Here is a 70,447-nt window from a genome sequence, read left to right on the forward strand (position 1 = left end):
TTTTCTTTTTTCTTTTTATTGTACAAGGCTCCTTTACAAACTTGAGGGAGGATATTCTTATTACCAAAATTTTCTACTATTAACTTACTACCTATCTAATCACCATTGAATCAAATGCTACAAAATTTTTGAAAAAAGAAAAAATATTGATCCAATAGTGATTAAATAAGTAGTAAATTGGTAGTAAAAAATTTTAGTAGTAAAAATATATCTTCTCTGTAAACTTTTATCAAAATATAGCTTGATTGACCATTTTACTGACAATTTTTAAAACATTTATGATTTTGTCCCTATTTCAAAACTATATATTAATTTAGTCATTTTTAAATTATATATCAATCTATTCCTATTTGGTTTGGTTAGTTGTTAATTATTACTTACTTGAGTAACTATTTCATCGACTAGAATAACTCATTTATTCAAGTAAACCAATATGAGTTACTGAGTAAACCAGTGAACTCCCAAAACTAAATTTACAAAACGATTTTTTTTATTATCCAAATCACTTTGTATTGACATAAAATTGTATATTTGTACTTGTTATGAATCTTTGTGGGTCTAAACCACTTGAGGGGACTCCCCATCCAATTCAAGGTAAGGTACGTAATCATGGTTTCGTGTTGATTTCAATATGTTAATTTGAAATCTTGGTTTGTTATTGATGCAAACATGATTCTATTGACATGTAATGGAGGTTTAGGAGTGTCCCAGCTCGTAAACCTCCATTTTAAGTTTAATTTCATAATATTATGCAAAAATTAGAAAAAGATAATTCATTTAGCATTAAAACACATAACATAATCAATAGTAAAAGATAAGTACATAAATAGTAGCACAAACCATACAATGTTTAAATCAAAATACATCAAATGAAACAATAATACAAACTTAAAACAACCTAAATTACCTTGAATGTGTCTCATTATCACCATCATCATCATTGTCCTCATTTTCGTCATCCTTAGCTAAAACTTACTATTCCATGATCCCTAAAACTTGTATGTATGAAACCTCTAAGTGGTCTACTCAATATTCAAGTCTAGTTATACGAGTCTCTGTACGAGTCCACATTGCATTTTGTTTGCATGTCCACCCTTCAATCTCTCATGTAAGGCTATGCATGGAGGTCGTGACATTATGAAGGATATGTCCCCCTCAACAACAGGAGCATTGGATCCATATTTGGCATAAGGATCTGCTCATGAGCACCATCATCGTCATCATTTCTACTATCATCAGCCTCCTCTATATGCGCATCCCCTTTTCCCCTCAACTGGATTTCAAGCTCCATGTCTTTTATTGCCACATATTCCTAACCTTGGTGATCTTATACTACTCTAAGAGACGCTTCTCAAACTTAGAGTTCTAGTCTTTTACAGTCTTGAAATTCTCATTATCTATGGTACCTCAAAGCACTTTGGGATCCTCTGAACAATAAAGGCAAATGGAAGCGCGACCTTCCTAACAACACACTACATAATGCAACAGATATAATGCATACAATTGACTTACACTCAATGTCGGATGACGCACATAACAACCAGGTCACTCTCTAGCACCTTCTCGTGATTATGAGGTTGAAGGAAAATAATATGATTCATGATATAAAATAATATACACTCATCGTTGGCAACCCAACTCCAAACTTATGTATTGTGCCTCCCTCACATCACGCCTTTTCACCTTAGGCACAATATCAACACACTTATAACCATCATTTATAGCATGACGCTCTCCGTCATAAGGCACAACATAAAAATCATATCCCAGCAACTCAGTTAACATCTTGAAAATCATTGTTATGTTAATGCCGCATACGATGGATGTAAGGTCCCCATCAAAGTAGTGACAATTCTAGTTGAAGACCTTTACCATGATCTTTGAATATGGGCACGACATCTTTGCAATCACTCTCAAGTGTGCGCGATCAAAAACATGAACAATGTTGAACCCCTCTGTTAAGAAAAATTTTGTATCCAAAGACTTCGGCTCTACTATACTTCGTGGAAAATATTCTAATACGAAACAAGCATTCTTGATCTGAGCATTTTCAAACAAATATCCATATGGCATATCGACCAGGTCAGGATCAACCGACCTAGACGAGAAGGACCCATAGTTGTGATTCTTCAATTAATCAAATAAACAATTGAATGATTAACAATGCATAATTAAATGATTAACTGAATAAACAAATTAAAATTAAAACAATAATTTTCACTACAAAGAAAAATTATATTAGGTGGAATCAGGATATCACATCCTTCCCACTTTAATACACCTCTTTGAAGTAGGTTGCTTAGAAAGTCATCTATTTGCCATTAGGAACCATCCAATAACAACAAAAAGTTGCAAAAACAAATAAGATTGAGTCAAAAAAATAATATCAAACAAATATTTTTTTTTTAAGTTTTTTGTTTTTTCCCCCTAATGAATCACTTTTTAGTTTTTAAGATTACAAGAAACTCTTAAACTCCAATAAGTTCTAACATTAATGAATCATTCGTCTAACTAGTAAAAAAAATACCGCATTGTTATCAAAAAAAAAAAAAAAAAAAAAAATACCGCATTTGGAGATTTCTAAAATTTTGATAAATTGGACATACCTTGCTTATTCAATAAATTTTTTGGTTTGTGCATTAATTATATATGATCTAATTCATCCAATCAATTAAACATTGGACTTAAACATAGATGGATTGGATAGATGATGAGTCATCGACTAATGGATTTATTTACTAGTCCTAAGTATGAGAAAGTTACCTAGTATTAGTACACTTATGCGCATGAAAGAGAGTTGTAGTGTCATTTTGTAAGTGAATGTTGTTTGTCTTCGATGGTGAATAACGAATTTTTTTTTCAAATTTAATTTTATATGGCCAGGAAATGATGTGTATTTATGAATGATGGGAAGTAGAAAAGACTCAATCTCGCATATAGAATCTTCACACGTTTCAAATGAACTCATATGTTCCCATATTCCCCTCTGCTACATCCCTATCTAAATTCTAGATTAAAACTTGTCTTTTAAACTAGAGAATCTAGTAGCTTATTCTCACATTACTGAAGATGCTAAGGCAATGATAACCATTACCGTCCCACCATTACTTAGTTCATGTAACATCTACTGCAATTAAAAAACTTATCCGATCACTGACATAAAAAAGACCCCTTTTTCAAATGTCTAGAAATTCCTTAAACTCGTAAAAATATGGCCAGCAAAAGGCAACACCGCAATTCAAATTGGACTAGTTCGTTTAGTACTCTACGTTCATGAGGAAAAAAAGAGTTACTGCCAGGCTTTGCTTTGATGGACACCTGATATTTGAACTATCAACACGGGGTGATAGGAATTATCCTCACACCAATACTTGCTAGGTCGAAAATACCAACAAAGTGCAGTTCAATGCACAGTGGCAAAGTAGCAATTACTGAGTCAACAATAAGAAATATAGCATGTATGAAGTGCTCAATATCAGCTCCAAGACTGCTAATTCAAATATTTTATCTTCAGATTCTACGGAAAGAAACATTTCGCAACAAATATAAAAAAAAAAAAAAAAAAACTCAATATCTGGGCTACTATTTGGATATAATATTATCATGGTGCGAGCCTAAGTGGGTCACGTGGAAAAAGTGATGTTTTGCGAATATTATTCAGACCACAAAAGAGCATTCCTACACGCTCCAATCCTGCACCAAAACCACCATGTGGGGGTGCACCATATCTGAAAATGATGAAGTACGTAAGAATGAGATGTATTTGAGAAGTAGGAGAGAAGGCCAAATACAGAGACATAAGTATGAAACACTGAGCACAGGAAGAGAAAGAGGGGATAAATAATACCTGAAAGCATCAATATATGTAGATATTGTTCTGACATCAATGCCACAAGCCTCTGCACGTTGTTCCAATAATACTGGATCATGGATTCGCTGAGCTCCTGAAATTATCTCCTCACCTAAGGGACAGAGAAAACAGAGAGGTTCCAATCAAATAACAATAAAAGACACAAGCTTCTATGAAATAGATACATATGGGACAAAGAAAACAGAGAGGTTCAAATCAATTAACAATAAAAGACACAAGCTTCTATGAAATAGATACATATGCTAGAACAAGAATGACAGTTGAACCAGACACAATGAGTTAAGCGCACCAGATTGTCATACCAAAGCATTTTGTATGACAAATCAAATTATTGCTTACCTCGAATAAAGACATCAAACGAGTTACTGTATGTTGAATTGTCCCAGCATGGCATTGTATAAAATGGCCTTACAGCCAAAGGGTACCGATGAAGGATAAAAAACTCCGTGCCATACCTATAAAAAGAATAACAAACCAAAAATTTGTTTGAATAATAGCTCATAACAGCAAAAACAAAATATTTAGTAGTGAAAAATTGAGAAAAATAATTACTTCTCCAAAACTAGCTGGCCTAGTCTCCTTTCAGCTTCAGTATTCAAGTCACCAAAAGGTTCAATTTCTATTCCGGCATCCTGCAAATAGAAATTGTTAATAGCTGCAAGACATTTATATTGTGCATTCCTTCTATCCTGTAGTTATAATAAGTTTTAAGTCCTTTCTGAGCCTTGAGTTAATAGCTGCAAGACATTTATATTGTGCATTCCTTCTATCCTGTAGTTATAATAAGTTTTAAGTCCTTTCTGAGCCTTGAGTTCAATGATTCAATAGAGTAGTGAACTCCCACAACCATCTATAAGATAAAAATTAAACAGGAAGCCTTTACAGCATCAGTTCTCACACCCCTTAGAGCAGAACATTTGGAACCTAAAAGAGGTTATAATTGGCTCACTAATCGCATGATTATCTGAAGAAGCACTCTTAATAGAGTCAACCAATCAACAATGAACAAACAATATACTACTGTCATCCATTCTTGGACTCCAAACTGCCCATTTTTCATTGACAAGCACACGAGACTATGATATGGATTGATAATACGGTGTTGCCACAATTTTAATGACTAAACAAAGCTATCAGACTCTTCCTAGAGTCAATGAATCAACAATAAACAGACTATCCCGGTTATACTTCTTGGGGGAAATGCTTCAAGGTATCCATTTATTATTGATAAGCACAAATCACTACAGCTGAAAATAGGGTGTATCTTATGGAACCAGACCCCATTTCGATAAACACTTTGAAGAAGCTTTTAAATTATGTTTACTTGTTTTGATCATTACTCTTATTTCCACATTTTTTGCATTCCGAATGACTCAACAGCGCTGGAGATGACTCTTCTTCACCCAACTAAATTGAAGATATTAGACTGAATTGGTTGCCTAAAATGTTCATTAGGAGTTACCCAAAAAAAGGTTGCAAAGCTCTCTGAGGATCAAAGAAAATACTCTCTCCATTTCATTTTCTTTCTCTATTTATCAACCTTTCAGTCTATTTACTTTATTTCTCTCCCAGAACTAAATGTATACCTTTTTTTTTCCTTTCCACGGTATATGTTTGCCACCTTCAACTAGTTCAAGGTCTTCAAACAGCATGAAGACTCATTGCCATTGGGCATTAGCTTTCCCATGGCCTAGACTTTCCAAGATTCTAAATAAATTCCAATGCTTTTTGTTGTATTCTGTTAAGTTCCAATGTTTTTTTGTTTATCCCTTATATACTTTGTTTATTTGAATGTATACAAGATATACTTCTGATGTTATGAATTTGTTTTTCTTTTTTAGCAGGGAAAACATGACATGCATATACCATATAAAATTAAGGCAAGCATGAAAGAAAAGAACAAAACACGTTTTGAGTGCCAGTTTCTGTTGGTTATTAATGCTAGCTCTTCTAAGCTTTTTTTCTGGTTTCTGCCTATCTGTTTATTTTTTGAAAAGATTTAGAATAATTATATGAGTAAACACCCTTTTTAGTCCCTGTCAATATCTACGAAGTCCTTTTTAGTCCCTGGCAATAAAAAAGGACCAAATTGGTCCCTGAAATTACAAAAAAAGGGCCATGTTAGTCCTTATGTCAACTCCCAAATATGTAGAGTGGCCCTTTTCTTGTACTTTCAGGGACCAATTTGGTCCTTTTTTATTGTCAGGGACTGAAAAGGACTTCGTAGATATTGCCAGGGACTAAAAAGGGTGTTTACTCTAATTATATTTACCTCCTTTTTCTAATTTCATTACTGCATAAATCTTCTGAGTTTACAACTACGATGTTCCTCCCAGGTACTCTGAAACACAGACAACCTGTGATTTCCCTAGCTGAAGAGGAACGAATTTTGGTTTAGTTAAATTTTGATTCTCAGTTTATCAAAGGTATTTGGGATATTTGGGTTAGGTAAATGAATTGTTAGTTCTCTTTGTCATTTTGATAAACAAACTATGTATAAGAAAAAATTACAAATGTAGGGTCTTTAAAAAAAATTGAGCAAGTGACAGCATGACATAGGTTTGATGCCTGAGTTAACAGCAATTTGAATTTGGCTGGAAACCTCCTCCAAAAAAGCTAAAAGTTTGATACCCACTATCTTTAGTAGATGCCTACTATCTAAATATCCTATATGATTGATTAAAATATTATGACACTCACAAGTCCAGTTCTGAATTGACTAAACTGTCATTTATTGTTGATCATTTTAATCAAGTCACATGATGTGCATGCTATTGCAATGATTTTCCAGGTTTTTGCCCAGAGGTGCATTACAACTCTGGCTATCCTCAAGGAGGTACATCTACAAAAAATTTCATCCTTAGTTAGATTAGATCGTCTTTAATGGACAAGTCAAGTTTCCCGATGTTCGGCCAAACTACCATTGATTATCTATGAAATGAGATATCATTTTGTTGACAACCTATAGCTAACTTTAAATATCATTTTCTTGTTTATCTACCACTAGCGCAAGTTAATTAGTTTAAAAGTTTTTAATCTTACCTTGAGCATCTGAACCCCTTCTTCATATGTAAGTCGTAGAGTAGATCGCAGGTACTGCAGATTCACAGGGCTATTGTCAGATCAGAAACAAGAACACATAACTAATGCATTTGCATCTGATATTACACGATAAGTATACACACTACATAACAAATCGACTAAACACTATGCAACTGATAGCACAAATCCACTACATAAGATAATTATGATTATACAAAATAGGCACCTTTAATGGTTCAAATGGATACTGAGACCTCACAGCTTCCATTTCTTTCTGACAATTCTTGTTCAAACCGTCAAATATTGCGATAAATAATCTATCAACTATATCCATAACCTGCCCAAAAACTCAAATCATCCATAAATCAGGTTATGAACCTTAATAATTTCTAAAGCAAACACATTACATATATGCTAATGAGCCAAATATACCTCAGAATAATGGTACTTGATCTCCAATTCAGCGTCAAGACCTCTAAACTCACACAGATGTCTGTGAGTGTAGGAATCTTCCGCTCTAAACACAGGACCAACCTCAAAAACACGGCCAAAATCAGCACATATAGCCATCTGCTTGTGAAGCTGAGGTGACTGGGCGAGACATGCAGGTTGCCCTTTGTAGTCCAGTCTGAAAACAGAAGCTCCACCCTCACTAGAACCAGCAATCAACTTCGGAGTGAAGATTTCAATGAATCCTTCGGAAAGTAAGAAATTTCTGAATTCCTGCCCAACAATGCAATTCAAAGTTAATTAAATCATTCAGGGTAGCATCAAACATCAATGCATTTCTTATTAGAGTGTCTCACTATGCATTTATTTCTATAAACTTAAGACTTTAAAAGTGCATGTTTTACCGTTGCAACTCGAGATTGCATGCGGAAAATGTTATAATTAGCTGCTGTGCGCAGATCCAGTACCCTGTTATTCAATCTTGTATCCTGATTAACACGAACAAGTTGTTCCCCGGCCTGCAACCATTAAAAATCATGTTACCACGGATGAAAAAAAAAAAACAAAAGGAGAAAAATGAACTCTTTTGTTATAGTAACAACAGTTATAGGGAGATCAAAATAACAATACAATTAAAATGCATATCTAATCAATAAACCTGCAACGCCCTCTCAATTTCCATTTCACTCCTAGCAGCATCCTCAAGATTAAATGCTAGAGTTGGAACAGACCTATTGATACAATACAATTTCTTCACTTGAACTTCCACCTATCAAATAAAAAATAAAAAATCATAGAACTTCAGTCAAGTTTAAAAGCTAGAAAAATCAAAAACCCTAATAAAGCGAGAACAAACCAACCTGCTGCGAAGTACCTCTGATAGGTTCGGCTGGTATGGTAACTACACCTTCAACGTCTACAATGGACTCTCTGCTGAGTGCAGCAGCGTACTTAACCATCTGAGGACTCACCGAATCAGGCTGCGCCTGCACCAAGCACTGCACGGTGAACCCATGCTGCCTTATAACCAAAAATGCCATCTTTTTTCCCACCGGACGAATAGTTTGTGCCCTTCCACGAATAAGCACCACCTCATTCTCCAGAGAACCGTCGAGAGCCTCCACCGGTGTCCAGTTTCCGACCTCAGCCGCGGTCTTCTTCGATTGGAGCTCCATGATTGGCACATCGCCGTAATTTGCGGCGAGAGGATCGGTCTCGTCAACTGAAAGTTTGGCTGCAGCCGCGGCGATTTCCTGCTGACGGCGGAGCTTTTCTTGTTTGGCGGCTTCCTTCTTCGCCGCCTTTTTGCTTAGTGCCGCTTCCGATGAAGGTAAGGGCTCTTGGGACTCCGAGGACGAAGACATAATTTGTTAAGTTTTTCGCTGAAATAGAGAAGAAATGAAGGAGGGAAAATGTGAAAATGTCTAGGGTTGCTTACAGTGCCTGAGGAAGAGAATATATATATATTACAGTAACAATACCAAACCAAAGATGCAGTTTTTTTGAATCTAATGGATTGGTTGGCCCACGGAAATGAATTTAAAATGGCCCATGTGTTTTGAATTGAATATTATTAGGGGATTCAAGATTAACGTTCATTATTAATGTTTGGGATAGCAACTTGATGCTCTATGTGACACAAATTTGTGGGATAATGATCAATGTGTCACGCTTTGACAAATAAATTATCAGAATGTCACGCGAACAGTAAAATTTTCTAAATTGCCATGCGGGATAATTCGCTACATAGTGTAGCGAATTACGTTTGCAAATAATTCGCTACACTGTGCAGCGAATTATGTCAGGTCAGATTGCCCCGTCAGCAAGAATGCCACGTGTCATCCCAGGAGTAATTCGCTGGGGTATGTAGCGAATTACAGTGAGCAGGAGTCATTCATGGCAGTCTCTTGTCGGACACGTGTCACAACTCCTGTAATTCGTTGTTCCTTGCAGCGAATTATGTGTCAGTTTGTCAGTCATGTCCAGTCATTGTCAGGACACGTGTCAATACCCCCATAATTCGATGTACTGCCTAGCGAATTATGTACTAATTTTGCCATGACTCATAGCGAAATAGGGACCGCTCTGATTGATAATGGACAGGTGTCAGCCCCCTAGTAATTCGCTAGGGGGCATAGCGAATTATGTTGCATAAAGTAGAACCTCATGTAGTGAACTTTGTTACTATAAATCAGCTCAATTCCATTTCAGGAACGGACTCTGAGTGCGAAAATTTGCCATTTATATACAAACATTACTACTTTTGTGTTATCTTTTGTGAATGTTAGTTTATTTTCTACTTTGGTAAGATGAGTGAGGGTAGGAATGATGTAATCGCCACAGTTTATTATAATGGGAGAAGATATTTGGGACCAAACGGGCAAGTTTTTGAAGGTGATGCAAAAATGTTTCGCATGAGCCCAACATGCAATCTTCACGAGCTTAAGAAGATAATCTACAAGAAGTTGAGATTACAACGTGGTCAAACTCTTGCTCGATTGACCGCTAGGTGTGCCTCTGGTAACCCCGTGCAATGGGTTGGCGTCGAAATTGTTGAAGATGACGATGTAACGTTGGTAGTAGATGCAAGCACTTCAGAACACAGTCAAGATTTATTGAATTTTATGCAGAAGTCAACTATGGTGGACAATCAAGCAGTCAATTTTCTCCACCATCCACTGACATCATCGACATAAACATGGTTCCAGTGGTTAATCTGGAAGATGAGGACGCGTCCCCCGCGCTTGCACCACAAACTCAACAACTGTTTGATGAAAGCTTGCCGGTCCACGAGATGTACGATCCATCATGGCGTACCGATAGTTCGGAGGAAGAGGTTGATGAAGGTCTTGTTCCGGACAGTGAGTCATCGGATACAGATGTCGATGGTGATTTCTAACCTAACATTTAAAAAAATCAACATTAACTAATATTATAAAATTATTAAAGCCTAATCAAAAAAGAAAATCAATTATATTAACATTTTAAATTATATTACAAAATTATAAAACCATAATTATAAAATTAAATTTATAGGGAAATTTTTAAGAGCATGAACATTTCCGTAGATAAAACTCAATTCAGATTATAGGAAAAAATTTAATAGCATAAATATAAAACTAAACTATCTTAACTTTATATGAAAGAGAATGAACCTTAAATAATACTTTAACTAACCTAATGTTTGAAATATCTACATTAACTAACCTAATGTTTAAAATATCTACACTAACTAACATTAAACATTAAATAATGCATTAAATAATACATTAAATAAAATGGATTCAACCAAAACTAACCCAAATAACTACATTAACTAACCTAATGTTTCAAAAATCTATACTAACTACTATTGAACATTAAATAATGCATTAAATAATAAATTAAATACAATATTGAAACAACATAAACTAATCAAACAAAAACACTAACCCAAATAACTACATTAACTACTACTAAACATTAAATAATAACTTAAATAAAATTTTAAAACAAAAACAACTAAAGAAAAAATAAAACTAACCTTTAGAGAGAGAGAGACCACACTTTGAGAGAGAAGGGTGAGGATGAAGAGGTGGGGGGCGGAGGGGAGTTATAGAAAAATTTTAAGGGAAGTTCGCTGGGGTGTCTAGCGAATTTGTGTATGATTGACACGTGTCCAGCATGCTGCTGTGCAGCAGGTTTTGGTTAGGAGTAATTCGCTACATACCTCAGTGAATTACTCCTGGGATGACACGTGGCAGTGATGCTGACGGGGCAACCTGACCTGGCATAATTCGCTGCACAGTGTAGCGAATTATTTGCAAACGTAATTCGCTACACTGTGTAGCGAATTATCCCGCGTGGCAGTTTGGGAAATTTTACTGTTCGCGTGGCATTTTGGTAATTTGTTTGCCAAAGCGTGGCACATTGGTCATTGTCCCCAAATTTGTTCTCCCGATCAGAATTAATGTACTCATCATAATAAAAAAAGGAAATGAAAGAAATTTATTTAATTAATGTATCAATCACAATTAATTTTGATCATAATTAATGTACCAATCACAAAACACAATTAATTTTGATTGGTATGCTAATTGTGATTGGTGATTGATATATGCTAATTGTGATTGGTGATTGATATATTAAATATTGGTTATACTATTGTTACAAATTCGAACGATGTTTGTGAGAGATAAAATACGTCAAATAAGATTACACTGTGTTGATCTCGAAAAGTTATGTGAAATAAAATAAAAAAATTATCTAATTTGGATATCTGAATCACAAGTTATGTCCTTCTGAAGTGATTGGTGATTGGTACAATCAAAATTTAATCTCATCGGTACATTAATTGTGATTGGTGATTGGTACATTAATTAAAAAGTCTTTTTCCTTCATTTTCTTTTTTTGATTGTACCTAGTACATTAATTTTGATCGGGCAACAAGATTGCGCGAAATAACGCACCAAGTTCGCTACCCCTGGTAGCAAACTTCACTTCGTTCAGTCAGCTTTTCCTGCGAAACTGTGCCACATGTCACAAAATCATTGGCTATCAAGTTTGCTACCAGTAGTAGCGAAATTGGACACCTGGCTGTCAGCTTTTCCTGCGAAAGTGTGTCATGTTTCAAGAAATCATTGGCTACTAAGTTCGCTACCAACCGTAGCGAATTTCAACGTGTAACAGTCTGGTAAAAAATATTATTCGCGTGACAGATTGATAAAAAATTGCCAAAAACATGGCAGTCTGGTCACTGTTCCCGATTATGATGGGTAAACCTGCATTATTAAATAAAATAAAAGAGGATTGATATAGAAAAATTAAAATTAAAATATATTTTGATCTAGCTTGACGCGAGGTAGGGGTGTTCGTACAATTGTTGTCTTTGTATAGTTATGAGTTGGTTTTATTATTTTCACACTTACTGTTGCATGGGCAACTAAGCATTGACTTTGTTCCGATATTTTGGAGCTCATATTCGAATATTGGCAATTTTTAGTGTGAATTGGACCCAACTTTTGATTTCACTTATTAATTTGAAATTTTTCTTATGTTGTGAATAACAATGTTTCATGTCTTTATTCACCTAGCAGGAATACTTATATTTATTTTAGATAGTTAGTATTAACATTTATTAGTTATTAGTAAGTGGACATTAAGTATCATTTTTTGAATTTTATATGTCTTGAATTATTTATGTCACTTATGTGAAATAGTTTTACATGGGTAAATCCCACAATTCATAAACTTTGGACTTTTGAGGATATATTTTTTGATAGTATGCATCTTTAGTGGAATACACTTTCAAAATGGTGTATTTTTAGAATTCTTGTGAATTATTTTATTCAATGCTAATGTGAATTATTTTCTGGGTTACTGTCTTCTATGTTTACTGTTTCAACTAGCTCGAAGTTAGGTTTTATTATTTTTGAAAAATCAGTGGCGTTACTGGCTAGATTTATTAGTTTGTTTTGATTGAATTCCATTTTCGTAATATCTTGGACTGTTAGCATGAATTGTTGTATTCAGATTTGCGTATTACTATTTACTGATTCTTAAATTCCATTAAGACTTTCAGTTACAGTTTAACATTTGGGTATTTAGTGAAACACTTGGTGTTGTGAAATTAGTGAATTATTTTTTCCATTGAATTGGGTCTCTCTTTTCAACGTGGGTTGAAACTATTATTGAGCCTCTACCAACATTTTAGAATTTTTTGGAACTTAGTACTATCTCTTTTCAACGTGGGTTGAAACTATTTATTGAGCCTCTACCAACATTTTAGAATTTTTTGAAACTTAGTACTATTCATGTAATGTTTAAGTTTTGAAATTCCTGAAACTGTTACGGTTGCTCATTTGGTCTATGCTTTAGTTTTTCTCATTTGGGATTGTGCAAACTGAATTTTGATTCAGATTTGGTGTTGTTATTAGTTTTGTTTATTGGATTATAAATTGAGCCTTTATATTATTGGACCCTTGGGTCATTTGAAATATGTTGTTAACAATTAAAGAAGTCAAAATTGTATGAAATGAGAATTGAACCCATAATCACCTAAATGGTTAGCTTACATTTTGCCAATGAACTAATGACAATTTTGGATCACATAAAGTGTGTGACATTAGTTATAATTCATCATGCAAATATTTTAAAAAAAAATTATGTGATAAATTTCTAAAAATTACATGTGATGCCTTTATGTTGGAATCATGGAGATATGTAATTTATAATTTTATCTGTCTAAAAGGAATAAATTTTAGACAATTATATATAATTTTCTCCTACTTAAGCATAATTAGTATTTTTTGTCTTATACTTTAATCTTAAGTGCTGAATTTTTATTGCAAAATTTGTTGGTTGACAAATGCAATATGATTTATGGAAACACATATTGTGAAGTGTTTCATGTTGTTAGAAACACATGTTATGAATTGTTTCATGTTGTTCGAAACACGTGTTGTGAATTTATGGAAACACATGTTGTGAAGTGTTTTTCATGTTTTTAGAAACACATGTTATGAATTGTTTCATATTGTTCGAAACACATGTTGTGAAGTGTTTCATATTGTTGGGCATTGTTGTTGATTTATTATTTTGAATTATTATATGTTAATTACCTGCCCGAAGGGGGTTGTTACATATAATAATTTGGGAAATTGCATTAAAAAATTATTAATAAGGTTACATAATTTAAAATTATTTATCTGCCTAAAGGGGATAAATTATTTGTAAATTGCATGTGGTATTATGGAGAAATATATATAATTTAAAAATTTCTCTGCCTAAAAGGGATGAATTTTTATAAGTGTATGTAATTGTTCAAATCTTTATGTGATGAAAAATATTTGTATATTATATTTCCTGCCCAAAAGGGGTTTATGATATATAAATTATTTTGTTGTTGCCCAAATTTAATTTTGTTACATATGTCAATCAATTATATTTACCATTAACAACAATTATGCCATTGTTGAGTTATTGACTATATCAAATTATAAGAAATGAAAATGTATAATTTGTAAAATATTTTTTTATTCATTTAGTGTATGCTTCTGCTTGAACTGTTTAAGTGCAATTTTTTTTTCAAATGTATTTAAATTCATGATTAGTGAGGGTGTTACACCTTCTTGTGAAATGCATCATGATTTTGGACAAGATTTGTAAGAGATTCTATGAATTACTATAGGTATCACCACTAAAGTGGGATTAATTTATTTGTCATGTAAATGTTTTTGTAAATTTGAGGAATGCTTCTAATTATTTCATGCAATTTTCTGCCCAAAGAGAGTTATTGTGTGTTTTAATTAGAAGCTTATCCGTAATAAAGTTATTGGGGTGCATTGGTCTAGGTGATTTGTCTGCCCAAATAGGACAGATCTCTGAAGCTAGTGTATGCTCATTAATTAATTCATCTGAGATTTTAACCTTGGTAAGTGTATTATGCCCAAAGGGGAATGTACTATTTTGTTGGTCTCGTTGTAATAACTCGCCTTAATTGAAGTTGTATTTTGCCCTATAATTTATTTGGATGCATTCGTCTTGCCTTAACAGTGAATTTTTGTTAATTTATTTGCATCTACATGAAAGTAAGTGGGAGTAGATGTATATTCTTTGTACTTTATGTAGATACATTTCATTTTTTAGTAAGATGATGATTTACTAAATAATTTACTTTATGTAGATAAAAAAAAGCTTTTATAGGAACTACATTGAAGTAGCCTCCTTTGTACATATGTGTACGTTAAATTCTTTTGATTCCCTTAATTTAGTAGGAGTTGTACTCGAGGCTTTCTTTTGAGTGTTTTAAATTCAATTTGTTTTTTTGGTCATGCAAACTGATGATGATTTTTGTGACTTTTGTTTGAATTTTAATAATTGATTATCATCATTATTGTTATTTCTCTTGTCGACTGAGAAATATGAATATCTTTAAGCATGTCGTGAGCTTAAAGATGATTGATGTCACAAATTTTGAGATCTCATGTTGTATTGTGACGTGTTGGTTTATTTAAACTAAGCAATTTTATGTTGTTTGGAAATTGCGTTAATTCAATTTCATGTTGTTTAAAGATTGCAGTATGCAATTTCATGTTGTTGAGAAATTATATTATGGAGTGTAATTTTACGTTGCTTGGAAATTGCAGAAATGTAACTTCAGTTGTTGAGAAATTAAATTGAGGACCGATAAGAATTAATGTATTACACTGTTGATCACATTTTGGCACTAATTCTTACGACACTACTAGGCCTTGATTCATGAAGATGTAATACTCATTGTATGTGAGTATGGAAGGTCATATGCTATGATATTTTTGATATATTGATCGCCATGTTCCTATGATACGGTTATGTTGGATTGAATTGTGTTGAGATGCTGATATTGGAATTAGAATATTGTTTTTTGAAATCGTGGCCACGTAAAATGATTTTTTTCGTTATTAACTTGATAAAATCGTTTTCAAAAAAAAAAAATTTTCAAAATAATATTAAATTAATTAATATAGCTCAAGTGGGAGAATGTCAGAAATTTTCCTTTATGTGCGCAATATTAATTAATTAGTTTTGTGTTTTAAAATTAATCGGATTTATGAATGTTCCAATTTATTATTTTGATTAGTCCATTGTGATCATATTGAGTTGCGCTTATGACATCTATTGGTTATGGCAGCAATGTAGGCTTTAGTGTGATCCTGATTTCCATGATGGGTGGACCCAGTTGACACAATCTTTTTTCAGAGTATTTGGCTAGGTCCCCTTTCTAACCTATTTATATTGGGATTAAATCTCATGAGCTGTTATGCTCTCATCGCATTAAGGCTACCACTTTTGAAATAGGTCATCGAGAGGAAGATCATGGCATGTAGTCACCCTTCCTCCGACTTTGTGATAACTCAACAAAGTATGCATAATCTCTACTTTAATTTCATATTATTTAGGTATTTTATAATCATTTACATAATCATGGGCTAATAAATCTTTCAAGTAAATCATAATATTATCATCTCTAAGCAAAGATGTAAGGTTACCAATGCAAGCCAAATAAAAACAATATAATTCAATTTTTTTTTATAAATATTCCAATCAGTTCATCGCTTCGCGACTAGTTTGATTCAGGGAGGGTCCATGATTAAGGCTTTAAACCTCTCCTAAAAGTGATACTGAGAGGATCGAACATATGCTCTTTTCTCCACCTACTCAGCTCTTATGTGCCAACTAAGCTCCCACCATTTGATAATATAATTCAATTTTAACCTCTATTATTTCTATTGTCACTTAAGATTAACTTCATAAAAACGCTTCAAATTTGCTCCTTGGATCAATGCCATTCAAAGGAAAATATAAACCACCTTAAATCTGAAAATTCTAATTCATTAATAATCATAATTTGTGTCTTTTTAGTAACTTTAAACTATATTTTACCGGTAGAAAATAGTTATAGTACAAAAGTTTTTTTTTCTCTCCTGAGTCATATTAGCTAACATAGAAAGTGAAAAAAAAAAAAAATTTATATTATAACTATGTTTTGTCTTACCCGTAAAACATAGTGAAAAACAATTAAAAGGACACAAGTTATGTTCCTAGCTCAAGTTTGGAAGATTTTCCTAATATAATATCAGAATTTGTTTTATCCAACAGTGCAAAAGATGATGTAGGCCAAAATAGTTGTTTCTCCTCCATTGAAGATAAGGAGTTTATACCTTCAAATCTTGCCATGATACTTTCCTCTTTCCACTTTTCTTTTCACTGATTAAGAAATTCATAGGCTTCTCTATACTCTGTGTCTTCAACACAAGCTCTTCCTTCCCATTGCCCTCGTGCTCTATGTTAGTCTGCATTAAAGAAGATAACTTCAACTTCTTCTTTTTTCATTTAAATAAACTGAACACAGTTGTAATTATTCTTGGTTCAGGTTCAAAATCCTCAATTTGTTTTCTATGTTCCTTTATGCTGAAAACAGTGAGTTGGGGTTTTAAGCCAAAATCAATACCTGATTGGCAATGTGATTGCTCTCCTTCCTCATGGGCACATCATGAATGTTTGCATTTTGGCAAGGACCAAGTTTTGGTACAACCTTGGCAACCTGTGACTTCTTTAAATTCTTATACCGTTGCCTCAAAAACCTGAATTCAGAAAGCACTGGTCACAGAATTATTCAATAGAAGAAAACATAATAACAATGAGATGAACTCTTGAATGTTTCATACCGAACTTCATCTAGAAGTATCTCTCGCTTCCGCTTTTTCACTTGCAATTTCTTTTTCTTGGAAACATACTCCTGTAACATTGTCATAATTTTTTATAAACTTTTAGCTATTAATAATTGACTTCAAAATTAAAACTCAACATTTTTGTTAAGAGATTTTTTTAATGTTTTGTATTTTTGTTTCTTATTAGAGCTAGGATATTCTTACTATCAAATATTCCTACTTTTAATTTACTACCACTTTTTAACCGTTGAATTCTACTTTTCAGCAAATAATCTCTGAAAAATTTCTAAAAAGAGAGAGAAAAAAAAGCTTTTAATGTACTACCAGTAATATATAATTATATTAGATTAATAATAAATTGATAGCCAGGAATATTCGATATTAAAAATATCCTACCTCTTCTTATTATATGTTAGGGTTTGAAGCTCGAAATAATAGTATAAACATTACATGGTTTGAGTATAGGCATTGAGAATGTGACTAAAGAAAACATAAACTAGAAGCTAATGAAGCATTTAATGGATCACTGTGATGAGAATCCAATGGATCATGCGGGTGATAGTGAGTATATCGAGAAAATTGATAGTAAAGTCAAACCATAAGTTATATGTAATAATATTGACTCGTGTGACTTATTATAACCTTTAAAATCACGTATGTTTCCTTGATACTTATGTTAAGACTTGTTTCTTTTTCAAGACTAATGTATATTGTGACTTGTTATATATGGTGAGCTAGATACTAAGAATTATGTATGTTTTGTTTTTAATATATACTTATATTAAGACTTATGTATCTTGTTTTTGATATGGTATTTCGGCATGTTTTAGCAAGTAATTTCTTTTCTGTGTATGTCGTATTTCAGGTTCAATCCAATCCAACCCACTTATGAACGAGTTGGAACTTGAAAGGAAAAAAAAAATCAATAGATCTTAAACTCAACCCATCCAAAACTCACTTCAACGGACACCCGTAAATGGCTTCATCAGTGTGTTTCTTTGGGTAAGCCAATATTCTAGCATTCTTTAGGCTAAAAAGTAACATGATTTAGTGGGTACTTGGATGGGTTTTTTTTAATCAATTTTTTTAAAAATTTATTTTGAGTTATTTTATATACTTAATTTAAAAAAAAAACTTAAATAGTTTTAAATAATATTTTTTCAAGTCAGGTTTCCTTGCTTAATGAAAAGAGAATTTTTTTTTTTAAATCCAATTTTGCCCAAACCTCCAACTACATCCCAACCATCACCATTATCATTACACATTATTTTCTATGTAATTTTATATATAAAGAAATACTTAATAATTTTTACATCTAAATAATTTTTTCATTTGAAATATTTTTTATGCATTCCATCCAAACATAAAATAATTGTAATTTTTTAAAAAAAGTAAATCATAAAAATTCTTTTAAAAAAAAAACGATTCAAACAGTCTCTTAAAAGTTACAAATACCATATTTCATTCTTTTATTTTTTGTCACTATGTGGAAAAATCAATGGTTAAGAGCCGTAGAATGTACGATCAAATAGCAAATAATCTAGGCACCCGCACAAAAACATAAAACAATATGCACATTACCAAAACATCAAACTACTAAATCCCAAAAGTATAGAATAAAAAAATAATAAAAAGAAAGAAAGAAAGAAAAAACGACGCTAACCTTTTGTAGCTCTAAATAATCTTCCAACAGCGAATGGTACTTAAGAGTAAGTTTCGCATATTCCAGAGAGCCATAAAATTGACGAGACTTAATAGAAACCCCGTTCATCTTTACCCCTCAATTCTGAATTCTCAATGGAAAAAAGGAGGAGATTTTCAATGAATAATTTTCACAGACCCTTCTTTTTCTGTTTGCAATAAAAAAGTTTGTGTGGGTAACGACAATATTTCAACATAAGAAGTCAACTTTAAATTGAAAGGACTAAAGGGGGAAGGAAATATAAAAAAGGAAATCAGGGTAGATTCGTCAAAGTCAGCGTGAAAGGAGTGGAAGGAAGAACCCAAATAGACCCATGAGAAACTGATGAAAGAATAAGAGATAAAGAACAAACGAGGGTAGTGCAGTTAGCGTCAGGGATGAAGTAAGAGTATGCGTTTTATTCTTTTCGGTACCTTTTTTTAAAAAAATTTAAAGTCTTAATTCTGATATTTACCCAGAATCGAACTAGATTGGAATATTTAAGAACAAATAAAAATAAAAGTAAACACTCTTTTTAGTTCCTGTCAATATCTACGAAGTCATTTTTAGTCCCTGGCAATAAAAAAAGACCAAATTGGTCCCTGAAATTACAAAAAAAGGAGTCATGTTAGTCCTTATGTCAACTCCCAAATATGTAGAGTGACCCTTTTCTTGTACTTTCAGAGACCAATTTGGTCCTTTTTTATTGCCAGGGACTGAAAAGGACTTCGTAGATATTATTAGGCACTAAAAATGGTGTTTACTCTAAAAATAAATAAGAGATGAAGAATGACACGGATAAAGGGTACATTCAACTTCAAGAAAAAGTGCCCTCTTTTAAATTTATTTTGATTGAATTTGATCTAAATGGATTTCAAAAAAAATATATATATATTTTGAAACAAATTAAAATGATTATATCGGCATGTTAGATAGTGTCTCAATGTGAAACACTGATAGATAATATTTTGATTTTGTGAGAATATGATGAGATAGTGTCCTAAATGTGCGGGATATTAGTTATTATTTTTCTAAATTTTAGCTGGATTCGAGATAATGATAGGATTCCATGACTTATAAGATAATGGTTATTCTCATTAAGATATTTATGAATATAATCATTTAAACTCCTTTCAGTTACACACTCCCACTCCCACAAGTACCAATCAACTAATAAAAAGAGTGTTATTAAAATCGGATCGCATTGGTGGATTTTATTTTAGGGAAAATAGTTTACTCTTTCAAAGGACACATGTATTATTTTACGGAAATCATGCTCTTCTGCCACACGAGAGCAAATTTTTTTTTACACAAATTTATTTTTCGTGCCAATTAATTTTTCTTTTCTTATAATATAAAATGTGAGACCCACGTTTAATTTGTCTCTATTTTTTTTATCTCATGCTATCTTACAACATAAGAAAATATGATCCCATTATTTTAACTGCTTATAATTATATATTTTGAGAAGTATATAATTATAATATTAAAGTTATATTTTTTTCTCTCTTCAGAACCTATCGAATGACATGAAAAGTGAAAAAGTATAATTTTAATATTATAACTAGGGAAATGCTATATTTACAAACTTTTTGTTTACAAATTCTTACAAACTACACTATGTCTGACCGGTAAGACACTCTTGAATAGAGTGTTATTGGTCAGACATAATGTAGTTTGTAAGTTTTTTTTAAAAAAGTTTATCAATATAACCATACTCTTATAACTATAGTACATAGTTATAAGCAGTTAAAATGACACAATTTATATACTTTAAAAAGACAAACCGTTTTCTCTTAATTTTTTGAAAAGAAATTCGAATTATTAATCGGTGCAGGTGAGGGGAGATAATACAATGCTAATCACTCACATTACTTTGAATCAATGTTAATAAAACCAGACCGGCCCGGGCAAGTCGACCTGTGAATTGGTAAATCGGTCATATAACCGATTCAGGTGAAGGAATATACTGGCCATGCATCAGAATCGATGCGACCCATCCCGGTCCCAAAAAAAAATTTCTAATTTATTTTTTCAAAAAAATAAAATCATAATGGACATATTTGAGTCTTTTTGACTTATTGACTTACATAGGTTATATACCTACAACACTAATATTATCTCAATTATGCACTATGCAGGAAAATTTTAATTTGATTTATAGATAGAGATGTCGTTTACTGAACCTAAAGCCCCATATCACGATCATTATATTTTTGTTTGATCATTTATTGGATAATAATGTGTGATTTATTATTTTTTATATTAAAACAATTGAAATTTGTATCATTTATTTTAGATATTTGAGTATGTTTATAATTTTTTAATATAAATTATAGAACTGCATATAATTAACGGGTCATGCGGTTGAGCCAGTGACCCACTGGTTGAATCAGTGAGCCAGTAACCCAATACCTCAACCGGGTCAATGGCCGGGCCAGTTTTAATAACATTGCTTTGAATATCATATTATTTTTATTTATATGTTTATTACATTTCTTTTCATAAATTTAGTTTAATCGGTTCAATCAATAATCGATAATCCATTGATCTGATACCCTCGATCAAGTTGATGATTAGTTCAAATTTAATAACACAAATAGCAGAAAAAAGTTATGTTACTTGCGGTGAGCCTAAATTTGGCAAAAATAAAATAAAATATTATTATTTAAACAAGAAATTACAAGAACGTAGTATTTTGAAACCAATTTACGAATCTATAGCAATTAGTCACGCCCAAAATTGGTGTGCCGGTCGCGCTCAAATAAGGTGCTTTAGGGTGCTTGGTCGCTCCCAATCGGGGCGCGACTCACCCGGTAATGACACATGACAGTCAAAAGTCAACAGTTTTACCGTAAATTTCGAAAAACCATAACTTCTGATTCGAGTATCCGAATGAGATTATTCTTTTTTGTTTTCTCGTAACTTTTTGAGATCTATACGCTGGAACTTTTTTGATCCCAAAGAGGATTTGGTCAAAAAATTTCATAAAATGCTTCCTTGTACTTCGTTTGGCACATTTTATCATTGCGAATGTGAATGATGTTATTTAAGTTAAAGTTTTGTCTCCCATAAACACAGCTTGAATTTGCAACAATGGTGTCATAACCACAAGAGCGTTTAAACCTAGAAGCCCCCAAACCAACATGATGAGCTGAGCTGCAGCACGTGCCATCGATTTCTTGGCCTAGTTTCCCCATTTCCCTATATCTTCAATAGTATTACTTCCTCGTCTCTTCATCTTTTTCGCCAACTTCATCATTTGTGTCTATTACCCGTTACAATGGTTCCACCAACTTCCATTAACCCTAGCTAGCAATTTGGCACTCCTTTTTCGCCATTGTTCGCGTCTCAACTAATGGTTTTTTAGCAACAAGATCAATACTCTGGGGCTTTAGTAAGAAGAAACATTGTTGTTGTTGTCCTTTGTTGCTATGTGTGTGGATGGAGAGGAAACCACTGTGATGATTAGAAACATTCCTAGCAAATAAATGTATGTTTTTCTTTTTTTGAAATTTTTTGGGAGAAAATGCTTTTGTGGGAGCACCATTATTGCAAATTCGAAAAAAAGTTGGAATTCTTTTTTTTACGAAATCCACTTCAATGAGATGTCACTGCGTAGATCTCGAAAAGTTATGCGGATTAAAAAAAAAACCTGATTCTAACACTCGAGTTAAAACTTATGGCATTCCGAAATTCTGACACTTAGATTGGGTGTGACCAAGTAGGGTTGGCAAAATGGGCCAACCCGACTCGATCCGACCCAACCCGTTTGTAACCCGAAAAAAATGAGTCGGGTTAAGGTTGGCTAAAAAAAAAAGGAGTTAAAAATCCCAACCTAACTTGACCCGAGCCGAGTTAGAGTTGGCTCGAAAAAATAGCCTTTGTCACACTCATCTAGTACATGTGGTGCGGAAGTTAAGGAAATGATTTTCATTTGATATAAGATATTTACTGCAAAGGAAAACACTTATATAAGATATTTAGTTGTTGAGTATAATTAAATTAACAAGTTACAAGACCAAAGCAACAACTCAAAATACATCACAAAAGGTGCAAAAATTTATTGTTTTTGTTTTTTGTAATAAATAAAAAAAGGATAACCCGCGAGCTGACCCGTTTAACCCGCGGGTTGGCTCAGTTTTTCAGCTGGCTCAGGTCAGACTGACTCGGGTTGTCAACTCATATTTGTCAACCCAACCTGCCACATTTTATGCGGGTTACAAGTTGACTCATTTTTGCCATCCTTATGACCAAGCACCTTAATGTGCTTTATTTGGGTGCGATCAGTCACAATTATTTTGGACGCGACTGGTTGTTTTAGATCCGTAAATTGATTTTTAATTGTTACGCTTTCGTAATTTCTTATTTAAATTGTCATATTTTAATTTTTTGCCGCCTAAATTTATCTAATTTTAAAGCATTTTGATTTGAAGCAAGACAAAAGCTTATTTTGCATATCATTGACTTGTTCCTTATAAGTATGGCATTTCGAAATATATTTGATAGTTTAATTTTGATACATTATTATTAAGAAGTTTTTTATTAATCAATCACTTATTGTCACGTCCTTGACAAATATGACTTTTAATGTGTTTGTTATGAAATTTAAATTTTTTAATTATGTGGCACGGTTGATTGATAGTGTAAAAAAAAATTATACTAACAATGCATCAAAAAATTAAATCCACATTAATTTATATATTTTATTGATGTACTAAAAATATTCATGTATCTTTTTTCTTAAAAAAAACCCAAATATCATTCATCTTCAATTTTTAAAATGTTTGAGATGTACAACACAAAGTTGTTTGATGGAATCAAGCCCAATAGGTCTATATGTTCAACTCTTCAAAAAGTTAGGTTTGGTTCCATGACATTCTATAAGGTGTTCAAATTATTTTGTTACTAACTCAAAACGTTTTTGAAACCAGTGTTTAAAAATCCGGCTCGGCCATCGACCCGGCCGAAGTCAGGGGTCACGGGTTTAACCGGGGGGTCATGGGGTCACTACGCTGACCCAGTTTTATATATTAAAAAAAGAAAAATATATATATCCTATATGAAAATATTAAAAAATAAACCACCAATCATTAAAGATTCAAAATATACTTAACATGATTCACCAATTACAACCACAAGTCAATATTACACAACCTATTAAAGTATCAAGATACCAAAATACAAAACTCATATTCTAATGGGGTCACTACGTTGACCCGGTTCTGTCTCTTTTGAGAAGTTCCCTGACAAAGAAATTTTAAAGGAAGTAAGAATGAGATTTTGTTTAATTTTCGTCGACGACAGTAAGGATTTTATTTGAATGGGTAAAATTCTTACCTTTTCTAGAAGATTCACGGCAGCGAGGTGAATATTGAAGACGTCTAGGTCGCTAGGAGAGAAGAGAACGATTAGATTTAGGTTTGCAAGCATTTTTATTTTATTTTTTTAATAAAATGATATTATTTCATGGATTTTTTTTTTTAAAAAAAATGTAGTGATCCCCCTTGACCCTCTGACTCGGGAGTCATTGAAACTCGACCGGATTTTAGGGGTAGGAGGGGTCGATATATATATAGGGTCCAACTTGTGACCCCAACCCTCTCAGAGAGGAGGAGCCAGGGTTGACCCGGGTCAAACTGGGGGCGGAGTGGAGTTTTAAAACACTGTTTGAAACCACTTTTTAAACCTTGAGCAATAACGATTAGGATTGCAAATTAATTTAACATATTCGTGAATTATCCAACTTTAACTCGTTAATATGTACAATAAAAGTTCAATGAAAATTTTATAATTTTATACAAAGGTATATTCTAGAGTTTTTTTATCCCTTCAAAAGTTGATTTTACACAACAATCCATGTTGTGTATATAAGTTGTTCTGTCTCAAAGGCAGAGATGTCTAGTCCAATAGACTAGTTAATTACTTTGGATCTAGGTGCTTTCTTTAAGGTATCTATGAATTAAATACCATTAAATTTAGTAGATCATTGTGCATAAGAAATAAAAGACAACTTTCACCAAAGGAGTGGTGTGTGTGAACAGTGACAACATAACAATAATAAAGAGAGAATAATCCTTACATGTAGACTTTACCTCTTATTTATAGAGTATACCTGTGGGTATTAAGATTCTGGACCTTTTATGCCTCTTCTAGCAGCTGAAACTCATGTTTAATACTATCGTATTAGGATTGATATCTTTGATGTATATCCTCTTTTAATTATATCAAAATTATGTTTGGATTGTCCCTTGTTAGGCATGATAATAAATGAGCCTCATGTATGAATCCATAAGATAAGTTAATACAAAAACACATGGTTACCATACAAGTGATTAGCTCTACTTAAGATGAAAAAGATATTATTGAGGGTAGAACTTAGTACTTACCAAAATAAAAACAATCTATTTTTAAGAAGTAAAAATATCTAAATAATGTATCATGAATACATAAAAAGCCTATGTTTCTATTTCTACTTTTTTTCATGGCATACAAATATCGATTATAAATTAATAAACTTAAAAATTATTAAAGAATAAATCTTATAAAGGAGAAAAAAAATCAAACTTTAAATTCATTTCGTTTAACAAATAAACCAAGTTTAAACAGTCTCTCTTTTTTCCCCACAAGTTTGCTCAACTTATTTACACTCCACAAAAACTCTTATTCTTTTATTTTAAAAATAGAATAATCTCTTTCTCTCTCTCTCTCTTCCATGTCAAACATATCCATGAAAATTCAACTTCAGTCTCCCTTAAATCCTATCATGTGAGACCCTCACATGACAGGGGTCATTTAATGAGATATATATCATATATACAAATATCCTATGTTGGGGCCAAAATCCCTGCAATTAACAAATAGCAACTAGCTAACCATCACAGAATGCCCCCAGATTGTTACTAATAACTACAAAGACTGACATTTGGAGCCGCTTATTGAACAAGCATAACATACTCTGGGGGAGAATAATGGCTTTATAAAAGGCTAGTTGAAAGTGAAAACAACCATACACACATATTCTAAGCAGTGGTCCACACTATATTCTATGTTGTTGGAATGAATCCTCTCATGTATGATTTAACACAATCATGTGAGGAAATTTTTTTACCAACACCTTTTGTCTCTCATCTCTAATTACTGTTAATTTGTCTATAAACTCTTAAAATCCTCTCACATGACTTGATATGTTAAATCAGATGAAAAGATCCATTTCTCTTCAAAACCTATTAACTTCCATTTCTCTCAAAGTCTTGGTTCAGATGCAGCTTGTTCATTTGAAGAGAATTGTTCTTGTGCTGGAGCACTGGACTGAGCCGGTTTCTTGAACAGCACCAAGATCATGGTCATGTTATCACATCCCTCACCAACAGCAATTGATGGTGACAAACACCGATCTAATACTCTTTCACAAACCGCAGAAAGTTTTGTTTCCTGTGGGATAAAATGGAATCATGTCAAAACTTCTGTTTCACATTTCAGCCCAACTACATTAAAATAATAACTTGAATCATTAACCAAGTAGACACCACTTGAATAGAAAATTCAAGCACAAAATACTAACCTATAGACTGTATAAAAGATTATATAAAAGTTTATAGCCTATTACTGATTTTATTTTTACCAGAAACAAATTCCTAAAAGCATGATCTGTTGGGTATGGCTCATACTTCGTATGTTGATGAGAGCCCTTGTTGTCGGGGTCAGCAGAAAGACAGCGCCCCTAGGCCCGTAGAGGCTATGTATTGTTGTAGGCCTCTAATCTATTGTAATTTTTTTATTTTCTTAGCAGTTTGGGCTTGAGCCCATGAATAGCTGCTGTTAGGATTTTTGTAATCCTATTTATATTCTCCTTGTAAACCGAGTGACTTGTAACGAATGGCGGTGAGATGAATATAGTATAGACAAGCTGGACGTAGCCTAAATTGGGTGAATCAGGGTAAATCAATGTGTCTATTCTCTCTCTTTCTCTTTTTCATTCGCGATTTGTGTGATTGTCGATTTCCAACACGATCTACCCTAGAAAAGTGCATTATGTGACAAACGGTTAAAAAAGTAAACAAATAAAAAAAAAAGACCTCGATATGTTATCCAGCAGCATGCAATGTCAATTCTATCCAACAAAATACAAGTACAAGTAAAAATTCTTCTCCATGACAGTACCAAGTGCTGCATTAAATATCATAAATATGCATAATCTCTAGGTAAATATAATAGGTAATTATTAATTGAATACTTCACCATCTTATTAGTATTAGAAAAATTTCATAACTTAAAACTCACCAAGAGCAGTTGTTGACGTACAAAATCTACCAATTGTTGGCTTGACAGGCAATCCCTGAAAAAGCTCAATGAGTAATAGACACCATCAAACAAATTCAGGGATTTAAACATGAGGCAGTAAGAAGGAAATAAATCAACCACTCAAGAATTTCCAAGACATGACAGTTACCTATGTGTCAAGGCAGTGTTTAGGGGCCATCTGACCTATGTGTTAAAAATATTTTAGTAAACTAAAACTAACCAATGCAAAGGCCTGTAGTTTTTAATATACAAACCCGCCCCCGGCAACCTCAGGGTATATGCATGAGGTTTTTAAACCTTCTTGTGGATTAAAATAAAAAATAGGGCAGTTTTGTGTAAAAGGGCAAATCCCGTCGCACAAGGCTCCCTGACTTGTGAGGATATGGATGAGGGTCGATTGAGGGTAAGCTTTGGAGCAGTGGTAAGGTTGCTCCTTGTGATTGGCTCACGGGTTAGAATATTGGAAATAACCTCTTTGCAAGATACAAGGGTAAGACTACCTACAGTCAATCTCACCCTCACAAGTCGGGGAGTCTTATGCACCAGTTTGCCCTTTAGGTCAGTTTTGTGTAATTTCTAAAGTTAGAAACACAAATTTTTTAAACCACATGTCAGAGTAATTGGCTCATCTAGGCATGATTTTTCCTGTGCCACAAAAAAAGGTACATATTGTCTACCTAGTAGGCTAGTATGCCTAAAATCAAAATTCCATCAGTTATTACATCTTAATGCAAATGACCGTGATATCTTCCAAATACATAATAACATTCAGAACCAAAATAGGTATATGAAAGCATACCATATGCCATCACAAGCTAGTACTATAAATTCATCTTCATCACAAAGGTCAACCTATAATAAAATGTCAAAAACAAAATCTCTCAGTCACAACAGATTAATACTAAAAGATGAAAGCTTACAATTGCAGCAAGTATTGAGACTCTTGACCAAGTATTTATTTTGGGTTCTATCACATTGCAATTGGGAAGCTGTGGTTGATGGATTCTATCAATCACTTAAAGTCAGCAAATAGTACAGGAACAAACTTACAGTGTTTATATCTGGATTAGCGGTCACAATTTGTTTTTCAGCAGGAAGAAATCTATTCTGCTTAAATTCCATGTCACCTGCAGAATAGTGAAACATATTGAATGGAATAAGAAGAAACCATCACCAATCCAACCCACCCCCAAAATCCCAAATAAATGCATCTTCACAAAGAAACTATTGTTCAGAAGAAACAGATATACATATTTGAAAACTTCAATTATGCAATTTGAAACCAACCCACATGCAGAGGAACCTCCTCTTGCCTTGTAAACAACCACAATAAAGCATACACAGTAAAAGAATCCTTTCATTGTTGGTACACTTAGTTATCATTTATCATGTTCACCAATTCATGGATAAAGATGCAGTGGCCCGGGACATGCACTCAAGTTAAAATTGCGAAACGGAAGCTTAAATTAACATTTGAAAAAGCTCACTTGCGGTAATCAAGTACCTATAGCTCTTGCAAGATTTAGACTCCCATTAACTCGTCCTGCATGAATAAAACCACCAGCCTTTAAGATTCTTTCCTTCTCAATCTCAAGATCAGGTTTGTGGTCTCTAGACAAATTGTATGCCTGTAGAAAAATGCCAATAATAATAAAAAAATGTTTATCTGCAAGATCTTTTACTTCAAAAATTAAATATATATAGTCTACAAGAGAAAGAGACAAGCAATTTCAATGTATTCAAACAAGTCCCCTTAATGAATTTAACCAGTCAAGTTAAAAGACATGCATTGTTTCCCAATGTACAGGAGTGAGTCATAAAAAACACAGAATGTGGTGTACATATATGTCCATGCCAGCAGTTAAAATGATAAAAATCATAGAATTTCCATTCTGAAGATACCTGACCCTTCCTAGATATTACACAACGTGAATCACCAGCATTTGCAACAAAAAGTTGATTGTTTCTAATAATTGCAACACAGGCAGTGCTTCCTGAAGTTGGTCCAGCATAGTCAGAATGAGGCCCCTGCTTACAATATATAAGATCAAATTACAGAATATCAACAAAAAGAAACCAGAAAAGAAAAAGGGAGATGCAAAGAAAACTAAAATTTTATACACACACAGAAAACCAGAACATATGGAGAAACATAACTGTATAATCCATGAACATGATATTTCTTCACTTATAAAACCATATGCCAGGAACTAATGGACCAAGTATTTCCCATGAAAGCTATGATGTTGAAAAGTAATAAAAAAAAAAAAAAAACAGTTTAAAAATCCTTCAAACGTCAAACCTACCTCCTCAAAGGCCCAATCATCACCTTGGTCTTTACCATCACAGCTACGTGGAGACCAAATCAATCCTTCTATCCTCCCATTAAACTTGTTTATCTTATCACCCAAGGCTGATAATTCCCTCCATCCCCTTTGACCGCGCATCATCTCATCCATTCTGCATAATAATGAAAATGCTAGTTCATAACTCTTTTTTTTCCCTGTGTTTTGGGTGAGGGCCGAGGGGCGTAGTGGGAGAAACAATGTATGAATGAGGAACTAGTGATCACTTTTTCTTTTACAATATAAATTTTAACAGGAGACAAACACATATATGTTCTTTACTTCTGTAATTTTAATGAAACACAATAAATTCAAAAATGTGCTTAACCATGACCATTAACTAGCAAGTGAGCTATAATTCGCTACTACAAAAAGATGAACACCCCTGAAGGACTATTGAGTAAGACCACGGGAAACTACACTCCCTTTGTATATTAAAGAGACGCATTCTAGAATAAGAATTAGTGAATTACAAAGCTGAAAATTGAGCTGACAATCCAAAATGAAGTTTTAGACTTTAAATAGAACAAAGATTTGAGTGCATACAAGCATGAAACCAAATTCAGTCACTTGATTGCTGAATACCCAACAAAGGAATCACCTTTAAATTTTAAACACAGGGGGGCCTATTTTTTATTCTAACCTGAAAAATGTTTTCTGAAGGGCGGTTCCTACATCTCCAGCTATGTATGCTTCACTCTTGAGCACCTGTTGGTGAAGATACTTGGCACAAAACTTGGCAACCACCTTACCTGAAAATTTTGGGGCTAAGTGAGCATCCATAACATATTGCTGATTACAAGACTACACAAAATTTTGTAGCATTCTCCTCTTTGCCTGGCTGGAATCGTTGATATTTGTATTAGACATATATGCACCCCAGCATTAAAAATTAAGGCAACAAGTAGAGGAGCATGGATGTGCATGAGCTGCACAATTTCTACCAGTAAATAATCTAAAAGGTGAACCAGCAGCTATTAGTTTGAAATGATAAGCTGGAAAAAAAAGTACAACATTATATGATGTATAGATCATAAGAACACACAATTTAGATGCACAGCAGAACAACCAATTAACAATAGATGGAAGCTTGCAGGTTTAATCTGAATCAAGGTATGGGAGTTGCACTAAATATGGAGTGTGTTAAGGTCTTCACATATGTTACATAAGTTTTAGTTCAGTCACAGTTACCCAAATTAAAGTACAATAATTAATTATTAAGAAATAACTTCAAACTGTGCTTCAAATACTGAAAAAATTGATGACAAGAAAGTAATAAAGTTAACTAGATGACTTTCTATGAAAAGAAAAAAGAAAATTTACAGAAATAAGAAATAAGCAAATTGAACAATTGGGAGCAGTTTTTGCATCAGTGTCTCGGTTGTGAATATTCAGAGATTTTGGAGAGAATTTCTGTTTCGGTTTTCTGTTTCTAAGGGCTGCATACAAGGATTGCCCTCACTCCGCACTCGCTAGTCGGGTTTAATTGGGGAGTGGTTTTTTATCTCTTACTTTTTAAAATATATCATATCCAAGTTATCTTTTTCTTATTATAGGGTAATAGGGGTCAAGGGGGATAAGAGGGTGAGAAATAATTCAGAAGAGAAAATTGAAACAGAAAAAGTAAGACAAGTCATTTTAACATGCACAAAGAAGTCATCTGTAATAAAGTAGTAAAACTGGCACTCAGCCATCCTTCCAAATGGCCAGACTTGTTCAAATCTTACCTCCATGACCATCATAAACACCAAAATACGAAGTGGACGCATCCAGATCAAGATGTGCAGCATGCTAGCAAAAGAAAAGAGAGAAAAGGTCAATGGCATATCAAAGGTTTAACAAAGAGCAATCTAAGCAACACAAATAAGATGAAAAGAGTTCCAAAATACAAAATTAAAAGCATAATTATGGTATACACATTTATTCCAGAAAACGCAATAAACTGGATCAAAATCACGTGAGAACAAAAGATAAAATCAAATCTTCTAATCCCCTAGAACACCACCATCTCCCAACAAACACATTAGGCAAAGCTCAACTATTCAGTTCGCTAACATTGCATACTTCTACTCTATCACTGCTAGTAACCTTATATTAGACAATAGCATGACATTGTGGGGCTATTCACTTTAAAGAATTCAGGATTTATCCATAAAAGATTTTCAATTTAATAAGCTAACAAATTTTCCAGTGACTACTCACTGCATCTTCCATTGTTGCACGCCAACCTTGCATAGATGATAAGCCATATCTAAGACGGTCATTTTCACCATCTTCAGAAAACTTTTCAGTTTTCGGAATGCTGAGATTTGTTCCCATTCCTATCTGAATTGAACAAACAAGCATTAGTTTTAAAAGAAGTAAAAGAAAAGAAAATCTGGATGTCATTGGATAATATGCCATGCAATTTCAAAAGCAGCATAAACAAAGAAAAGCAATTCATGATGCCAAAACACAAATCTAATGTGTCCACTAAAAATTAAGAATCTTTCATTTACAAAAGGAAAGTAGAAACAAGGGAATATGTGCAAATGCAAGACACACTTAAATGGAGAGAAAAATGAAGCATAACTTTAGCAATTCTACGTGCCAATCGTAGTTCTGAAGAAAGATAATCATAAGGGAATAATATTCAAGCATTGAACTAGGAAGAAGACTTTAAAATGGAATAATGATATAGAATATTTTAACAAAAAAAAATGGAAATTTCTTATATCTTGAATTATTTTTTATATCTTAATATTTATTTAATATCTTAATTCGGCAAAGAAATGAATATCAAATTAATCAACAGTGGGAGGAAAAAGAAATAAGCAATAATCAAAGATCAAACAGAAGGTAGAGTCCATAATTAAGACAGACCCAGATGATAATAGGACCAGTAAATGAATAATAAGAGTTCACAACTCATAATTCTGTGCATTCTCACTTGAAGGTGGAAAAAAACTCTCTGACAACCAACAATTCAAGAAAAAAGTTTTTTTTTTTTTTTTTACTTTTGGAAGAGCACCACAGAACAAATAAATGATGGGAAGATTGTTGAAATAGAAAAGTACCAAGACAGAACTATTAAGAAATCAATGAGTTGAGTTGGGTTGGGACAGAAAGAGATAGAAAAAGGAGAATGAAGAAAGCACAGAAGCATGTACCAGCACTATAGCAACTACTGATGAATTAGAATAAAGTTAAGAAAAGCAGAAAACTTTGTGGCACAGAATGATATTTCTTTATCGGGTTTGGATCCTCTGAATTTGCCAGTCACTGTTCATCCACCTCAACAACATTTTCATACACATTCATGTCATTCCCTTAACACACACTCTCTTACTAGGTTGTTCTCAATTTCTCATCTCCTTTATTTGTCTTTTTTTATACAAAAATCAATATATTTCAGCTATTTACATGGCTGTAGTATATTTTAAAAACTAAAACTAAAAATTCTCCAGTGAATAACTTTGCTTGTTTTTCTCTTACATTGTTGCTCAAGTTGAAGCATAGCACATAGCTTACATTTTTTTTTTTTTTTGAAAAACCATAAATCTTATTTTATGCTTTGTTATTGTTAAGTAATTACTAATTAGCATTAGTTGACATGTCCTTATTAATAACAGATAACGACTACTCTGCATCCGATATTTAGCAGGCTACTAAGCTAGCTTTGAATGTAACTTACCAGATATTTTTAAGGTGCTTTTCGACTAGCAAGTTTGTTTGTTTTTATGGTCAATTGCATGTCACGTCAATTTGATAAAATTATTATTATTATCTCTTGTTTAAATTACATTTTTAGTGTTGTAAGTTTGTAATAGGGGTGTTTTAGGCAAGGAAGCACCGACACTTCAAAAATCCTGACGTGTCGTGTCTGACACTTCCCGATACTCTCCGATACTCCGACACTCCCCGACACTCCAACACGCGTTATAGAAATTCAAAAAAAAAAATATAAGGTTGCACTGCGTTGAGTTTTTGGTTCCAACTATTAAATTCGTTGGATTACGATTACAATTTTATTGAGTTTAATATAATATATTATATTTCTTTGCAAAATTGATGAATATTATAACTTTAGTTTCATTTTTTGTTAAATTATTGAATATTAAATATAATATACACTACATAAATTAAAAATATTATTTAATATCAAAACGTGTCCTAACGTATCGAAATCTAACATTTTTTAGAATTAACGTGTCAGAGTGTCGTGTCGTGTCGTGTCTCGTGTCCCGTGTCGGTATCGGTGCTACATAGGTTTTAGGTCTGAATTGGATCGATTTTGAAAGCAAAAATCATTCGATCAAATTCCTTTAGTTTGATCATATAATCATCCATTCGGTTTGGATTGTTTTTCAAATCTGATCCGATCCAATCCAATTTTTTTCGGTTTGGATTGGATCGGTTTTCGGTTTTTTGAAAATCCTAAAATTTATTTCATGATTATTGTGCAATTAACGACTTTTGTATTTATTGACTTTGTAAAAAAAATTAAAATACAAAAGCATTAGTAAATTAAATATAGTTTTTTTTATTTAGGCAATAAGATATGAAGCTCTACAAAGATAAAATTTTGTTGATGAGATGTGACTAGATTTTTTCTTGAGTTTAGTTGATAGGTTAATGGGTCTTGAGTTTAGAAATTTTTAAGCTATGATTAGAAAAAGACCCAAATAAGTAGTGGAGGATTAATATATTTGATCGGTTTGGATTGGATCGGTTTTCATCAACCTATCCAAAAACTGATCCAATCCAATTAAAATTTGCGATTTTTTTTTGTTTTCGTTTTTTTTTGTTTTCGGTTTATTCGGTTATCGGTTTTTTGGTTCGGTTACCGCGGTTTGAATCTATTTGGATCGGTTGATGAACATCCCTAATTTGTAACCGATATGAGTAACATATAAGGGGAAAAGGTGTGTCATTTTAAATGACACACCTTATATCCTTTCACTTTTATAAAGTGGTGAGATTCACATTTTTAAATTTTTTTCCTCCACTCTCTCCTATGATTTATCTCTTTCTCTCACTTAAAATGACATAACTTTATATCCTTTAAAATGATACACACTTTTCCCAACATATAATATGGAAAATAGTTGTCTCATATCACGTAAGACAACTATTTTATGTTGCACACTCATAAAATGTTGTGTCCATTTATTTTTCTTTTATATTTTTTTAAAAATTATGGACCCATAACTTTATTTCACCCACATAAGATACTTATGTGATATAAGATTAATAACTTCCTATAATTAATGATATAAATAAAAACATTTACATTGCCAATAAAACACATAAGGATATAGTAACTTCTCAAGTCACGGAATTAGAAAAACTTCCATATCTGATACCCTTAATAGGACCTCAAGTAGCTCATTTAATTTTTTTCCAAAAATTAAGAACCTAATGTACAAAATAAAAACAAAAATTAAGAACCTAAAAATGAATTAAACTTATTACTATACAATAATAGATTATGGTAAAATATTATAGTGATTGGGTTTTGCCATGATTTAATCCAAGAATCTTCACCTTTTCTCTAGCAGTATGAATTGTATGGGTTTGTTCAGCCACGAAGGGATTAAATTTTTTTCCTGATTAACATATGTACAGGAGTATAGCAAAGTTTTTATGGCTCGAGAGGAAACATTATAAACTTAAGTTACTGCTTGATAACTTGTATTTTAATTTTGTTAATTACAACAGTGTCTGAGGATTAATTTTATCGTAATAATTGTAAAAATAAGATATTGTTTCATGCTCCGTAAATAATGGTTAAAGTTTAAAAATTTGTAACGACTTTTTTTATTTTTTGCAAAAAGTAATTAAAAATAGAGAAATATATTTTTAATATTGTATGAAATAATTTTATCTTATACAATATATAAAAATATGAATGAAACTCGTTAAAAAAAATTCCATTCACTTTTTTCATGTTACATAAAATAAAATATTTTCCTTAAAAATATTTACATCCACTTGCAAAGCTGTAGTCCACGTTTATCTTTGTCAGTCTATTTAAAGAGGAAGCACACTGTCAAAGAGACCAAATCTTTTTATGTTTATTAAATGAGATAATTTACGTCACACACACTTTTCCTATTAAATATGCCAGATAATTTTCTTATATAGTCTTACGTATTTTTCAACTTTTTTTTTCTATATACTTTTCCCTTTTTGTTATATCTTTTATTTAAAAGATGCCGTGTCTGTCTGTGTGTGTTGGTTGCACCAACATATTGACGTGTCTCCTACCGACATATTAATGGTCAGCTAACCTTGTATAAGATCTCTTTCTTTAGGATTGCGGCCCATTAATTTTCTGACATACAAGATCATGTAACCATTGAAATGAAGTCCACTTGTATTCGGTTCAATTTTTTTTTTGTTTTTGGAAAACACTTGTATTCGGTTCATTGCGTAGCAATAAAAATTATTATGTTCTCTCTCGTTAAATTTTCACGTCACGTTATCATGTAAAAAGGTAGCTCACGCATGGGTAGGTCCCAAGTTCAATATAGGTGCTCATACTCCAAATTTTATCTATAAGCTCAAGATCTAGGTATATATAGCAATGATCAAACTGACTTTTTTACCTAAATGTCACGTGAATAGTATTATTTTTTAATATGTCACACGGGCAAGTTTGTTACCGTGCCCAGCGAACTTGATTTACTGACGTGACACGTTTCTGGTGGACAACAAGTTCGCTACTCTCAATAGCGAACTATGTTGCAATAAATGCTGACATACTGAAGAAGTTCGCTGCATGTGGCAGCGAACTAGGTGTGCCACGTGACTGACATGCACCAAGATCGCTGAAGGTCCAAGCGAACTAGGTGCCACGTGGCACAATCAGAATTAATGTATCAATCACAATAAAACACAGAAAATGAAGGAAAATGGCAATTTGATTAATGTGCCAATCAAAATTAATGTGCCAATTAGCAATCACAATTAATGTGTCAATCACAATTAGTGTACAAATAGGATTAACTTTTGATTGTAACAATCACAATTAATGTACCAATCACCAATCACTTCGGAGGGCCATAACTTTTGATTCGGAAATCCAAATTAGATATTTTTTATTTTATTTCATATAACTTTTCGAGATCTATCCAATGACACCTCATTTGACATATTTTACCTCTCACAAACATTGTTTGAATTTGTAACAATGATATCACAAACAATTAATCTACCGATCAAAATTGCGATTGCTACATTAATTGTGAATGGTGATTGATATATTAATTGTGATTGGTGATTGGTACATTAATTGTGATCAAAATTAATTATGAATGGTGATTGATATATTAATTGTGATTGGTGATTAATACATTACTTATAATTAATTGTTAGTTTCCTTCTTTTCTGTCTTTATATTGTGATTGGAACATTAATTTTGATCAGGCAATGAGATTGTGCCACCTAGCACACCAAGTTCGCTACCCCTGGTAGCAAACTTCGTCCAGTCAGCTTTTCATGCAAAAGTGTGCCACATGTCATGAAATCATTGGCTACCAAGTTCGCTACCAGTCGTAGCGAACTTGGACACGTGTCAGTCAACTTTTCCTACCAAAATGTGACACGTGTAACGAAATCATTGGCTACCAAATTCGCTGGGTACTGTAGCGAATTTGCCCGCGTGGCATATTGGGAAATTGCATTGTTGGCGTGTCATTTAGAAAAATAAATTTTGGAACAGTGGCATTTGGTCACTATTTCCATATATCTATTGTGTGCATCTTCTACCTTCTGTTAAGATCCACTACTTAATTAAAAAAATGCCTTCAATTGTCCTCCATTACAAGACTAGTCACCTTCCAAAGAATATGATCTTCATCCTTGTGCTATTATTAGTAGCCAACTTGAGCTATGGAAGTAATAAACAAATAGCTACCCTTGACAACAACAAGTGAGCACCGAAGAGTAAGAAAAAATGTTCCCTTCTTTGCCGGAAAAGGGGATAAAAAAAATAGAACAGATGCCCAATATATTCCTTATTTCTTGTTATAGTTAAGCATTTATTTGGTAGGACTATCCAAAATTTGTTACATTTATATAATTAATCATCATTATGTAAAATTTTGTTTCTGGTAAAAATAAAATCAGTAATAGCTCTACTATTACTGAATAAATGTCACAAATTTTGGATAGTCCTACTGAATAAATGCTTAAATATAACAAGAAAAAAGGAATATATTGGACATCTGTTCTATTTTTTTTATCCCCTTTTCCGGCAAAGGAGGGAACATTTTTTCTTACTCTTCAGTGCTCACTTGTTGTTGTCAAGGGTGGATGATTATACTATTTGTTTATTACTGCCATTAGGGGTATTCAAAAAATCAAATGATCCAAATCAATCCATAAATTGAATCAAACCAGTTCTAAAAACCGGTTTTTATAAAACGGTTTAATAACCAATCCAATTTTTTAATTTTGATTTAGGTTTGGTTATCCATTTTCAGAACAGTTTGGATATCCAAAATAACAAAACCATATCCATTTTTTTAATGATTTTTTATTTTTACTTTTATTGGATTTATTATGTTTACCTCTTTTTTTCTCATTGATATTTTACGAGAAAATGTGAGTTAGAATAGAAAATTGTATTTTATGTCTAGAAAACTCATATGGTTTTTCATATGGTGGGTTTAGTTTCTACTAAAATTATTGATAATGCAGTTTCATCTTTATGTTTTTGCTTTATGTTTAAAACAAGAATTTCCATGATTGTGAGCATCACTTCTATATGGATGAATCCATGATTGATGGCTTCAACAGTGGGCCTACTCATATTTAATCAAAAATAGCCTAGATATTTTTAGCAAAAAATAAATAAAGGGCATTCTCATGTTTAATCAAAATAATCTAGATATTTTAAGCAATAAATAAATAATAAAGGTATTTTTTTTTAAAATAGCACAACTCACCAAAAACCGATTTTAAAGTTGTTATAAAATCGGTTTTGAACTTGATAACCAATTTATGGTTCATAACCGGTTTTGATTTAAAATCGGTTTTGATTGATTTTATATCAAAATCAATTTTGAACCATAAACCGGTTTTGGAACCGATTTCAAATCGGTTTGGATAAATAAAAATCGGTTTTAAAAAAGAAAATCGGTTCGGTTTGAAAATCAAACCATTTAAAACTGGTTCGGTTCGATTTTTGTCAAAATTGATTATGAACCGTTCCATGCACACCCCTAACTGCCATAGCTCAAGTTGCCTGGATGAGCTTTTAAAAGAAGGACTTTTTATTAGTTGCTTTTTTTAAAAGAACTTTTCTTAAAAGTTAAAGTTATTTTGCGTTTAGATGTAATATTTAAAAGGTGCTTTTGAGTAAAACTATCATTTGGATATTTTAAAAAAAAAATCACTTTTTAATATAAAAGGACCATTGTGCCCTTGTTACTCACTGTATTTCCATGGCACATTGGCAGTTTGGCACTGTCATCTCCTCCGCTCACCGACAATTCCGACGCACTTAAAAGTCAATTTAAGTTAAATCCATTTCTATTGAAGAAGGGAATAGGTTCAAATAGACTAGAGGTACAAGGTTCACAGAGATTACAAGCATTGGATGATCACTTTTGCTCTTCGAAATCAATACCCAACAACCCAACAATTCTAATTCAATGCACAACCAAAATTATAATTCAATGCACAACCAAATCCAATTCAGTACAAAGAGAGCTGCAGTTCTTATCTCTGTTTTTGAAGGTGCCGATGGCAATCTGCGAGTGATTCTCACCTAGCGATCTTCTTTTCTCTCAACCCACTCCGTTCAGACCCATTTCCATTTCAACCTCCGTCGTACTCTTTTTTTTTTTGGAAATATTCCATCGGTTCATCGCTTCGCAATTAGTCCGATTCGGGGCGGGTCCAGGTTTAAGGCTTTAAACCCCTCCCAAAGGTGGTTTGGGGAGATTCGAACACATGCCTTCACCCCCACCTGCTCAGCTCCCATGCGCCAACTGAGCTACCACCGTTTGGTAACCTCCCTCATACTCTTAATGCTCTTATGGGTTACTGTTTTCGGTTCTTAAACTCGTAAAGTTTGGGTCTTTATCCACTTGCAATCTGAGATTTCATTTTCTCCTCTGCTCCCAATGGAAATGGGTTCCATTCCCAACGGCAAGAGAGTGTCAAAGTAGCTTTTCCCTTCTACTTCTTTTCAGAAGCCACAATTTTTAGCTTTTCAAAAAAGAAAGATTTTAACTTTTTTTACCTTCTACTTTTATTAAGGGTCTGTTTGGATGGTTTTTTCCTCTCTAAAAATTACTTTTTTTCTTGAAAAAAAGCACTTCTCAATTTTAGTTCATTTGGATGTCTGCTTTTAAAAAAAGCAGAAGTCACAAAAAAAGTCAAAAACTTACTTTTCCCAGAAACTAAAAATTTCAACTTCTAAAAAAAGCAGAAGTCAAAAGCTAAATATTTTTTTTCAAAAACTAAATATTTTTATAAAAATATAAATAGTTTTAACTTTTACAAAAAGGACTTCTAAAATAAGGAAATCTCAAAAGTTACTTTTTTCAAAAGGAGAAACAAACGAGCTCTAAAAGCTCAATCCAAACAACTGAAAAAAAATTAAAAGCACTTAAAAAAAAAAAAAGAAACAGCTTCTGGATAGGAAGAAGCCCATCCAAATAAGGATGAAGATCATATGCTTTGGAAGGTGACTATTCTGTAATGCAGGACAATTGAAGGCCATTTTTTTTATTGTTAATTAGTGGATCTTAACAGAAGGTAGAAGATGCTGACAATAGGTATATGTGCCTAAATCTTGAGCTTAGAGAATTTTTTTGAAATATGAGTACCTATATTAAACTTGGGACCCACCTATGCGTGAGCTGCCTTTTCAGTTTTTCTTGGAGAGAACCTTATGGACTATAAACGAAAAATCTTCTGTTAAGCTTTCTTAAAAATTAATTTCATTATATATGGTTTATGAATGCAATATATAGCATTAAACTTAGTTTTTTTAATAACTTTATGAAATTTAAATGCTATTAGGAGAATTACCCGATTGTACTTATGCAATTAGTAAGTTCATTACATAAAGTTTATTTGAAATTGTTGTAAGAATTTCTTCAAGAAATCCATGATTATTCTCAAAAGGGAGATGAACTTTGTGGAAAAGTAAACCTTCTCTAAAGGATAACATGATATTTGCTTGCACAATTTAGTTCCATGCACTAATAGAAAGATAAGGAGGGACCCTTTTGTAATAGAGACGATTATCAACTATTTGAAATTGTTGAAATAATAAAATGTGAGTAGCGATTAAGTTCCACACCGATTAGAAATGTTCCAAGTGAGTACCATACAAGTGCAAAAAGACCTATACAACTTGAGTCTTAAGATTTTGGGTTGAGATGTGGTGTCGACCCACTTATTATGGTTTATCATTTGACCCATTGATGTAGGTATCCTTTGAAAAGGGTTTTGGGCTCCCTCATACCATTCACAATAGTGGTATCAGAGCCAATGGTTTGGCTGGGCTGAGTATTTGGATATGGTTATGAAATTAAAGAGGCCTCCGCAGAAGGCTAGTATGACCGGAAAATTTCGAGTGGATAGGCAAGTTTCAGAAAATTTGATGAATAATGATTTTACTGGTGTAAAATACTGCGGTATAATTGTATCGATAAGCGTAAAAATTGGGGTTGATATTGATGACTTTGTGATATAACATGGTTGTAGGATGGCATGATTGAGTTGTGGGGCATTGGGATGAAGTAATTACATGATTGTATGATGTGTGTAAGGATGGAATTGAGTTGAAAACCTTGGGAGGTACTCCCTTGTGAATTTCGAACCATGAGGTGGTTGGAGGAAAAATGATGTGAAAATATGGTTTAGTCAATGGTTGATGGTTTAGTGTATAATTGGTGGGTTGGTGAATTACTTTGATTATTCAAGTGGTTGAGATAGTTGAATTAATGGTGAGAGGGCCATTAGGCTTAAATGGCTAAAATTGGTTATAACTCTTGTGAAATTGATGAATTGTTTGCAATTGATTGATGGTCATTGTTGTTGATCATATAGGTTGCCTCTCACAGAATCAATAGAGGAGGATTAAACTTGGAGCTTATGTTTTAGAGCATTGTGCTTGGAATTGAGGTAAACCATTGGAACTTGGGTTCTAATCCCTTGTGTGCTCCACCACACCTAGTGGAAGGTTGTGGTTGGATTTTGTATTTTTAACATTGTGTGAATATGTATGTTCATGCATTATTGCTTGATTGTGTGACATGCTTGGAGCATGTTGTGTGTGAAATTTTGTGATCTCTGGCCAGTAGATGTGTGTTGTTTGGACTTCCGCTGGAGATATCTTTTCGGAATTCCGGTCGGGTTTTGCCGTGAGGCCGACTCTGGGAGCGGCACCAGGATGATCCAAACGTAGGACTTCCGCTGGATAGGGCTCGTGAGGAGCTCCAGTTGGGTTTTTCCATGGGGTCGTCTCATCCATGGGAGAGGCACCAGGAAGATTCCCGAGAGTTATATGATGGGGTCCTTGAACAGAATCCTTATGTGGATGTTCTTGGATTTGGGCCCAGTTGTTTGTGATTTTGTAAGTTATGCATTTTTACATGATGTTATTGTTGCACATTGAGTGAGCCATGGGGTGGAGTGATCCTCTAGTGCCCTTGGTTTACTAAGATATATTTGTATATCTCACCCCGCGTTTGGGGACATCATTTCAGGCTATAGTGAGCATGGAGGAGCTTCGGGCAAGAGGCCCGCATAGTGGATGAGTCAAGCATGATGTGCATTGGGAGGACATGACATTTTGGAGGACTATATTAGATGCACATAACATAGTGTTTAGTATTTTGGACTTAGGTTATGAACATATTGCATGATGATATTGCCATGTTTTTGGGTGTTCATAACTATATGCTAAGTCTTTGTACTTCATGTAGAATTTATGCCTTTTGAATATATTGGACTTTTGAGTGAGCATGGGACTTGTCCATGGCCACCTATTTGTGTTTTAAGGCATTGGAAGACTTGTGTTGTAAATAGACCATTTGATGTGTAAAATGGCTATGATATTGGGAACCATTGTAATTGTCATATTGGATAATGAATATGCAAGATGGAAGGGCCTAGAGCCTACATTAGATCTTGTGTAAGTGGTATTTTGGGTAGTGAAGTGTTAGGAGTGGATTACATCACCCTTTTTGTATTTTAAATGCTATCATCTGTCATTTTTACAGAAGGGTAATCGATTACTTTCCTTTGGTAATCGATTACCTGAAACAGGGGACGTAAAATTGAGCCACTGTGTTCAAAGTAATCGATTACCTTGACATAGGTAATCGATTACCTAGTTCAGTAATTGATTACCAAAAACAGGGGAGCCCAAAATTGGCTACTGTCTCATTCTGGAGCCTTTGGTAATCGATTACCCAACTATGGTAATCGATTTCCACTGTGTAAAATTTTGAAAATGTGCTTTCTGAAATCTAAAATATATGGTATTGCTTGGAGAGATGATAATTAGTATGTTTTATGCTTCCACGATTTTTTCATTACAATTATGGTGTTGTTTTAATTATTTACAGAAATGGGTAATGTTTAACAATGAGGATTTAATAAAAGGAAAAAAGTTTACCCGTAATTTAATTAACTCAATTACTATGATTGTAACTGTGCTTAATACCATATGCAATGATAACGTTACCGGTACGTAACAGGCTGTTACAGGATGATTAAGGTTTAGTTTACTATAAGGATTAAGTTTTGGCTGCCTCAAGTGTTCGTTTGAAATCTGTCTTATTCGCTGTGAAGAAATATGAAATGGAAGTATTTCACCCCGGCCTGAACTGAAGTTTGGATATGTTAATAAGGGCAGTGAGTACATGCATGGTGGTCATCCTCAACCAGTATATTGTGATTTAGGGACTTCAGAGGGTACTATTGAGATATATACTGATTGGAATGCTAACAATGATGGAAATATTAGATGTGCTCCTAAAGAAATGAGGGGTTGTGGTGACTATGTATTGGAGCTGAAGTCTATACTTCCAAATGGATGGATTTCTAAGTTGGAAGCCAAAACTCGTGACATGCTGAAGAATTTTTGCAAAATTGAGCACAAAACTCTTCAGAAAGAAGTAATATTAAGCAACAAATCTATGATAAGAGCTGCTTTTAGAGATGATACAAATAATAATAACATATATTGTCCAGTGACAAGTGACTTATCAGAAGAAGGGATATTTCTCTTCTAACAGCACTGGATTAAAGGTGAACCCCAATCATAGTTCGGAATGTTCTTAAACTAGGGACATGTCTGAGTTAGGAGCCAAAGGTCATTTGGCGAGCATTATGTGAAAATTTGGATTCAGGAACAACTCAAATGCGTTAAAGAATCAAGATTCGTTCTCGCTACGCAGTGAACCAACGAGTTTTCCTTGTTTGTCTCATTCAGTCAATGCTTTCACGCTCATTTGGGATATTTAATTGATTAAATATAAGTTTTAATCGATTAAATATTCAAGTTAATCGATTAAAGAGAGATGTTTAATTGATTAAATCTAGAGTCGACCATTTTTGCCTGTTTTGACCATTTAATCGATTAAATATTCAAGTTAATCGATTAAAGAGGGACAGATTGATAGATAATTTTAAATAAGGGACAAAATAATTATTAATTAATTAATGAAAAGTAAAATTCAAAAAGCCTATAAGAGGGTGGTTGCCAAAAAGTTGCTAAAGAATATAAGATTTATCCAATAGTGCATAAGCTCTATAAGCCGAACAGTAGATTCAGAACAAAGTCTTTAAATAATTAATGCTACTTATTTGTTTTGAGTGTTTATGGACGCAACTAGGAGATATAATTATATCCAGATAGATAAACATAGGAGTTCTTTAGCCTAAAATTGTTGATTTTGTAACCAAGAGAATTCTTGTGATAAATATAAGAGTTATTTTATAATATTATGGTAAATTTGAAAACTAAAAATTTGAAGCAGAATTATGTAACATAATAAGACTTAAAAAAAATAAAAAGTATAGACATTAAATTTTACTTCTAACAATTATACCACGAGTTACATACAGTGTTATTAAAATCGGACCGACCCGGTCGGGTCGACTCGGAAATTGGTAAACCGGTCATATAACCAGTTCGGTTGAAGTAACGGACCGGTCATGTATCAGAACTGGTGTGACCCGGTCCGACTCGACCAGTTTCCATGAAAACCGGTGACCCGGCCCGGTCCCAAAAAAAAATTAAATTATTTATTTTTTCAAAAAATCATAATGGATATATTTGAATATTTTTTTACTTATTGACTTATATAAGTTATGTACCTACAACACTAATATTATCTCAATTATGCACTATCTAGAAAATTTTGATTTGATTTATAGTTAGAGATGTCGTTTTCTGAACCTAAAGCCTCATATCACGATCATTATATTTTTGTTTGATCCTTTATTAGATAATAATATGAGATTTATTATTTTTTATATTAAAATATTTGAAATTTTTATATTTTTTTTAGATATTTGAGTATGTTTATAATTTTTTAATATAAATTATAAAATTGCATATAATTACCGGGTCATGCGGTTGAATCAGTGACCCAGTACCTCGACTGAGTCAATGACCAGACCGGTTTTAATAATATTGGTTACATACGAAGTTACAAAGAAAAATCTCAAAGGTGTCCAGTTAAACTTTTGTGCAATTATTATTAAAAATATATTAAGATATCTTTAATGAGACCAGTTTCTAGATAATTTATTATGAAAAACTGGAAAGACACAACAATTTTACATAGAAAAATTAATTTTTTTAATTTTATAAAAAAAGAACATATTAGACTAAAATTATGAGTTTAATTTTAATACACCCTAAGTATATAAATTTTTTACACGGTAATATAATGTTATGTTGACATATTATTTAAAGAATTTGGTTATATTAATAATTATATAAGACGTCAAACTTATTAAATAAATGTGATAACATACAATCAGATAAAAGTATAACAGCTTTTAATAATAATAATAATAATTTACCACATAATAATAATAATAATAATAATAATAATAATAATAATAAAAAATTATTAGGATAAATAATAAAAATATATAAAGCAAATGAGTAACTAATTATCTAATTGCGTACTAAATTGTTAAGCATATGATCATATGACATAATTTCTTTCTAAACAGTAAACACGCAGGGTTTTAAGAGGTGGGATATATTGAGAGAATGAGAGGGGAAAGAGACTAGAAGATCAGCCTCATGCTTGAAGTTGGAACGTAGTGGTCCATAAACCACAATGAACATCATTCACTCTAGGATTGATCAAGATGGAAGAGGAATTCTGGTATCATATTATTCATTGATATTTTTTTTAAAAATATTTTGTGTTATTAAGTGAAATTTTGTGTGTGAATTTTATTGAAAAGTTTAAGTTCATTATTTATTTTTATGAAAATATAAAAGTTTCGGTGGATCTCAAATATTAAGTTACGTGAAATGTGAAGGTGATAAAATATAGGAGTCTTAATTAAATAGATCAATAATTAACTACAATTTTTATTTTTTAATAAAATATTATGTTGTATACAAAATAAAGATCAGGGATCAGATTCATGACTTCATCCCGTAGGATTACTTTTTGCGAGGGGGTGAATTAACAGAACTTATAATATATATTGATATGTTTCATTTACGAACCACAAGAAATGATCATCCAAATCGAGACTTGAGGTTTCAAATCGTTCTCCGTCTTTCATATCCCCCAATGGCCCAATCTATTTTATCGTGTTGCCTTTAGATTTTGAATATAATCTTAAGAAAAATGTTTTGTTTGTATATAGATGAAAAGGCAACTTGAAAGTTTTGATATCTTAATAATTTAAAATTATTAATCAATTATCTGTTTACATTATTATATTTCAATGATTTCAAGATTATATCTCGAATAGGTCTGGATTAAAAAACGGTATTTGCTATAGAGTTGTTTCGTACAATAGTTTTAAAAAATAAAAATAGAAAGTATTAGACATTATTTGGCACGTGTTTTTTATTCCTTATGTGTGATACCCATCAAGTATGTTATTAGTTACTGGTTATTTTTAATACAAGTTTAACATTTACTACGAATTTATTAATTAATAAATATTTAAAAACATATCTCAAAAATCATACTTAATAAGGTATCATAATAATTCTTGTAAATATTGAATAAAAATTTGAAATATGTATTGCACTAAAATACAAAGAATATTCAATACTTACGTTGAATTAAAATTATTTAATAATGGCTTACAAAAAAAATTATTTAATAATGTACATGAAATAATTCTTAATCAATATTCTTTGAACACTTTTATAGTAAATATCTAAATTTCTAATTTGTAGTAAGTGCTAAATTAATATTTAAATTGAAATAATTAAGATAAATAGTAAATATCTTTTAGTAGAATCTCATCTATTTTTTTAACACAATCTATATCTTTTAATTAAATGATACTCTTCGAATTGTAGGGATTTAGGTTGAGAAGACATAAAAAAATAAATAAGTAATTAATAATATTAAATTGATATTAATTTAATATGTCACAATGTAAATTAATATCTAATTACCTAATAAGGAAATTATTCTTAAGAAATTAATCATGTATAACATTTTAAACTATATAATTTTCATACATTTTAACTTTTCCCTTATTAGATAAGGAAAGTATTAATCAAACATAAGTCTAATTTAAGAAGTAAGGAGGTGTTTCGTATAATTTTTTTGGTTGAAATGTTGGAAAATGGGGTTGGGAAATTTTTTTTACCATGTTTGATACAAGTAAAAAAATAAAAATCCCAGAATATTTTTTTTCCATCATTTATGATTTTAACTATATATGAGAAAAAATAATCTCATCATACCTATGGTCTTATTTTTTCCCACAAACTAGGAAACCAATTTTTATATTTTGAGACAAAAATGCCTATATACAATATTTCAGCAAATATATAAAAGTGGATAATCTTATCATTTCGGTACAAATTTTCAATCAATCAAATATAACATCAGTAAAGTTAATTCAATTTTTTATAAAAAAATTTGGCCTATCAAATATCTTTTTATAATTTACCCAAAAAAAATTGCCCTCTATATTCTCGAATTTTTTTTTTCGATAAAAAATAATCTTCTTTATCAAACACGGTATAACTTATGTGAAGTCGTATGAGAGAATCTTATCGTACAAATTAACAATTATGTTTTTTTTTATCATTATTCTAATGTATTTTTGTATCCTCATTAATTCAAAATATCTTTACATTAATTTACCTTACATGATAGATTCCATTTCATTATTATTATTAAGATATATTTTTCTTGTAGGAAAAAAATTATCACAGTAGAATAAAAGTATAAGTGAGACCACAAGTAAGAGGAGACAGAAAAAAAATGCTGGAACCCAACCTCTTTTTATGTGTAAGAGAGTTGTTTATTTCATGTAAAATGAAATAAATATAATTCTTATTATTATTATCACAATAGTTATATTGAAAAATATTTTTTTTTATAAACTTACAAATTATATTATGTTTGAGTGAAAATATTGTACTTAATAATGTATTATCCATCGGACATAATATAATTTGTAAACAATTTTTTTTTTTTTTTAAATATAACCTTTCTTTTATTATTTTTATTTTTGAATTTTTTTTTACACTGAGAGACAGGTCGGTATACGTGTAACCACCGCTGACATAAATGGTAAAACAAGAGAAGCACTTTCCTCACTTCCCAATTGCAAATTCTATTGAAACTTGAAAGAAGCACCAAACTTGAAACTCTGTGTATTGTTCCCAGCTACCCCAAAAATGGCTTCCATGGCTTTCTCAACCATCTTCTTCACACCTATCTATAATTTGAGTCAACCTAGAACTAACCCAACTCCTTCTATCCCTTGCATCAAATCTTCCTTAAGTTCTTCCAAGTCAGCCTTTTTCCAACATGGGTTTTCTCAACAAACCTCGTCCAATTTTCCCAGGTTTCTTTTCAAGCCTCGGTCTTTCTCAGTTCATGCTAGAGCAGCCACAGAGAAAACCATTTATGATTTTACTGTTAAGGTATCATGCTCAATTCCAATTTATATTCCTTCACCCACTTTATATAATTGTAAAAAAACCTTTTCTTTTTTTTTTTGAAAAAAAAATGGGTCAACCTTGTAATTTGAATTTGGTTTGACCTGTATCAAATGACTAAGGGAGGGGGAGATGGGGTTCAAGAATTGTTTTTAATTCTGATGATTTCTTAATATAAATAGTTCTGGAGAATGGGAATAACTTTTTTGAAATTAAAGAAGAAAAGCTTGTTTTTTTTATGTGCTCATGGTATACTATATGGTGCAGGATATTGATAGGAAGGATGTTTCTCTTAGCAAATTTAAGGGGAAGGTTCTCTTGATTGTAAATGTTGCTTCACGATGGTAATGATTATTGATTCCTCAAGGGAGATATGTAACTCAGTTTATTTGTGATATAGCCTTATTTTGTCCTTTTTAATCTTTTTCCTAACTTCCCAACTCTTCCTTAATGCATAAGTAAAAAATCATATTAGTATGTATTATGTAACTTAACAGTTGTGCCAAAGTTTCTGTTCAGTTATGGTAACATTGATTAAATTCCCTTTGAATAACAGTGGTTTGACATCATCGAACTACTCGGAACTGTCACGCTTATATGAAAAATTTAAAAATCAAGGTATGTTGCTTATGGAGGATAGTTATTTGTGTATCTTCTTAATATTTCTTCTGAGTATCACAATTGGTCATGTTCTACTTGGTGTTTGCAGAGTGTAGCTTCTTGATTCTGAATCTATATACTTTTGCATATCATTTTGTTTGTGTTGGATTCTGTATAAAATTAGCAGATAAGTATGTCCTTCCTATTCAAATTCAGGCACAATTTATCGCTACATTTAGATGTGGCTGCTAGTATGTATGAAGTTTACATACTTGGATCTGTTTCTCAGATCTTCCCACTAATCTTCTCAAAGACACCATTCTGTTGATATGATCACTTCAAAAATCACATCTTTATTTCAAGCATTTCTCTATAGGCTAAACATAGCTTTATATGGAAAGCTATTGATTATGGTTTTACAATGTATGCCCATTCATTCCCCTGTTTGATGCTTTATACAAATTCCGCAGACTAAATATCTTGCTGTTTTTCCATGTTTTAAAGGAATTATATATGATATGAGATACTTCAGAACTGGTAATTTATTCGTTCCAGCTTTATTCCACTGTGATGTGTGGTATTTTGGATTTTATTAGTTGTAAGAACCATATATGGTTAAAACAAAAAGAAGAAAGGGAGAATGCATTATTTATTTGACAATGTTTCTGACGATAATGCCAAATATGACATAGGATTTTGAGGTTTTTTTTCTAAGTGGGATTTTTTTTATGGGAAAAGTGTTCCTCCCGTGAAAAGAGAAACATTAATCCTTTTTTTTTATAGTACAATCCAGAAATAAAGACGTGTAAAGAACCAATTCAACCCAAAAGCTTAAGCTGTTGGGTGAGGCTATATTAATGGTTTTATATATCTCTTAACAAGCCTCCTCACACGAGAGCCCACTGGGCTTGAAGGGTGGACAATGCACAAGGCCACCTACTTGTGCTAAGAAATTCCCAAGGGGAGGTGGTGAGGATCGAACTCGTGACACCGAGGCTCTGGTACCATGTAAAGAGCCAATGTAACCCAAAAGCATAAGCTTTTGGGTGAGGCTATATTAATGGTTTTATATATCTCTTAACAACATGTAAGGATTCCACCCTTCAGAATTCAAGATATTAACTAGTTTGGCATTATGGTATTGATTTGATCCCCTCTTTCTCGGGTGCCTATTTTTGTCATGCTACATGTAGCTAAATTAAGGGTGTGCATGTTAGGGAAGACGGATAATGGACAAGTGAAGAATTAGGTAGGGGAGTGAAAGTGATAAGAGTGAAAAGTTTTAATTTTCCCTTGTTTTGTTAGGAATATTTATATTGTATTTTCATTCCAATTTGTGGTAAAATAATTTAAAAAATATTGAATGCAAATTATAGCCACTGCATTTTCAGTGTGATACCTGTCATTTTTTTCTTCTCTACCAAGCACACCTGCAGTTGCTTATTAACATAGGTAGCATAACAGGATTACTTTGTGATGGAACATGGGTGATCTTTGGCTTTAGATGCTTTTCTGGTCTCTTGATATTTGAAGAACTTTGGTGGTTTCATTATAGGAAATTTCAAATTTCCAGCAAATAGATTAAAAAATGACTTAAATTCAATTTTATACTTCGTTATCTCTCTTTGAATATGGCTCTGAGTTTTAAAATTCAAAAGTCATGCTTTCTGAGCGACACACTTCTAGTGCCCTTATGCAGTTTCTTTTCAGGTTTGGAGGTTCTAGCTTTCCCCTGCAATCAATTTGGTATGCAGGAGCCTGGATCAAATCAAGAAATTAAGCAGTTTGCTTGCACAAAGTTTAAAGCAGAATTTCCAATTTTTGATAAGGTTTGATAATGTTTCTTCAGTCAGTAGTTTAGAACAGTTTATGTATGAGTAAACAAAGTAATAAAGTTCTGTTAAACAGGTTGATGTAAATGGACCGTTTACTGCTCCAGTATACCAGTTTCTGAAATCAAGTGCTGGAGGCTTTCTAGGTGATCTTGTCAAGTGGAATTTTGAAAAATTCTTGGTTGATAAAAATGGTAAAGTTGTTGAAAGATACCCACCGACAACCTCTCCTTTTCAAATTGAGGTATGTTAAGCTTCCTTCCAGTATAAAAAGTCCAGCAGTTTCTAATTATAACAATGGCAGTGAAATATTAACTGGTAAGGTACTTAGTGACATACTAGAGTAAGTAGTACTTACTCTAGTATGTCAATGTGTTCTGCAACACAATATGGAAGGTGAGAGTAAAAGATCTTAGTGAAGTTGTAATGAAGCTAAAAGGACAATGCTCAGATTAGTCCAGGCCCAAATTTACACTTTATGAATTTTTGGAGGGTATATTAGTTGGTAAAACCATAAGACGGCGATCTTGGAGCAATGAAAAAGCTGCTCCTTGGTGAACGAGAGGTCACATATTTCAATTCAAAAAATAGCCTCTTTGCAAAAATATAAGGATAAAGCTATATATAAGGATTTCTCTCATCTCTACTCTCGTAAGTCGGGGATTACATGGGAGTGATTTATTTTTTTATTTTTTTGCTAATATTGGGCAATTTAGCACTGAAAATTAAGTGTTGAAACTTTTAGTGCTAAAAACTCTAGCACTTAATTTATGTTTGAAAACTCTTTATTAAGTGCCTAATGAAATGGTTTATACTTAACTGTAGTCAGTGACCTCTTGTATGCTGAATGGTTTCAGGCTTTCAGCAGTTTTTCCTCTAACATTCATTTTAAGTAGGAGCAGACCCCCAACTTAATAGCAGGTCTGTTGACAACTGTATCAACAGTTAGTTAGTTAGAGAGGGAGAGATTACAGTATATATATAGCATGGAAATAATAGAGAGTAGTTTTCTAGTTCTAGAGATGAGAGAAAAAGAGGAAGAGCCCAGGTCTCTTCATTACCTGGAGTAGGAGATTCTGTATCCCTATTGTTCTATACTGTTTCTTGATCTGTGTTTCATTATCATTCTGACACAGATTCAGAGATTGCTTGTTCTATCCATAAACACTACATTCTTTACCTTGATTTTGGTCCAATTCTATTGATTGGTATTAGAGCTCCCAAGATCCTAGGAGCTGTTCATGGTTTGATACTTATTAATTGTTCATACATACTTATAAGGACCACTTATATCTGTATGTTTGATACTTAAATCTCTGCAGAAATACTTTATGCTTAACCTGCTCTATTATGTTTTATATTTTTTTTTTTCAGAAGGATATCCAGAGGTTACTTGCTGCGTGAGTGTGGAATTCAGGTGAAAGAAAGGATAGCTGTACCTAGGAGCAGAAAATTCCATGAGTCAAAACTGATGATAAGCAATAAATATTATTATGCAAATTTGTTTGGGGTCTTTATTCATGAAAGGGAAAAACTACTCTTATGTTAGTGGAGATTAATTCTCTAACATCATTTATGTGCTGCTATTTTTTATTTTATTTTTATTTTTTAATAATGGCTGGGTTCCCCAAATAGTTATGTCTGTGACAAAAGACATATTGTATCCTATTATATAAGATTAATAAAGCACTTAATGAAATTACCGGATCAGAGAAGAAAAATTGTACTCTACTAACCGAAAGGGAAATGATTTTAAGTGATCCAAAGTGGTGGTAATTTTTTATTTTTTTTTCGAAGAAATTTTATGTTATGCTGTTGATATGATAGCGGGTAATCCGGGTAATTGAACGAATATATTTATCCACATTTTGAAGTTTTATTAAAGTATCTCCTGAAATTTTCGCTTTAGTATATGTCTATTAGAGCGATGGTTACTTTATTAAATCCAACTGCAGAACTGTCGTGCTGCTTTTGAGTTGCATATAATAATTATTGACGATGTAACAGCATGCTATTTTCTTTTTATAGCAAGGTTCTAAAAATAAATATTTACGCATATAAAAAATTATAATTTTGTCTTATTACACTCATTTTAAATAAGTATTTACGCTTATCAATCATTTTTTTAAAGTCATGCACTCTACCCAAAAATAATAATAATAATAATAACAAAGTCATGCATGATATTTATTTATTTTTTTTGAAAATATTTCAATCGGTTTATCCTTTGCGACTAGTCTGATTCAGAGCGGGTCCAGGATTAAGACTTTAAACTCTTTTCAAAGGTGGTATCGGGAAGGATCGACTTTCGTCAGTAACGACTTTCGTCATTTACATAGATCTCTTTCATTGGGAAGGTAAAGGATCTCTTCATGCAATAGAGATAAGTTATCTCCGGTTAGTCCAAAACGATGTCGCTTTGGAGTGAAAATTAAAGTGTTTTTGTAATTTTAATATATTACATGGTTATATTAGTCTTTATCATTATATTTTTTAATCTTATAATTCAAAATGATGTCGTTTTAAGCTCACTGAATATTTTATTGGAGAAATACTTTTCCCAAAATTTAAATATTGTTATTTAAATAAAAAAATTACAGAAACGTAATAATATTGTTATTTAAATAAAAAAATTACAGAAACGTAATATTTTAGTCACATCAAAATTGGATGTGATTGGTCGCGCCCCAATTAGGTGCATCTAGTACTAGGTCGTGCCCAATTTGAAATGATTCATCCCATGATGACACGCAACACACAATTTTCAAAAGTTGTATCTTACAATTTCGGAAGACTATAATTTTTGTTTTTTGTATACAGAAGACTATAATTTTTGACTTGGGTTTCTAAAACAAGTATTTTTTTTTTATTTCACATATAAATTTAGGGTTTGTTTTTTCTGATGTTACTTTAGATAACTTTATTTAATGTTCATCAAAACGACGTCGTTTTAGGACGGAAATCATGGTATTTTTGTAATTTTAATTTATTTCAGGGTTATAATAGCCTTTATCACTCTAATTTTTTAATTTTTCAACCCCAAAACGACGTCGTTTCAATGAACATTAGATAAAGTTATCTAAAGTAACATCAGAAACTTTTTTCCCATAAATTTATATGTAATGACATTTTATTTGACATATTTTATTTTTCACAAACATAGTTCAAATTTGCAACAATAATATCACATTCATAAGAGCATTTAATTTCAGAAACTCTCGAATTCTTTCCATATCAATATCATGAAGTGCACGTGCTATCAATTTCTTAACCTAATTTTCGTAATTTCTTATTTAAATTGGTTCAAAAATTTTACATTTTTATAACTTTATTTAAATAATAATATTTTAATTTTTTTTCCCCCTTTTCTTGTCCAAGTAGCTGTCCAAACCCCTCGAGCGAATATATTTAATTATTTATAATTTTCTCTATTTGGTCACTATCAGACTTTCAGTTTCTGAAATTTTACTCCGTGGAATGGATGACTTTTTTTTCTTCGTTGTTTTGGTTTTTAAATTTCCCAAGACGAGAACAGCTGTGAAATTTCTTTCACTTTGATATTTATTTTATTTTTTAATAGCAGAGACTCGATCTTGTTTTAATTTTTCAATAATGTGAATTAATTAACAAACATGAAAGAAGCACATCTGGGGAAGGGAGGAACACGAGACAAACCCATTTGCACGGTCCTCTAGTGTTGCCTAATAGGCTAATATGCTATAACAAGTAAAATCAATAATTTAAAAAAAATATATATTTATATAACCACTTTAGATAAGGTTATCTACCGTCACTATTTTTTAATTACGTTCTCGCGGGAGAACATAGTTATAACATTAAAGTTGATTTTTTTTCTCTCTATATCAACAAACAAGTTCTGAAAAGTAACTGAGTAGAAAAAAAATTTTAATATTATAACTATATTTTCCAAAAGAACATAATTAAAAATAGTGGCAGTAGATAAAGTGGCTGTAAAAATGTTTATCCCTTTAAAAAAAGAAAGAGAGAGAAGAGAAGAACACATTGCATAACTTTGACCCCAAACCACACTCCTAAATTCAACGATCTATGCCTGAAGTCAAATCAAATCTTGCATCTCATCATCATCAGCATTCAATTCCAAACCCAGATTAGATGCAACAACAAACAATCCTAACTCTCATTCTCCCACCAAAATTAACATAATTAAAAAAAATAACACACTTAAAAGCAGTGAGATTGATTAGTTATCTTTTGAAGCCATGTCTACTCCAAACTCAGCATCTGCCACAACAACAACAAAGAAAACCAAGAACAACAACCCACTTTCAATTGTGACAGAACCCATCAAATGGGTGAGAATGCTGTCGACGCAGCTGAACCCAACCTTCATCCTCGGCGTGTTCTTGATCTACGGTCTCGGCCAAGGCTTCTCCGGCGGGTTCTTCAAGGTCGTCTCCGATTACTACTGGAAGGACGTGCAGAAGCTTCAACCCTCAACCGTTCAGCTCTACGTTGGCGTTTACTTCATCCCTTGGGTTCTCAAACCTTTATGGGGCATCCTCACCGACGCTTTTCCGGTATTCGGCTACCGCCGGCGACCCTACTTCGTCATCTCCGGCGCCATCGGCACCGTCTCCGCCGCGCTCGTCGCTCTCCACGGGAACCTCTCCGCCTCCGCCGCCTTGCTCTGCTTCGTCGGCGTCTCGGCTTCGCTCGCCATCGCTGACGTCACCATCGACGCGTGCATCGCAAGGAACAGCATCGAGGTGCGGTCGCTGGCGCCGGATTTGCAGAGCCTATGCGGGTTTTGTTCCTCTGCGGGTGCTCTCGTTGGGTACCTCGCTAGTGGTTTCTTCGTTCATCGTCTTGGTCCCCAGGTATTAAAAAATGGTACATGTTATATTTACAAATGTTCTGCTCTCTCGGTAGAATACTGATTACACTGTGTTCTCTCGGAAGAACAGAGTGTAATTTGTAAAAAATTTTACACTGTGTTCTCCCGGAAGAACATAGTATAATTTGTAAAAAAATTTAAAAAAGTTGGTAAATGGATCCGTTTCTTTAAAAAATTTAATAATTTTTTAAAAAAAAAAAACCATTTTGAAGAATTTAAAGGTTCTAATGTTTTGTTTTTAGAATATGTTTCATTTGTACAGCAGAATGCAATAATGCATACTTATGATCAACGGTTTAAATTTTTTATAAATAACACTACTTAGAGTAACAAATTATACTGTTTTTTTTTTTTTTTTTTTTTTTTTTTTTTTTTTTTTTTTTTGTAGGTGTCGCTGGGTCTTATGGCACTTTCTCCTGCTTTGACATTTGTGCTTGGTTTTGTGATTTATGAAAACAAAACCCATAATGAAAGGAAGCAGGTTAGAAATCTGTCTTTTTCTTCTTTTTAACATTTCATGGTAAATTTAGCTTTTCTATCCTAAAATTGTTACGGGTAATCTCATATACGGGTAATGTTTTGGTTATTCATTTAGAATAGATGGGATCACAGAAGTAGTGTTATGAAACTTGGACTAGTTCCGAGTAATGAGTTAAGGGATCACCCGTTGAACCGGTAAATTATTGGTTCAGTTGTATGAATTAAATATATAAAATTAATTATATTTTAACTAATAATTAGAGTTGATTTAGTGATAAATGTTATAAGTTATAATACACATTATCTAGGTTTGAATCTCTTTAGTGGTATTTTTCAAGTATTTTATTTAAAATTTCACAAAATCAATTTTTTTTAAAAACCAATTCAATTCGGTTTAGAACCAATTCACCGATTTTATATTGGATCAAATACAAGACCGGTCCAATACTTAAATCAGACCACCGATTAAATCGAATTCGCCGTGCAAGGTGGGTTTTTATAACAGGTGTCCGGTCGTTAGATTTTTGAAACAAATTTCCTTTACAATTACTGATGTCAGTTATAGAGTGTAACAGTTAGTTAAATACTGTTAATTATTTAGTTCATAGTTAATGCTGAATAATACAGTTCGTTTACACAATTTCGGGAGCAACACCACTATATGGAGGATCCAAAGAAAGTTCATTAGTTCATCGTTCGGGGAAAAAAAAATCGCGTCAAGTTCTATATAGTAGTATTACACACTTATCTCATATTCTTTTATTCTCTCTCTCTCTCTTGGTAATTTTATTCTTTTTCTTTACTAGTTGACTAGAAGTCTAGAACTTCCTTATATTTCAAAATATGCACACTTTATTATTCTACAAAAATATCAGTGTCATTGGCGGGTGTGGTTTTGCTGTCATGTTCCTTACAAAACATTTTACAATTAACAAGTAGTATCTATCGAGAGTGGATAACTACGAAATTGATTTTTAATTTGTTGGTTTTGAACTAATTTGTCGTATAAAGTTGGACCTTCTAATTACAATACTTGTGTTTTTTTTTTTTAATTACTATCAGCCTAAGGTTCAAACTTTAAACTCATTTGTTTAGAATCATCAAATTAAACAAAGACTGATTCTTAATCAATATACTGGTGGAACCATGTGGGTCCACGGCACTTACCCACCCTAACTTGTACTCTAATTTTTTATACACTTTATCCTCTCTATCCCGTGTCCCTTCTTTATTCTATTCTTATTATCCTATATATATTTCCTAGTTATAATCAAAACGTTGAATAACCAAAAGCATTAAGATCGAAATAACTAATGACTAATCTTACATCAAATGGAATCTTAGAAATGATTGACAAAAGCCACTAATTTTCCTAATTTGAAATATCTAAATCTTTATGTATGCAAGCTAGATGATCTAACCAAATTTTGCAGGCGGTTATGGAGAAAGTAGGAATGACAATTAGAAGCATGTACCAAACAATGAAGTATCCTCAAGTGTGGAAGCCTTCTCTATACATGTTCCTAGCCTTGGCTCTTAGTGTAACCACTCATGAAGGCCATTTTTACTGGTATACAGATCCAAAAGTTGGTCCTGCATTCTCTCAGGTACCGCTCATATTTTTTTTATTTTTTTTTGCAAATGACTAAATAGATAGCCATTTTCTAAACATGCACTATTTATTTCTCAACTGAGTTTTCTCCCTCTTATGTGCAGGAATTTGTTGGATGGATCTATGCAATTGGGGCAGCGGCTTCAATAATAGGGGTTGTGATCTACCACAAGGCTCTAAAAGACTACCCATTTAGAAAGCTAGTATTCTATGCACAACTCCTATATGCCACATCTGGTGTGCTGGATCTAATCTTCGTCCTACGTTGGAATTTGATCATTGGGATTCCTGATTACTTCTTTGTTGTCATTGAAGAAAGTTCTACAAGAATCACAAGCAAAATCAGATGGATGCCCATGATGGTACTGAGTACCCAGCTATGTCCCTTAGGCATTGAGGGCACGTTTTTTGCACTGTTATTGTGCATTGATAGCATTGGGGCCCTCTTATCCAGATGGGGTGGAGGGTTGCTTCTTCGTCTGCTCCATGTCACTAGGACTGATTTTACAAACCTATGGTTGGCTATTCTTATAAGAGACATGTTTAGATTTTCTACACTTGCTTTAGTTTTTCTTGTCCCTAACACAGGTCAATATGAGGGTTTACTTCCTTCTGAGGTTTCGGAAAAGAATGCCATTGATAACGGGGATGAAGAGACCTTGGAACTTGTCCCCATCAATGACAAAACTGAAGTTTAGATAGATTTGTTGCAATTATATACGTACACACGTCAATCACTATGCAATTACATGTATGCCTCATTTTTAAGATACAAAAGATTCTTTGATCATGCAAATTAGCACGAGTGATATGTTAAAGATCAATTGCTTACTATTAGATTAAAAGTTATAATTTTTAGTGAAGGTGTAATTTTATTTCCTTATTCGTTTACCTCTTTATGCATTAGATATGTGGAGCTTCATGTTAAGTGGTGGACGGATATAAGGGCTGCAAGTTGGTACTAACATAAATGGCTGTTAAACTGCATATGGTTAATTCTTGTGACTTCTGAGTGCATATAGGAGGGGTTTAAAGTTTCAAATTGGATTAGTCGCGAAACGATAAACTGATTGAAATATTTTCAAAAAATAAAAATAAAAATTGTTGGGGTCATAACCCCATCAATCCCTTCTAGAAATGACTTCCTGAGCGGCTCAAACTCATGACCGCTTATTATTAGGCTAAAAACAAAGTTAGGACACACTTTATTTCTTTGTCCATTTGTTCTTTATACATTACAGGCTTGTTTGGTGGACAAGATAGGATAATGGTAGGATATGACATGGGGCTGATAAGCTTATATCATGTCCTGTGTTTGATGAGCACCTGATTAGCAATCTGATAAGATTATGTAGAAGGAGAAAGGAGAAAGAAAAAACAAAATGTAATGCAATAAATACAAATATATTGGGTAGCGTGGGTGTTGTAAATATTGGTTATTTAATTTTTATTATTTGTTGCATTGGGCCAAGCCCATTAGGTCAAGTATTAGGGTTTTCATTCTCTATAAATAGAGACCTCTTTGTATAGATTATTTACACAATTCAATAATATTTCAAATACCCTTTTTCTTTCAAGTTGGTATCAGAGCTCTCGATCCTGAGGGCTCTGCTTCCGCGCCTATTGTCTTTAGAACAAAACCTTTTATTCTTTTCGTCTCTCGCTGCCATTAGCCGCCACCGGGAAAATTTTTCTGGGGACCTCTTGGACCGAGAAGACCTCTGTTTCCCTCGTCTTGTTCCAATTTATCATTTAAACACCTTCAATCACGTTAAACACTAGACCTCTGTTACTGTTCATCGCGTTTCAACAAAACAGAATCTGTTCATCGCGTTTGGACCTTTTCCCGGCGGCTTTTCAACTCCGACCAGCCCCAGATAGAACCGCTCTTGCCGGACGACGTTGCCCCAGAAATCTCAGCCCGGAAGGCCACCTCATGCGCCCACACGTGCCTCTCTTTCATTCGCGAGTGAAGCCCACGCGCAGCCAATCTCACCGGCACGTGGAGGCGCGTGAGACCATATTTTCGGATCTGACCACCGCCATTTTGATCGTCCCTTCATCCTCTTTCTGGATCTGAGCTCTACTCTCAGATCAGACGTCGTTTGGTATTTTTTTGTGATTTTTTGGCTTCTTGGTGTTATCCTTTGACCATTTTTTGTGTGCAGTATGACCTCTTCTCAAAGAAGTTCCTTTACAAAGTTTTATGATGGTGCATCTTCTAGGCCTAAGAGAGATGATCGATGGTGTTCTTATTGTAAAAGAACAGGTCATATCAAGGATTTATGCTTTCGCCTCCATGGAAAGCAAACTGTCTTAAAAAAGATGGCAAGGATGCGTGGTCAAGCGCATTTTACGTCCTCTGAAATAACTCCTGCACCTAATGAGACCCAACCTGCATTTCGTCCAGATGAGTTGGAACGGCTCTGAACCATCCTTGATTATCTGAGTAACCCATCTGATACTAGTGCTTTGGCTATGACTGATATGAGCTCCAAAACATATTCTTTCTTTTCTTCATGTAATGATTTTAAACATTCTTGGGTTGTTGATTCTGGTGCTACTGATCATATGGCTTGTTGTGCTTACTCCTTTACTTCTTATCATCCTATTATTGGAACTCATACAATAGCCATAGATGATGGCTCACATACATTAGTTGCGGGTTCTGGTGACATAAACTTACAGCAGTCCTTACATCTTAAAGATGCTCTTCATGTTCCTAAACTCTCCACAATCTTCTTTCTATTCATAAAATTACAAAAGATTTGAATTGTACTGTAACCTTCTTCCCTACCCATTGTGTTTTTCAGGATCTCTCCATGGGGAAGACGATTGGTAGTGCTAAAGAGCAAGGTGGGCTGTACTATATGGTGTCACAATCTCCCGCAAATAAAGTAACAGATCACATCTTGATGTCTCATGGTCAATCAACTGCTGATTCTTTGATTTGGCTTCATCATAAGCGCTTGGGACATCCTCCATTTAGTTTACTCAAGTCTTTATTTCCGTCAGTGTTTTTGTCTAAGTCTGTTTAGTCTTTTCATTGTGATGTTTGTGAGTTTGCTAAGCATCATCATGTGTCTTTTGCTTCTAGTATTACTAAGAGTGTTGAACCTTTTGATCTTATTCATTCTGATGTTTGGGGTCATTCTAAAGTCCCCCATGCTTCTGGAAATAGATGGTTTGTTTCTTTTATTGATGATTGCACTCGTGTAACTTGGGTTTACTTAATGCGTGAAAAGTCTGAGGTACCACAACTGTTCTTTCAATTTTATAAAATGGTTGAGACCCAATTTGGTAAAAAAATCAAGAGACTAAGAACAGATAATGGTACTCAATATGTTAATCACAGTTTTTTCATTTTATACAAAATAACGGTATGATTCATGAACTTACTTGTGTTGACACCCCTCAACAGAATGAGGTTGCTGAAAGAAAAAATCGTCACCTTCTTGAAGTGGCTCGTGCATTAATGTTTCAGACACATGTACCCAAATACTATTGGAGAGATGCTATTCTTACTGCAGCATTCTTGATCAACCGTTTACCCACTCGGGTACTTGACCATGTAAGTCCTATTCACTATATAACTTTTTTTTCCCTTCTATTCCAACTTTGAGTCTTCCTCCACGAGTGTTTAGGTGTGTTGATTTTGTTCATGTTCATAAACATCATCGCAGTAAGTTGGACCCTAGGGCTATTAAATGTGTTTTTCTTGGTTATGTTCCTGATAAGAAGGGCTACAAGTGTTATCACCCTGGTAGTATGAAATTTTTTGTTTCTATGGATGTTACATTTCAGGAATCTGAGTCCTTTTTCCAAGGTCCTCATCTTCAGGGGGAGAATCCTTCACCAGAAAACTCATCACCTCCCTTCTTTGAGTCTTCAGTGTCTACTTCTTTACCTGTGTCAGTGTATCCTCCTCTTATTCATGTTCCTCCTGTGTTTGATCCTCCTGTGACTGATACATCAAGTTCACCAGAGATACGGAAGATTATGACACCTCAGTTGGTATATCAAAGAAAGAAACATCCCACATCGCCTCAGCAGCAACCTCAATCGTCTGAACCACTGGTAAGTCCTGAATCTCATATTTCTGATTATGATGTTAATACTTCTGATGACTTACCCATTACTACTGATTCTGCTGATTTACCCATTGCTCTTAGAAAAGGAAAAAGATCTTGTCCCAAGAAATCTTGTTCCTCTTGTCCCTCTTGTACTCAATACCCTATCTCCCATTTTGTTTCCTCTGCTAATCTTTCTGTGCAGCACAAAAGCTTTGTTTCAGCACTAGACTCTATTGCAATCCCAAAATCAGTACATGAAGCCTTGAAATATGGGAATTGGGCTCAAGCCATGCAAGAGGAGATGAATGCATTGGAGAAAAATAAAACATGGGAGATTATTGATAGACCTAATGGAAAGAAAGCAGTAGGGTGCAGATGGGTTTATGCCCTGAAATATAATTCTGATGGAACTCTTGAGAGATACAAGGCTCGAGTAGTTGCCAAAGGTTACACTCAAGCGTATGGCATTGATTATGAAGAAACATTCTCTCCAGTTGCAAAGATGAATACGGTGAGAGTCATGTTATCCCTTGCTGCCTATTACGATTGGGATATAAATCAATTTGATGTGAAAAATGCTTTCCTCAATGGTGAGTTAGAAGAAGAAGTCTACATGGAAATCCCGCCTGGTTTTGATTTGGTGAAGGGAGAAAATAAAGTTTGTAGATTAAAAAAGGCCTTGTATGGATTGAAGCAGTCACCTCGTACCTGGTTTGGAAGGTTTACTAAGGTTATGATGACCTTAGGATACAGACAGAGTCAAGGAGATCACACTCTTTTCTTCAAACATTCCTATAATGGGAAGCTTACTCTGTTCCTTGTATATGTTGATGATATTATTATCACATGTGATGATTTTATGGAGAAACAGATTCTGCAAACACAGCTTGCCTCTGAGTTTGAAGTCAAAAACCTTGGGAAACTGAGATATTTCCTAAGGATAGAAGTAGCTCATTCAAGGAAAGGAATTTTTATCAGCCAGAGAAAATATGTTCTTGATCTTCTCAAAGAAGCAGAAAATCTCGGGTGTAAACCCTTTAATACTCCTATTGAGCAGAATCACAAGATAGGCTATGAAGAGGAGAGTCCTCCAGTTGATAAAGGATAATATCAACGGCTAGTTGGGAAATTGATATATCTGGCTCATACTAGATCAGACCTAGCTTATGCTGTTAGTGTTGTCAGTCAGTTTATGCACGATCCAAAGGAGAAATATATGCAGGCAATAGAGAGAATTCTTCAGTTTCTTAAAGCTACTACTGGTAAAGGATTGTTATTCCTACGTGATGGCAATCTCTCTTTAGAAGTTTACACCGATGCTGATTATGCTGGATCCGTGACTGACCGTCGTTCTACCACTAGTTACTGCATGTTTCTTTGCGGTAACTTGGTGACATGGAGAAGTAAGAAACAAGATGTGGTCGCCAGATCAAGTGCAGAAGCTGAATTTCGAGTTATGGCTCAAGGCATTTGTGAGTTATTGTGGCTGAAAATTATACTTGATGATCTCAAAATAAAATATGAGGGACCTGTGAAGTAGGGGTGTTCAACAACCGATCCAAACCGAATCAAACCGCGGTGACCGAACCGAATAACCGAAAACCGAAATAACCGAAAACCGAACAAAAACTGAAAATCTTGACTGGATTGGATCGGTTTTCGGTTTGCCTGGTGAAAACCGATCCAATCCAAATCGATCCAATATTTTTTTAACATACGCGATATTGGGCCTGTTCCTAAATTATAAAACTAACACCTGGTAGCCCATTAACCCGTCTAACTCCTAATATGCAAAGTGCAAACGCGACCAACCAGTCACCCACCCTAAATCCCTAATCGGTCACCCACGCAGTCTTGCTCTCTGAGTCTCTGCCTCTCTCTGTTATCTGAGTTATCTCCATAATCGATCACTGCCTCTCTCTGTTATCAGCCACTAGCCAGTCACCCACTCACTATATGATCGGTAATCCTTATTTTTTTTTAATTATTCTCTTTGCCGTTTTGTTCTCAAGATCTAACAAGTAGTTGTTTGCTGTTGCTCAAGATCGGGTCACTTTGTAATTGCTCAAAGGAAAGGAAATGAAAGGAAAGTGAGCACGGGTATGCAACTTTTTCTATTTTTAAACACAAAGTAGTTCTCTGACTAAATACAATATAAAATTACATATAAAAAAATACTGGTGTACTTCAGAAATCTCAACTGCATCAAAATTCAACAGGTAATGCTAAGTGCTAACATAGGTCCTCCTAAAGTGAAATTTCTTCACGGTTGCTTATTTTCAAATAGATCTACAAAGCTGGCTTTTTTTCCCCTTGTTTTATTAAGGAATTATGTTATCTGTATTGGAATGATTAGTTCTTATTTTGGTAGGCATGGATTCATTTCTTTGGTAGACAGGGTTATACCCGTCTCCTGAGAAGATCTCTTTAAGTGTTGCTATTATTTAATCATTTTCAAAATACTAATATCTTGGTAAAATTCATTTCAGAGCATACAGGGTAATAATATGGACTAAACTAGTTGTTTTGATGTTTCAAATTTGGTTGACAAAGTTATGACTTCTATTCACTTTATAAACTTTTCTTACTTTCAAATCCGGTGAAATTTTTATAATCTTAGGAACTAACGTTTCTGCCGTCAAGTTTGTCTATAATGGATTTGGAGTTTTCTATTAGGGGGCGTTTGGCTAGCGTCTTTTTCGTGGTTTCCTATGCAAATGCAACATGGATTCCTGAATTGCCTTGTTTGTTTGAAGGTCATTTAATCAGAAAGCCAGCCATCCCATTTGCATGGCTTTTGAAATTTTGTGATGGAAAGCCATCCATCCGTACTGTTAAGAAAGTGTTTTCTGAGGTGGGTATTTGTTAAAAGCGGGGAAAAACACTGTTGACCAAAAAATTTCACACCCTTTATACCCTCTGAAAAGGCAAGAGAGTGAAGATAGGATTTTTGGTTGCTACGGTGGTCAGCAGCTTAGGGGTGAGTACATTTTTGCTTGTTGAATGATCGAACTGACCCAGCTTCTCTTTGTTTATGTTGAGCTCACAAAATGCATGGGGGAATCATAAACCGAATCGGACCTGAATCGTTGTTAGTTTGTGTCTTTGTTGTTTTGTAGATCCTGCTTCCAGATCCATCGTCTGTAGGTGCACAGCGGACTGTTTAGAGCTACCCATCACCATACAAAGTCTTTGTCTGGCGTTTTAGGTGAAGTCGACTCGGGTAAGTGTTCCATTTTTGAAGTTGTTGCTTTCATTTTGATAGAAGTAACATGGGTGGTTGTTGACGATGATATTTTTTTTTTGCAAATTTGTTAAAAGTTGGGGCAATAGCATTCTATTTTCTTTTCCTTGAAGTTACAATGATTCAGCTATTAATACACTATTTAATGAAGGAGAACCTTGAAGTTGTATATCATCAGAAAGTCAGGAAAACAATATAATATATTATATCAGTAACCCGTGACATTTTTCAGCAGTCTTCTCAATTTTATTAATTCCCAATGTGAAAGAGTGAAATTTTATTTACCTAGGATGTTACCCAGCTCTACAAACTGTTCATTAAGTCGATCCCTCCTTAATTTTTCTCGATCAGCCTTTTGAGTCTTTCTTGCAGCTGTACAATCCATTGGTTCAACTTCAGACCTTTTGGCAGAAGATACATAAGTTCCAAAAAGCAGAATAATTTAATCATGATTTCGGTTTTGGAGACTGAGAAAAACCAAAATCATCAAAATAAAGAAAGTAATTTACTTCAAGCAGTAATCTTTGTCATGTCCAAGAGCCAAAACTTAAAAATTTGTTCCAACACTTACTTTAGATGAAGATACTTAGTCTCACAGATTTATAGCCTAAATTCTCAGTAACTAGGTCTGGTGGCATTATATGAAGTAAAAATCCCATAGAAGCTTTTTCTTTTTCTCCATTTGTTTCAATGTTTGTGTTGTTCAGTTCTCAGATTTAAGGGGGGATAGGGTCATAGGAACATGTCAATATAGATATAGCCTATTACAGCTTAGAGACATTCAAATTTTCTAATGAAAAGATAAACCATTGAAGTTATTATCATGCAATCCAACGACAAGCTTGCTTTAATTTTTCTAACTCATAAGTAACCTAATACAATTCCCAACACGAATATCATATATCATTGATCACTTATCATCAAAGCACGTTCATGTAGTTACTTCACAGCTTCTAAATTTCTCAAAATGTATAATCAATTAACTACACAACACCAAGCTAGGATTAAACACATTAGCAATTCTATTAGAAAGGGCAAAACTCATACACTTATAAGGAATCAAAGTAATTTTGGGGCTTCAACTCTCAAGGGTATTAGGAGATAAAGCTCAAATTTTTAAATGGAGGGAATAACCAAAATTAACGAGGAGTATAGATTCAAACTAAAGGAAAAGGTAGCATAGAAACAGGACGAAACCCATGTCAATTAAACGATAAAGATGGGAAATTGGAAGGAGACAAAATAGCAAGACAGTGATTTGTAACCAGAATTTGGTTGAAAACAACACCGAGTGTTTGGAAGGAATTCAGAGAAAGGTAAATGAAGAATGTTAAATGGTGAATGAACATCAAAGATGGAGAAGTGTTGGTGATAGATTTTTACCTCGTTATCAAAAGTCGATGCTTATCTTCAATTTTTGCATGTTGGGAATCCCTGTGTTATGTTCTTTTGAGCGTAGTTTTATCACTTGAAAAGTTATGAAATTAGTTGGAAAATTTAATTTTATAATTAGTTTATTTAATGGTGGGACGAAAAAGTTGTCCAGTTCAATACAACCAAAAAAAGAAAGTTGTCCAGTTGAGACTAATCGGAAGGAAGTACTTAAATTATTTTCTCAAAACCAAACTTTGTCAGGTGAATATTTATCAGGCTCAGGTGATATATAAAGGTAGAGATTTTCTGCTAGATTTCTATATTCATATATAAGAAAATACAATAATAGTTTATGGGGTCAAGCCCATTTTTTGTGGTATATTAGTATGTGTCTTTTTCTCGATTGTCTCTTGTATTGAAAAGAACAAAATAGAGTTTACCTGATAGATTTCATGGTAGTTTATTGATTAGCTTGGTCTTTACACATGAATTGATACACATAAATATTCAATTTTGTCAAGCCTTATCAAATCCCATTACCTTGCATGTACCAGATGCAAGAATTGGCTCACTAAGCTTTACATTGTTACTGAGTTCAAAAAGTAATGTAATACAACTATTTTTTAACTTACTAAATCTGTTAAGTTACAGAAAACACATTTTTTTAAGTATCATTGGAACTATGAAGAAAGTGTCTGATGCAAAGAAATAAAAACTCAAAGTGCAGTTTGTAGAGCTCCATTTAATTTATTTTTGTAAGGGTATTGGAACTGGATGAGTATCCTTTGGGCCTAGTTGACTTTACAACTTCAACCGAATCCATGGAGGGACATAGCTATAGGAATAGGATATGACTTGAGGAGTCAGAATGAAGTTGGTTTTGTTCCATCCAAAATGCATCACTTCCTTAATAGGTTTGCTAGTTATGTTTACGCATGGCCTTAGAGTAAAGTCTTTACTTTCAGCATCCTACGAAAAGTTTATTATCTTTATATTGTACATAAACTTAATCTCTCATAACATGATTTTAAAGGAATCCAATTTGTTAAGAATGAGGTCGGTGAGATGTTATGTTTTCCATATTAGCGTTATGTTTATTATCTTCAATACGATGAGTCATATATTTAATTTTTTTGGCAATTACTTATCTGAATCTTTTTGTCCTTCACGTGTTAGATGATGGCCATCAACAATGGAATGGAGTTTAGTGTCATACTCGTACTCATTACTCATTTGGAGTCTTTGCATCAACTGACTAACATGTTTGTCAGTATATGTGCTGTTTTGTTACGCATTGCTGAAAACCGGAGAAATAGACGCAGGAGAGTCTCATTGGACGAACGTGGGAGGGCTAGAGTAAGGGAAGTAAACTTCCTTAGGATTGTTCACATAAGTGACACAGCGTGTATAGAGAATACACGGATGGACAGGAGGTGTTTTCATAACTTGTGTGGGTTGCTTAAAACCGTTGGTCAACTTCAACCGACGAGCCATATGGGAGTAGAGGAGATGGTTGCAATCTTTCTTCACATATTGGCTCACGATGTCAAGAACAGGATAATTAAAAGACAATTCATGAGATCGGGAGAAACCATTAGTAGACAGTTCTCTAATGTTTTGCTTTCAGTGTTGCGTTGTCATAATGTTCTACTAAAACGACCTGAGCCAATCCCGGAAAACTCGATTGATGATAAGTGGAAGTGGTTCAAGGTAAGTTACTAGTCCATGTACTGGTATAATTCATGCTATACATTTCAGTCACCAAGCGTGTGTCCGTGTTACTAATAGTCTAAATTGAATTATAGAATTGTTTGGGAGCACTTGATGGGACACACATAAAGATTAACCCCTTACAAGCGGATAAGGCCAGATACCGTACTAGAAAGGGTGACATAGCAACTAATGTTTTAGGGGTTTGTTCTCAAGATGGTCAGTTTATTTTCGTCTTGCCTGGTTGGGAGGGATCAGCTGCAGATTCTAGGGTTCTAAGAGATGCCATAAGTCGTCCAGACGGTTTGAAGGTTCCTAAAGGTATGCACTCTGACTCTTTGCGGTTGATCATCTCTATTGTGGGTGAGTTTTTTTACTTACTACATTACATGTTTTGATAAAAGTTAATTGTAACTTGTGCTGTAGGATACTATTACCTAGGTGATGCTGGTTACATGAATGGGGAAGGTTTCCTTACGCCATATAGAGGACAACGATATCATCTTAGTGAATGGAGGCACGGTGCCCAACCAAGGACAGCCCAAGAATTTTTTAATATGAAACATTCCTCTGCAAGGAATGTCATTGAACGTTGCTTCGGGATGCTTAAGGGGCGTTGGGCTATTGTCCGATCGAAGTCATTTTATCCCGTTAAAACTCAATGCAGGATTATTAGCGCATGTTGTTTGCTTCATAACCATATACGGAGAGAGATGACAGTGGACCCATTGGACGCTGAAGAAGTTGATATGCAACATGTTGAAGATAACATGGGAGAACTTGATTTAATAACTCATGTTGAGTCATCTAATGCATGGACAATGCGGAGGGATGAAATGGCACATAACATGTTTAACACCTGGAGGAATCGTGTTTGAATTTCAACAGAGATGAACCAATCATTATGACTTTTGTTTTCTGTTTCCATTGTCATGTTATGTACACTAGTTGAAGATATTTGCGTTTATGTTGTAATATGAAGAACTTTGACAAACATATTGGCCTTGTACTCTACTTATTGAATTTTCGTTTGTTTATGTTAAGGGGTGTTTATGCAATTGAAGAGTTACTTATTTAATTCGTCTTAATTTAATGGCAGAAAACTATTGACATATTAAGTGTACTGATTTTGAAACTGTTTATCGCAGGAACAATATTGGAGCACCGAAATTATGACCGAGGAAAGCCTGACTTTCAGAAACAAACGTAATCACACTTGGACTGCTGATGAAGATAAGATCCTGGTCGAATGTATGACTGAAATTGCACATCTTTGGAGGGGTGAGAACGGGTTCAAAGGAGGCTTCTCTAATGCCCTTGAGAAAATGATGCATCTCAAGATACCTGATTGTTCTCTTAAGGCCATCCCTCACATCACCTCAAGGGTCAAATTGTTGAAAAAACAGTACAATGCCATTCATGAAATGACCGGAGGTTCTGGTGGGAGTGGGTTCGGTTGGAATGACGCGAAGAAAATGATTGACGTCGAGAAGGAAGTATTTGATGACTGGATTAAGGTGAAAGTGTTTGAAGTTCTCTATTAAAATTATAAAAAGCTTTATCTATTTTTTTGTTTTTGTATTCAGTGTTTAACTGACTTGTTTATCCACAGTCTCACCCCCATGCAAAGGGCC

The 70,447-nt window shown here is 33.4% G+C and overlaps 4 protein-coding genes across 5 annotated transcripts; 2 read left to right on the plus strand and 2 right to left on the minus strand.

Moving 5' to 3' along the window:
- Positions 1 to 3,345: 3,345 nt before the first annotated feature.
- On the minus strand, positions 3,346 to 8,780 carry LOC133308136 (aspartate--tRNA ligase 2, cytoplasmic). The gene is made up of 10 exons (XM_061508771.1): positions 8,224 to 8,780; positions 8,022 to 8,132; positions 7,768 to 7,881; positions 7,346 to 7,636; positions 7,140 to 7,250; positions 6,914 to 6,967; positions 4,424 to 4,503; positions 4,211 to 4,326; positions 3,848 to 3,962; positions 3,346 to 3,728 (listed from the first exon to the last, which is right to left on the minus strand). The coding sequence occupies exons 1-10, from the start codon at positions 8,725 to 8,727 to the stop codon at positions 3,602 to 3,604; spliced, it is 1,623 nt and encodes a 540-aa protein (XP_061364755.1). The 5' UTR covers positions 8,728 to 8,780; the 3' UTR covers positions 3,346 to 3,601.
- Positions 8,781 to 26,029: 17,249 nt separating this feature from the next.
- Positions 26,030 to 32,203, minus strand: LOC133307792 (probable protein phosphatase 2C 60). Of its 2 annotated transcripts, none has more exons than XM_061508386.1 (10): positions 32,086 to 32,203; positions 31,611 to 31,674; positions 30,527 to 30,635; positions 29,845 to 29,998; positions 29,441 to 29,566; positions 29,043 to 29,166; positions 28,589 to 28,665; positions 28,338 to 28,390; positions 27,518 to 27,572; positions 26,030 to 26,668 (listed from the first exon to the last, which is right to left on the minus strand). In XM_061508386.1, exons 1-10 carry the CDS (start codon positions 32,200 to 32,202, stop codon positions 26,480 to 26,482), a joined length of 1,068 nt encoding a protein of 355 aa, XP_061364370.1. In that variant the 5' UTR covers position 32,203; the 3' UTR covers positions 26,030 to 26,479. The 2 variants fall into 2 exon arrangements, with proteins under 2 accessions (XP_061364370.1, XP_061364420.1); XM_061508436.1 differs by having other exon boundaries at positions 32,112 to 32,190.
- Positions 32,204 to 48,683: 16,480 nt separating this feature from the next.
- Positions 48,684 to 53,165, plus strand: LOC133307359 (phospholipid hydroperoxide glutathione peroxidase, chloroplastic-like). The gene is made up of 6 exons (XM_061507889.1): positions 48,684 to 48,997; positions 49,280 to 49,356; positions 49,569 to 49,630; positions 51,323 to 51,441; positions 51,521 to 51,688; positions 52,819 to 53,165. The coding sequence occupies exons 1-6, from the start codon at positions 48,749 to 48,751 to the stop codon at positions 52,846 to 52,848; spliced, it is 705 nt and encodes a 234-aa protein (XP_061363873.1). The 5' UTR covers positions 48,684 to 48,748; the 3' UTR covers positions 52,849 to 53,165.
- Positions 53,166 to 55,434: 2,269 nt separating this feature from the next.
- On the plus strand, positions 55,435 to 59,132 carry LOC133308222 (probable folate-biopterin transporter 6). Its single transcript, XM_061508854.1, has 4 exons — positions 55,435 to 56,303; positions 56,709 to 56,801; positions 58,234 to 58,407; positions 58,517 to 59,132. The coding sequence occupies exons 1-4, from the start codon at positions 55,686 to 55,688 to the stop codon at positions 59,108 to 59,110; spliced, it is 1,479 nt and encodes a 492-aa protein (XP_061364838.1). The 5' UTR covers positions 55,435 to 55,685; the 3' UTR covers positions 59,111 to 59,132.
- Positions 59,133 to 70,447: the final 11,315 nt, after the last annotated feature.

This window comes from Gastrolobium bilobum, unplaced genomic scaffold (assembly GCF_033153095.1).
Source record: "Gastrolobium bilobum isolate Gb01-03AN ecotype WA unplaced genomic scaffold, APGP_CSIRO_Gbil_v1 utg23696, whole genome shotgun sequence".
In the NCBI taxonomy this organism is placed as follows: domain Eukaryota; kingdom Viridiplantae; phylum Streptophyta; class Magnoliopsida; order Fabales; family Fabaceae; genus Gastrolobium; species Gastrolobium bilobum.

Bases quoted from the DNA above. Each gene is read 5' to 3' on its own strand.
- LOC133307792 (XM_061508386.1), bottom strand. From the start codon at position 32,202: ATGGGAACAAATCTCAGCATTCCGAAAACTGAAAAGTTTTCTGAAGAT. The intron at 31,675-32,085 runs GTGAGTAGTCAC...TTCTTTTGCTAG, and splicing joins GTGCAACAATGGAAGATGCA to CATGCTGCACATCTTGATCT. The intron at 29,567-29,844 runs GTAGGTTTGACG...TATTGTAAGCAG, and splicing joins ATGATTGGGCCTTTGAGGAG to GGGCCTCATTCTGACTATGC.
- LOC133308222 (XM_061508854.1), top strand. From the start codon at position 55,686: ATGTCTACTCCAAACTCAGCATCTGCCACAACAACAACAAAGAAAACC. The intron at 56,304-56,708 runs GTATTAAAAAAT...TTTTTTTTGTAG, and splicing joins TTCATCGTCTTGGTCCCCAG to GTGTCGCTGGGTCTTATGGC. The intron at 58,408-58,516 runs GTACCGCTCATA...TCTTATGTGCAG, and splicing joins TTGGTCCTGCATTCTCTCAG to GAATTTGTTGGATGGATCTA.
- LOC133308136 (XM_061508771.1), bottom strand. From the start codon at position 8,727: ATGTCTTCGTCCTCGGAGTCCCAAGAGCCCTTACCTTCATCGGAAGCG. The intron at 7,637-7,767 runs GTAAAACATGCA...ATTGTTGGGCAG, and splicing joins TGCAATCTCGAGTTGCAACG to GAATTCAGAAATTTCTTACT. The intron at 3,963-4,210 runs GTAAGCAATAAT...TCTGTCCCTTAG, and splicing joins GTTTGATGTCTTTATTCGAG to GTGAGGAGATAATTTCAGGA.
- LOC133307359 (XM_061507889.1), top strand. From the start codon at position 48,749: ATGGCTTCCATGGCTTTCTCAACCATCTTCTTCACACCTATCTATAAT. The intron at 49,357-49,568 runs GTAATGATTATT...TTTGAATAACAG, and splicing joins GTAAATGTTGCTTCACGATG to TGGTTTGACATCATCGAACT. The intron at 51,689-52,818 runs GTATGTTAAGCT...TTTTTTTTTCAG, and splicing joins CCTCTCCTTTTCAAATTGAG to AAGGATATCCAGAGGTTACT.